This window comes from Lissotriton vulgaris, chromosome 5, assembly GCF_964263255.1.
Source record: "Lissotriton vulgaris chromosome 5, aLisVul1.2, whole genome shotgun sequence".
Taxonomy (NCBI): domain Eukaryota; kingdom Metazoa; phylum Chordata; class Amphibia; order Caudata; family Salamandridae; genus Lissotriton; species Lissotriton vulgaris.
The window spans coordinates 2,016,232,107-2,016,304,195 of record NC_141693.1 but is presented as its reverse complement, the minus strand read 5'-3'; the positions used below and the strand labels follow the sequence as shown (position 1 = coordinate 2,016,304,195).

The following is a 72,089-nucleotide window of genomic DNA, read 5'->3' as shown; positions in this document are numbered from 1 at the left end:
CTCAGACACTGCACCCTCACAGACACTGCATCCTTGCACACACTGTTCCCTCACGCACACACTGCACCCTCACACACACACTGCACCTTCACACACCGCAGCCTCACATACCGCACCCTCACACACCGCACCCTCACACACACTGAACCCTCACACAGTGCGCACTCACACACAACACACCGCACCCACACACACACGCGCACACACACACCGCACACACACACACCGCACACACACACACCGCACACACACACACCGCACCCACACACACACTACCCCCTCACAACCCACACCCTCACACCTCACACCCCGCACCCTCACACACCGCACCCTCACACACCGCACCCGCATACACACACTGCACCCGCACACACCGCACCCGCACACACACACTGCACCCGCACACACACACTGCACCCGCACACACACACTGCACCTGCACACACACTGCACCCGCACATACATTGCACCCGCACACACACTGCACCCTCACAACCCACACCCTCACACCCCACACCCTCACACCCGCACCCTCACACACCGCACCCTCACACACCGCACTCTCACACACCGTAACCTTACACACACTGCACCCTCACTCTACTCCCAAACCCTCTACACTCCATGTTGTTTATTTTTGCGTGTGTACGTGCCGCTCCTCAGATCCGTCCTTTACACAGCGTATCCCATGCGTGTCCAAAAAACACAACCCGAAAAATGGCCCGCTCCCGTGGGACCTCTGGGACAGCAAGACAAAGCAGCAGCTGTTTGGCAACATGTCTCACCCCAAAACAGCAACTGTGATGTGACTGCATTCCACTGAATATGCAGATCTCATTCTGTGGCGGGGAAACAAAAGGTTCGGCTTCCCAGAAGGCTGTGACAGCCACGGCATCGATGTGGACAAGAAATGCCAGGCTTTTGGCATGCCACGTGGGGAACGGAAATATTCTAAAGTGTTGTATTCATCGCTTTATAATATACTGAATCGATAGTATGAGCCGGCACTATATCACTTAAAATCGCATTATATCATAATAGAAATGTGAGTGCAGAGTGACAGTGAGTGCAGAGTGACAGTGAGTGCAGAGTGCGTGCAGAGTGACAGTGAGTGCAGAGTGCGTGCAGAGTGACAGTGCGTGCAGAGTGACAGTGCGTGCAGAGTGACAGTGCGTGCAGAGTGACAGTGAGTGCAGAGTGAGTGCAGAGTGACAGTGAGTGCAGAGTGACAGTGACAGTGAGTGCAGAGTGACAGTGAGTGCAGAGTGACAGTGAGTGCAGAGGGACAGTGAGTGCAGAGTGACAGTGAGTGCAGAGTGACAGTGAGTGCAGAGTGAATGCAGAGTGACAGTGAGTGCAGAGTGACAGTGAGTGCAGAGTGACAGTGAGTGCAGAGTGACAGTGAGTGCAGAAACAGTGAGTGCAGAGTGCGTGCAGAGTGACAGTGAGTGCAGAGTGCGTGCAGAGTGACAGTGAGTGCAGAGTGACAGTGAGTGCAGAGTGACAGTGAGTGCAGAGTGCGTGCAGAGTGACAGTGAGTGCAGAGTGACAGTGAGTGCAGAGTGACAGTGAGTGCAGAGTGAGTGCAGAGTGAGTGCAGAGTGACAGTGAGTGCAGAGTGACAGTGAGTGCAGAGTGACAGTGAGTGCAGAGTGACAGTGAGTGCAGAGTGACAGTGAGTGCAGAGTGACAGTGAGTGCAGAGTGCGTGCAGAGTGACAGTGAGTGCAGAGTCCGTGCAGAGTGACAGTGAGTGCAGAGTGCGTGCAGAGTAACAGTGAGTGCAGAGTGACAGTGAGTGCAGAGTGACAGTGAGTGCAGAGTGACAGTGAGTGCAGAGTGACAGTGAGTACAGTCACTCAGCACCACCACATTATCACTCAGAACCACCACAGCATCACTCAGAACCACCACAGCACCACTCAGCACCACCACAGCATCACTCAGCACCACCACAGCACCACCACAGCACCACCACAGCATCACTCAGCACCACCACAGCATCACTCAGCATCACCACAGCCCCATTCAGCACCACCACATCATCACTCAGCACCACCACAGCACAAATATGTTCTCTCAATGTTTCAAGCTTTATTACAAATGTCACAAAAAGATGTTAATATTTCACTTCTGTTCTTGGATTTCGTTACAATAAAATACACTGAACATAATCTTCACAAAAGTTATTTACAAAAGTTTAAGCTATTGCCATTATAAATTACAATCACTTTTATTAAGTATTAAAAAAAATTAAAAGCCATTGTTATTTGTAATATCAATACATCTAAGTCACGTAAATACAAATGTTGCATTACAAATGCTATAGGTGTCACATTTGCAAAAGTTATAACTATTGGCATTGTAAATGACAAAGCTATTAATTTAGCTATTTTCAAAACCAACACATAAATGAACATTTGGTGAATTTCCATTAAAATATTTGACTTTTTTACTAAGATATTATTATACTCTTTTATGCAAACAAAATTTAGATACTGCATAAATAACTTTAATAAAACATATTTTATATGTAGCTTTTTATGTAAAAAAATAACTATAGCACAAAGCAAAAAACAATTGCCATTTACAATGCTAATAGCTCAAATTTAAATAATGCGAGACCTATTGCATTGCAAATGCTTGTTAACATGTGCGCTTATCTTCTATGATTATAAAGTATAATCAAATAAAGATTAATATCAATCAATCAACTGGTGTCCTAGAGTGAACCAGGGTGAAGGTGAGATACCATCTAAAAGATCTTTAAAGACGGACATAATCACCCTTAACCCCTTCGATGCTGGTGACGGCTGGGAGCCGTCATGGCACACAGTGCTCGTGTGCTGATGACGGCTCCCAGCTGTCATGACCACGCCCGCAATCGGAATGTGCCGCACAGGAGCATAATTCCCGCCGCGGGCAAGGGGTTAAGGTGGCTACATTGAGGATGCAACTTTTCAAAACCATTTCTAATCTTGATTATACCCCAACCAAATTGCATGCGTGAGGAAGGAAGCCAGACTCGGATGTGGCACTGAACAGAGACATATCGTGCAAGTGCTTGCTACATGTAAGGAGCTTTATGACTATTGGAAAAAGACTGCCGGATTCCTTGGTAAGGTATCTCCACTCACAGGTTTCTCTTAGTCCAGAAGTCATTTCGCTTGTCCAGGATAAATTGTCTCTCTCAACCCAGGACACATTCAAATTTTGTAGCAATGGCGAATGCCAGAATCGGCACCACACCTGACTGGATGAGACAGGCGCTGCCGTTTCATTAATGGTTGCATGGATATATATCTATTATCTGGAATTCGCCCTAAATCAATGTAAAGGGAAAAAGCTAAGAGATTGGATATGCACATACGGGGTCCTTTCTATCCAGACTAGATCAATCCCAAGTTCATTAATAGTGACTAAATGATCACTCTTTGTAGATTGTTCTTTTTACGTACACCATTTGTCCATATCTTTTTTTTTTGTTGCAGATTTATATAGCGCAAACTCAACCCGAAGGTATCCGAGGATTTACATGAGCACCAGTTGCGTTACAGATGGACACACTTATCTTTTTGGTTAGGCACGGGGAGATTAAGTGATATGCCCAGAATCACAGGATCTGGAGCGTCCTTGTCTAGACTCAAGCCTGGGTTCCCAGCTTCGAGGTCGACTGCTTTAGCCGTTAGGCTACATCCTCTCCCTACCGTATGTATGAAAAGTATTTAGCAGGCAGAAGTTTCTTTGGAGATTTGCCCAGTTTTTGAGATATATGTATCATTGACATCCTCATATGCATATGTACTACATTTGGCAAAGCCATTATGATCCGGATTCTGTTTTCTGCCCTTCGCATTTGTATTCCCCGAACAAAATAAAAAAAGCCTTGCCCCCTCTTTCCTCCAGCATTGCAGCCACATCTTTAATGCGTAGGCCACAAAGCACATTTAATAAAGATATTCTAGAAAAACAAATGCAACTCTGACCAACAAACCCCCCCCACCCACCCCCCGCTTCATGTGGCCCATTCATCTGCTCACCTGCTACCAAAATCACCTCTCCACCGAACATTTAAGCCCCAGCTCCTTTGAATACCCCTCCTACAGTCAATGTACAACGGTACCAAAAGCATCATCAGGAGTCAAGCATGAAACCCTAAACTTTAAAAAAACTATTTGCAGCATTCCCAACTCAACACTAGTTGGCAGAAGTGAGCAAAGCAAGTGCATTTACGACCATATCAGCTGCAAAGTGAGAGTTACTGGTAAGAAGCATTTTCCTTTTCCTTGTACGGGACGAAGAAGAGCTCGATTGGCATTATCCAATATTACACTCAATAAAGGCACACGTCCCATGTAGTTTAGGATGTGAAAAGGCATTCTGTTGATTCGGGTCAACGAGCAGTCCTCTTAGGACTAATGAGGAAGATCTGACGAACAGCCAACGTGCTGAATGTGTCTCTTGATGCCTTATTGAATCTAGGAGATCCAGTATTAGTTAAAATACTGCTTTAAGGTTGTTCTTTTAGAATACATAGACGCAAGTGAATATGCCCATGTTCCATTGATGGTTTGGAACTGCTATTTTTTGTTTATTTATTTTAAGAGACTGCAACTCTTTTGAACCAACCATTGTAGAATTAAAGCCCTTGACAATTCTGGCTCAGTTCACAGACCTTTCTTTGATAAGTGGGTGCAACTTCACCATGGAAACGCAGTAGTATATAAAGAGAAACATCACACCTACTCTGTAAAGTCTTTGTGACTAGGGCACCCGTGGTGGCACGGTGAGTGTGCAGAAGCAGTTTATTCTACTGCACCCTAGCGGAAAGATCTTGCATAATTTGAAATAATCCCTTTGCTTCAGGGGAGCCAGATCTGTTGCATCCACAGAAAGCGGCCGGTTCGCTCTTCTTCCAGGTCTTTGGTGCTGGAAGAGAGGCGACTACTGCTGTTCCCGAGCAGGCCGAGATCTGGCCTGTGTTTTTCCAATACAGGTATGAACAAGCTGCAAGCCAAGTCTCTAACCCTTGAACCACATCATAGCTTTTCTTTAGCCCAGAGCCAACTGAGTTTCAAGAACTCCACTTCAGTATTCATCATATAGATATATTTCGCTGGAGACATCGAGAAGTCCATAAAAGGATCACTGAAGAGCTTCTGCTGCACTTGAGGAGTCAGACATCATGGGGAATAACAACTGCCTTTGTTGGAGGGACAGCTGTTATTGCCATACTTAGGGTGTGATGTGGAGTGCCCAAACCCTCCTTGATTTTTGATTGCTCTATTAGCTCACTCATGTAAGGAAGATCACCCACTGGAGATTTAAGAAGTCGATATGTTTGTTGTTCCCAAGACCTATCCATCTGATATTGCACTTGGGGGGTGTAGCTGGTGTTGTATGTCCACATACGTGGCTTAAAGCCGCGGGCGTGCACCAGCGCTGTAGATGAGGTTTTAACCTTTACTTCAGCTGACTAATAGCTGATTGCTTTTAAACAATTTACTTTGCTTTTATATTTTGTGTTGTGCTATTCTGCGCCCGCTCCACTCATTGACTTGGCAACTTACCTACCTTATCCTGTTCGCTCTCGACCCCGGTCCGCCCCGGCAGTGTGCCGTTTGCGCGGAGGGTCCCTGCACGAGCGCCACTTCCGGTACTGCACCACTTCCGCCCTGCCTCTCCACCGTGCAGATGAGCGGTCTAGTGGTTCACGTCACTCAGTATAAATGGCGACCTGGAGGAAGCGCAGCGGATGAGCGCAGCGGGAGCGCCGACTTCGCGCCGAAGTCGCACACAAGTCAAGCCCGTCTGCGCCCGTCCGCGGCCCGGGGCCATGCATGCTGCCTATCGTACTACTTACTCCTCTTATGAACTCCGCTCCTTACATTCCTGCGCCCCTCATGCTCCTTACATAGTTGCTATCGCTCAGAAATACGGCATACTGTCCTCCGTCCCTTCTGATATTCCCCAGGCTCCTTTCCCTGTCACCTCCTCCCTTAACTCTGCCGCCCCCACATCTATCAAGCCCTACTCCTCTGTTACTCATCCTATCTCAATAGTTTATCTTAACACCCGCTCCCTCCCGAAACATCAACTTGATGTATTTCAACTCCTGGAGAGTGGCAATATTGACATCTTGCTCCTCGCAGAAACCTGGCTCCATGCGGACTCTTATCCCGACATCTTGGCCGCTATACCCTCGGGTTACTATATCCTTCATTCGAACAGGACTTCTGGTAGACCTGGCGGTGGAGTTGCTGCCATTATCCGCACTAACCTACAATTCACTTCCCTAACAACCACCCCTATACTAAACTCCGACATCCTTACGCTGAAACTTACATCTCCTAAGCACTCTTTCATTTGTGTTTTAGTGTATCGCCCCCCCGTTCATATGCCCTCCTTCCCATCCGTGTTTGGCGATTTCATTTCGCAGATGGCCATTAATTCCGCCAGGGTTTTGATCATTGGCGACTTCAATTATTGGCCACTAGACCCCCATGAATCCTCTTCTTCTTTTGAATTCTCGGGCCTGTTACTTGGCCTTAATTTTTCACAACATATCCCTGTTGCAACCCACAACAAGGGCCATACCTTGGACCAGGTATGGACCACCAACCTGGATATCTCCCCCCCCATTGGTTTATCCCTGCACCTGGTCCGATCATTCTTTTATTTCTTTCTCTCCAAAACTCTCAGTACCCACCCGCCCCCCCTTCAGCTTCCAACTTTTCGGCACGTAATTGGAAGCATGCCGACATCCCCCTCCTTCATTCGACTCTTGCTTCCACACTCCCTCCTGACCACTCTGACTTGAATTCTCAAGCAGCCGCTTTGGACCAATGGCTGTCCCAAGCCAGTGACGTGGTCGCTCCTGTTAAAATCATTAAATCTAAACGCCCACACAACGCTCAGCGTTGGTTTACTGACCAATTGAAGGCTGACAAACTCCTACTTAGACAGGCTGAGCGCCGCTGGAGGCGCAATTATGACCCCTCACTAAAGTCCACTTACATTGATCTATTAAAATCCCTCAAAAAATCTATTATTTTGGCCAAATCCTCCCATTATTCCCAGAAAGTCATCAATTCTGCATCTAAAACAAAAGAAATGTTCTCCATTGTGGCTGAACTCTCCCTACCTGATCGTGTCACACCTCAGCCTCAACCCTCGCAAGCTTTGTGCGATTCTCTTAACTCTTTTTTTTAATCGATAAAATCTCCACGATAAAAAATAACATCCCCCCTACCACCTTGTCTCAGGTCAGTGCCCTCCCCTCTCCGAATCCTCACTCCCTGCATGAATTCCCCCCCAACTCCCTGGATACTTTTCTTTCGTTACTCCAGGCTGTCGGCTCTGGCTCCCCCAATGACTGCTGCCCTCCCCAAATCCTAAGAGATGCCTTTATGGCCTGTCCCGGCCCTCCTCTTGACCTCCTAAACCGCTCACTCTCTACAGGCTCTGTCCCCGATGCTTTCAAAAGCGCTGTGGTAGTACCTATTTTTAAAAAACCCGGTTCTGACCCTGCGGTCCTGGGTAACTACCGACCTATCTCCCTCCTCCCCTATTTGGGGAAGGTATTGGAGACTTACGTCACCCGCTGCCTGAGCATCTTCATCGAGGAAACTCATTTCCTCGATGATCAACAGGCAGGCTTTAGACCGGCCCATTCCACGGAGCAGTGGTGGTGGCGGTTATGGACACGCTGAGACAGGGGGCTGATAAGAACCTGGCCCAGGCCTTAGTGCTACTATATCTCTCGGCGCTTTTGACACGGTCGACCATGACATCCTGGTCGACCGTGTCAGAAATGCGGGCATCTCGGGCCCGGCCCCGTCTTGGATTGTGTCCTTCCTCCATCACCGCTCCCAATCGGTACAACTGTCCACCTTCTCTGCTCCCCAAATTCCACTTTCCTGTGGTGTTCCCCAGGGTTCTGCTTCGTCCCCTCTTTTGTTTAATCTTTATATGCAGCCCCTCCTAGTTTCTCTTCGTCACTCCTCTGTTACCACCTTTAACTATGCAGATGATCTGCAACTTATTTTTCCCATCGACCCCTCCCCTCTCTCTTGCTCTAATTTCCAAACCACAATGCTTACCATCTACGAGTGGATGAACTTCAGCCAGCTGAAGCTCAATCCTAGCAAGACAGAGCTGGTTCTGATCGGCGGGCTTCTGCATCCCTGGACTTCCAATTTCTGGCCCCCTGCCCTTGGTCCCCCTCCCTGTCCAGTCAATTCCGTGAAGAGCCTAGGAGTTACTATCTCTAGTGACCTTTCGATGCGGCCGCACATCAATGCTGTCACCTCGGCCTGCTTTTATCATCTTCGCAGAATCGGGAAGATCCGAAGGTTCCTATCATCAGAGGCTCTTACCCTTGTCATCATGGCCCTGGTTACCTCACGTTTAGACTATGCCAACTGTCTATACGTGGGGGTTCCCGCATACCACCTCCACCGACTCCAACTGGTGCAAAACCAGGCAGCCAGATTAATTTTTCAGCAGCCCAAACACCAACATGTTACGCCGATGCTGAAGACCCTACACTGGCTCCCGGTTGCGCAACGCTGCATCTTTAAAATGGGATGCACCATCTTCAAATCTCTCTCTGCCTCTGCCCCTGCCTTTATTTCTCTCTGTCTGCACCCCCACGTCCCCCCTCGACACCTCAGATCCTCTGCTCACAATCTCTTGACCACTCCTAGGTTCAAACGCAAGAAGCAAGGTGGTGCCTGTTTCTCTTTTCTTGCTCCGTCCACTTGGAACTCCTTTCCTCTCTCAATCCGGCTCACTTCTGACTATCCTACTTTCCGCAAATTCTTGAAAACCTATCTGTTCCGTCTTGCCCATGACTAGCTGCCCCCACTCCCCTGTGTCCTTCGCCCACTGGTCTCCGAGCGCCAAGAAACCAATTGGTGTATGTGCGCGGTACTAAACACCTTTAACATAACATTTAACATAACATGTTATCAGTGTTTGGGCCAGTTATGTTTTGGATTTGGAGGATGGTTACACGACGTGAAAAAGGCTTTCCAAGCCGAAACGTGTCAGACGCTGCATTTTTTGATCTGCCGCTCTGAATAAATATTATTCGCAACATTATAAGGGGTGCCTTTCTGTTTATAACCAACCAAAAGTGTTTTTAGTGTGTGTGTGTATATATATTTATATTCACTGAAAAAAACCATAGGTTTCAGATATGTTATAGTTAGGAATTAGCATTTAAAAAACCTTAGAAATTTACCGAAAAGACCATAGGTTTTAGGGGTGTTATAGTTAGCTGGACATTTCACTTGTAAAAAAACAATGAAATTGCTCCGTTATAGTTAGTTGTACTAACTATAACTTGCGCGAAACTATTTATTTTCAGATATTTTATTTTTTAAATTACATTACATATTTTTAATATAAATTGAATTTTTTTTTAAATGTTGAAATTCGAATATTTTTTTATTTTATATTTTTTTTAATATATTTATATATTTTATATTGCAGGCAATGATATCCTATGAAAGGAAATTCAAGTTACTGGTAAGTACGGTTAGAATTACTTTTCAGGATCAGTACTGGGCTCAAAGATGCAGCGCTGAGGTCTCTCCTGATAACAGGTGAGTATATCGGAATTCGTAGTTCAGCTGATTTTAGAGGAATATTTGTAAGTTTCACAAATCGACACTTTCAGCAAAAAGCAGGCAATGATATCCTATGGAAGGAAATTCAAGTTACTGGCAAGTACAGTTAGAATAATTTTTTAGGATCAGTACTGGGCTCAAAGATGCAGCACTGAGGTCTCTCCTGATAACAGGTGAATAAATCGGAATTCGTAGTTTGGCTGATTTTAGATCAATATTTTAAAGTTCCAAAACTCCACACTTAAATTTTTTTCCAAGTGAAACCAGTCAATGTTAGACTATGGAAGGAATTTCAAGTTACTGGTAAGTACGTTAAGAATTACTTTTCAGGATCAGTACTGGGCTAAAAAAAATGCAGCACTGAGGTCTCTCCTGATAACAGGTGAGTAAATCGGAATTCGTAGTTCGGCTGATTTTACTTCGGTCCAGTATATATAGAGCCTCTTTCCTACAACATCCCCTCCCTTCACCGCTGTGCAAACACGCCCTGTGGTGCGTTTTAAGTTGGGGAAATAATTCCCCTTCAATCCTGAGGGTCCCTAGGGTCCAACTAGCCCACTAGGTACATCCAGTAAGCGCCACAGAGCTGCGTAGCAGAGAGATGTTAAAAGGGGCACGGCCTAGACCACCTCTCTGCGACGCAGCGCAATGGCGCTTACTGGAAGCTAGTTGGCCCCCCGGGTCCCTCTGGATTGAAGGGGAATTATTTCCCTAACTTAAAACGCGCCATAGGCCATGTTTGCACACGTCACCTAAGGCCCCGTCCCCTCCCATCCCCACTGTGTAAACCCGGCCTGTGGCCGTTTTAAGTTGGGAGATTAAGTCCCCTTGAATCCAGAGGATCCTTAGGCGCTAATTAACCCGCTAGGTATCTCCAGTAAGCGCCATTGCAGAGAGAGGAGTAAAAAGGGACACGGCCTGCACCACCTCTCTGCAACGCAGCGCAGTGGCGCTTACTGGAAGCACCTGGTGGGCTAGTTGGCCCCCAGGGTCCCTCAGGATTGAAGGGGAATTTTCCCCCCAATTAAAACGCGCCAGAGGGCGTTTGCACACGTCACCTCAGGCCCCGTACCCTCCCTTCACCACTGTGTAAACGCGCCCTGTGGCCGTTCTAAGTTGGGAAATTAAGTCCCCTTGAATCCCAAGGGTCAAACTAGCCCACTAGGTACCTCCAATATGCGCCACAGAGCTGCGTTGCAGAGGTGTAAAAAGGGGCATGGCCTCTGAACATCTTTCTGCAACGCAGCTCCCTGTCGCCTACTGGCGATACCGGTTGGGCTTTTTGACCCTCAGTATTGAAAGAGAATCAATTCCCCAACTTAAAACGTGCCGTGTTTGCACAGTGGTGAAGGAAGGGGACGTGGCCTGAGGTGACATGTCTGCAAACACGCCCTGTGGCGCTTTTTAAGTTACGGAATTAATTGCTCCTAAATCCTGTGGGTTCCTGGGGGCCAACTAGCCCACCTGGTACCTCCAGTATGCGCCGGGGGCTGCGTTGCAGAGAGGTGTTCAGAGGCCACGCCCCTTTTTACAACACTCTGCAATGCAGCTCCATGGCACTTACTGGAGGTACCTCGTGGTCTAGTTGGCCCCCAGGGACCCTCAGGATTGACAAGGAATGAATTCCCCAACTCAAACCGAGCCACAGGGTGTGTTTGCACATATGTGAACTCAGGCCCGCCCCCTCCCTTCACCACTTTGCAAACGCGCCTGTGGCACAATTTAAGTTGGGGGGGATTAACTCCCCATGAATACTGAGGGTCCCTCGGGTGCAACTAACCCACCAGCTACCTCCAGTAAGCGCCAGCGTTGCAGAGAGGTGTAAAAAGGGGCGTGGCCTCAGAACCTCTGTCTGCAATGCAGCCCCCTGGCGCATACTAGAGGTTCCTGGTGGGCTAGTTGGCCCCCAGGGACCCCCAGTATTCATGGGGAATTTATTCCCCATCTGCAAATGCGCCAGGGGGCGCGTTTGCAGAGTGATGCAAGAAGGGGGCGTGGCCTCCGGCGCGATGCCGGTCTTCTTTTTTTTTTTTTTTAAAGGGGGGCTGTGTACCCCCCCTTCTTTTTCTCATTTTTTGGCCCTGTGGACCACATCCTCCAGGGCCTGCCCCCTAATGAATTTTTTTAAATGTCAAATTCAGGAAGGGGGTAGCATGGCACCCCTCCCGAGGCCATAATCGCCCCGGGGACCCCATCCACCGGGGCATGACCACTTTTCTCTCAAGTTTTGGAGGGGGGCTGCGAGGCCCCCCTCCTCAGGCCTATTATGGCCCCAGGGACCCCATCCCTCTCTTTTTTTATTATAAGGGGAGGGGGGCCGTGTGGCCCCCCTCCCGGGCCGGTCCTTCAGTTACCTGGCGGCAAACCTTTGGAATTCGCTCCCTGCCTTCGTGAGTTATGCTAAACCATCTGGCCTTTCGTAAGGCCTTAAAGACCTGGCTCTTCCCTCGTCAGCTGTTTAATCTCTGCTGCTTCTCCCTGTTGGCCCTGGCTTTTTTGGGTTTCTGGGACGCCTCGTTGCTGAGGCAGCTACGCGCATTATAAATCTGTAATAAATAAATAAAATAAACAAACAAACTTGTAGCCCCGGGGACCACATCCCCCGGGGCTGGCCCTCTTCGCTGGGGACCGTGGGGGGGTCTGCAATCCCCCCACGGTCCCAGCCGGCTACCCGCGTCCTGCGGGAGCAGGCATTGCTTTTCCACATGGGGAGCAGCTAACATGCAGCTCCCCATGTGGAAAAGAAATCTGCTTTGCTTCATTGAAGTGAGAGCAGGTTTCTCTGCTCTCGCTTCAATGAAGTAAAGCAGTTTGCAATGACAGGGTGGGAGTCGCGAGGCTCCCGCCCTGTCATTGCAAACAGCAGTGCCCGGGGGTGGGCACCCCGGGACACTGCAGGATCCGGCCCTGGGGGGTGGCGGTCCCCAGGGCCATGACAAGGCTCCAGGAGGGGGGCCGCACCGCCCCCCTCCCAACATCTTCAAAGCCCCGGTGAGATGGTGGTCCCCGGGGCTTGGGGGGGGTTTCAAGCCCCCCCCCCACACAAGCTTTATTTTTTTATGAAAAAGAAGCCCCGAGGGTGGTGGTCCCCGGGGCTGCGGGAGGGGGGGCACGAGCCCCCGCAAATATTTTATATAAGCCTCAGGGGTGGCAGTCCCCGGGCTTGGGGGGCCTTTGAGCCCCCCCAACCACTTATTTTACAAGCCCAGGGGGGTGGCAGGCCCCGGGGGGCCGTGAGCCCCCGCATATATTAGCATGAAGCCTTGGGGGTGGCGGTCCCCGGGGCTTGGGAGAGGCCTTTGAGCCCCCACCCATGATTTTTAAAGCCTCAGGGGGTGGTGGTCCTATTTCAGCAAAGCCACCAGGGGGAGGGGCAGTCCCCGGGGCTGGGGGGGGGGGGAACTCTGGGCCCCCCATTAAAATATGCATATTGTTCCTGGGACTTGGCCCCCAGGGGCTAATTAAAAACGAAGCACGGGAGCCAGCGCTTTGTTTTTTTCTCCCCGCTGCGGGATGCGCGGTGCCTCTGCGCATCCCGGGATTTAAAAAATAATTTTTGGGGCCTTGGGGGTCCTTGTGGGACCCCCTAAGCAGGCCTAGGGGGTCAGGGTGCTTCTACCCTGCCCCTTTTGCAGTTTTTTTTTTTTTCCACTGCTTTCTTGGCTGCCAACACAAAGCTCGTGCTCGGCAGGGTGCGCAGATCCTCTGCGCCATACATATATATGTAATTTTACTTGGTTTTCTCAGGAACAAGGCATGACCCTGAACCAAGGGCTACCTCTTTGCCAAATTTGAGGTAATTCCGTTCAGCAGTTCGGGCTGTAGCTGCGATTAAAGGTTCCTATGGGAAATTGCATGGGGAAAACACGTTTTGGGAGCACCTTTTTTCTGGCCCCCCCCCCATGACGAATCACCCCGAGGCTTTTAGGATAGGAGCGGACCCAAGCGGGCCATACGTTTTGAAAATTTCGCAAAAATTTGTCAACCGGCGCAAAAGTTATTCCAAATAGAATGTTGCAGATTTCCTATGGAAAATAGGTCCCAACTATAACTATATACTGGCGACCGCCAGTAGGTAATCCTTCTTTTATAGGCGTGTTTTCTTTAACAAATTTTCAATTTTGCAATTCTATTATTTCAAGTTGTGTTCTCTATAGGCGCAGGGATATTCTACTATTTGGGAACAGCAGTAAGAAGGCAATAATGCAAAAAGTGGCTTGCTCGACTTCCCGTCCATTCAAGGCAAAAAAGCCGTAATTTAAAGGGATTATTCTGCTCATTACATTTATCTTTTGGGAATTATTGGTGCTGAAACCATAGCTTAGGAGCTGCTCTTCCTCCCAGCAGGTACTTAATTGAACAGGCTTCTCTGGCGAGCAACTTGTGAGCTGCTGCTAGCTCCCCAGTTACCTGCAAGTAGTTCTCCTGTGTGCGGTCCACCCTACTAAATTGGAAGCGGTTACTTGGCTGAATTAATAGGTGTGTACCAAAATTGAAGAGTGTATTTGAGACGAAAACGTGAGTTATTTTAGAAGTCAGAAGCTGATGTTGGAAGAAAAATGGTTGAAAGGCATTTGAATTTCCACTTCCAGTCAACCAGTCCAACCACTGAGTTGAGGTAACAAGTAACCTGTTATTTGACACCTCGGTGTGAACTTGCACTTTACAAAGACACACTTTTAGTTATACGTAAAGCTGATATTTGAGTGATAAATCATGCAAAGTTGGGGAGACTGATTACCCTGGTGCATAGCAGCTATAGCTGTTCTGTATAACCTATGTAGAGGCATTCCAAAATGAAGTTTTCCATTACTGCTGACAACCCTGGTGATCTCTGCTTATGATCTTGCACGGTGTACCCACTAATGTAATCTCGTCTGAAGTGCTCACTATTGACATTAGTAGCTTGGAGACCCTGGTATAGAGCGTTGTCTCTATCCCATTAGGCGCATCTCTCAGAAGCGATACTGGATTATTGAAAAGAAAACTCATCACTACGTAAAATTCAACATCCCGGAAGAAGCACTCGTCCCAGAGAAATTGGTCAACCCTGAGAACACCGCACAGAAAGAACCTTAGCCGCGTGGGCTGGAGTTAAAGACAGGAGCAGGAGAAGGAGAATGAATTGAAGAGCAGCTTTGGAACTCAAGACTGGGATTGGGCAGCAGTCTGCAGTACGAATGAAGCACAATAACTACACAACTTGTCAGTTCACACTGTTTATTGGAGCCCAGAGTGAGTTCACCAGAGGAAAACATTAGTTTGTCCAATGAGGCCTCAATTTCAAATGCCCAGAAAAACTGGTGCCCTTGTTGGGAAGAGTGGAGATTAGAGAGCAACAGAAAATACCAACTTTGGAAGGACTCCAAACTGACGAAAATAAAACAATAAAAAGGGAAATCTTTTTTGATAGAAGCATCTCCTAATGAGGTGAGAAGGATCTACTCTTACTTGGGCGAGGCCCTGCTGCAAGAATTGCTAAATCGAAGGATATTCCTGATTACACATTAATGTTCATTCCTCCAGCCCAAGACCTCCATCCAGACAGCCAGCTTCCAGTAATGAGCCGGAGCTCATCACTCCCTGTCCCACTCTGTGACACGTATGCAGACAGTACTCTTAGACATGAGTTGTCGAGAGAATGATGTAATTACAGAGGTACAAAGATCAGCGGTAGAGGCAGGTCGGTGGCAGCACAACCGATGTGTGTTTTCAAAAGCCATAGACTGGAGAGCACCACGTGGTCTTACATTCCGGATCATAGCGCGTCTTGATAGGTGCTGTGATCCACTAACAGGTAGAACTTCAGCCTATCAGGAAGAGGCAAGCTCTTCACTTTCACATCCAGGGGCCAAGGCCTCAGTTGCTTCCGAATGTCCACCCTGCACAGGTGCTTCAGAGGTGGAGGTGACTGCGCCAGCTGCTTCAGATAGTGGTACAGGGCTGAGATCTTGTCCGCATACCGGCTGCAGCCTGCCGAACTCATCTGAAAGTTGTCGGGCAGTTGGACTTGCGCTGTATTGGCAGCCATGAGCTCCAGGACAGTCTCAGCCTTCTGAAAGAGTTCTGCCATAGAGGACGGGGTGTGCTCCGAGCAGCCCAGCTGGCCACACAGTTTGTCCAGGACGATGTGGAAACCAGACCAGCAGGCCGGCCCATGGAGGGAGCAGTTCGAGGACGCCCCCGACTCCAGCAGGAAGCGCAGAAGGGGGAAGTGGGCCTTGAAGCCTTTGAGGCAGGCGTGAGTGAGAGACTCATGGGATGGACACTCACTGGGGTCAGCATGATGAGCCATCAGCAGCTGCGTCACTTTGAAACAGAATTGGTTTATCATCTCAGCCTCATCTGGTTCCCCTCCAATAGCCTCCCCAAGGAGAAAGATGATGCAGGTAAACACGGTGTCGCCATCCTTAGTGGTGACTGTCACATCAGCGCCTGAAAGAAGAGAAGGGACACAAACAGAGGTTAAATTCTGCAGCACAAATCAATGTCAGAAATCCACATCAGTGAATTAAATTGGCCTCCCTTCATAAGCTCTTTAAGAGAGCAATCAACAGTCAGTCAGTCAAACTAGACTCACCTCCCTCCAGCAGGTGCCGGATGTTCTCCGTGTTATGGATCTGGACACCGTCACTGCTCGCCAAGGCATGCAGCAAAGCAGTCTTTCCTGCAAACAGAAGATAGAGAAGCTCTTGTGAGGGACAGAAAGAGTCCAAGCCACAAAGTATGTTATTGGCGGCAAGGGTCGGGGGCAGGGGTAACCTAGATTACTTAAAACCTTAACCAGAGATCTTATGAGAACTTTCGTAAAGCGAGAAAGAAGAGGGTTACAGCCTTTTGATATTCTGAAGAGCCATATTAAAAATGACCACTCTCTTTACTAGGTCAGTGTGCTGCAACAGCAGAGTGCAATGCAGATCACTGGACGTTCAAATTAGGAAGTTTTGTACAGGTCCAACTCAATGTACCCTCATAAAGGCTTGTGTCACCACAATTAGCAATGTTCAAGGTATCTTCAACTGACCATTTTTGTCTGCTGCGTTGACATCAGCACCAAGGGCCAAGAGCCGCTGCAGGCAGGGGAGGCGCTCGGTCTCCTCGCTGGCCAGGTCCAGAGGACTGCTCTCATGGATCTGAAAAGGAATCAACAAGTTATTCACATCTCTGTGCAGGGTGCAGAGGATAACTAGCCTCTAGAGCAGGATACTTCATCACTACAAATATCACATTAAATCCAGAGAACTTCATCTGCATTCACTTGCTTCCACCCTGCAGTGTCCACTCTTGGCGCGTCTCCTTCAGACTTGCCTCTACCCTGCAGTGTCCTCTCTAAGCGCGTCATCTGCAGACTTGCTTCTACCCTGCAGTGTCCACTCTTAGCGCGTCACCTGCAGACTTGCTTCGACCCTGCAGTGTGCACTCTTAGCGCGTCACCTGCAGACTTGCTTCGACCCTGCAGTGTGCACTCTTAGCTCGTCACCTGCAGACCTGCTAATACCAGGCAGTGTCCACTCTTAGCGCGTCACTTGCAGACTTGCTTCTACCCTGCAGTGGCCACTCTTAGCGAGTCTCCTGCAGACTTGCCTCTACCCTGCAGTGTCTTCTCTAAGCGCGTCATCTGCAGACTTGATTCTACCCTGAAGTGTCCTCTCTAAGCGCATCACCTGCAGATTTGCCTCTACCCTGCAGTGTCCACTCTTAGTGCGTCACCTACAGACTTGCTTCAACCCTGCAGTGTCCACTCTTAGCGAGTCACCTGCAGACTTACTTCGACCCTGCAGTGTGCACTCTTAGCGTGTCACCTGCAGATTTGCTTCTACCCTGCAGTGTCCACTCTTAGTGCGTCACCTGCAGACTTGTTTCTACCAGGCAGTGTCCACTCTTAGCGCGCCACCTGCAGACTTGCTTCTACCCTGCAGTGTCCACTCTTAGCGAGTCACCTGTAGACTTGCTTCGACCCTGCAGTGTCCTCTCTAAGCATGTCACCTGCATAGACTAGCTGGGAGCAGGCGATGATCATCCCTCTGCTCAAGAAGCCTGTCTTGGATTCGGAGGTTTTGGCCAATTACAGGCCTATTTCTCTCCTGCCTGCTTTTGCCAAGATCTTGGAGAAGCATGCTCATATTGTGCTCTCCAACTACCTGGAATCTTATGATCTGTTGCACTCCACCCAATCCGGCTTCCGTACCAACCTGAGCACCGAAACAGCGCTCTTGGAAGTTTCGGAGGCAATTAAGGAGGTGCTGGATTCAGGAGGCAAAGCGATGCTTGTGATGCTCGATCTGTCGGCGGCCTTTGACACTGACCCCCATGAGGGTCTCCTCGCCAGACTTTATGAGATCGGTCTGAGGGGGACGGTGCTCAGCTGGTTTAGATCTTTTTTGGCTGGCCGTCGACAAACGGTCTGGGCCTCCTCTAGTTCTGCCGAGATGCCGTCATTGGGAGTCGGAGTCCCGCAGGGCTCAGTGTTGAGCCCGACTCTTTTTAACATCTTCATGACCCCTCTGGCGGCATTGGCTGAATCTTTCGGGGCCCAGATCGTCTCCTACGCCGATGATACCCAGCTCCTCTTTACCTGCGGGAAAGGAGCTGATTTCGACAGAGAGAGTATCCGCGGTTGCCTTGGGGCTTTTTTTAACTGGTTTCAGCTGAACAGCCTCAAGTGCAACTCGGATAAATCGGAGGTACTCTTCTTCCGTTGTAAAATCGGACCCAGATTGGCAGGAATGGTGGCCTGCTAATAGGTTTCCTCCAGCAGGCTCTTCCCAGCTAGCTAAGAATCTGGGGATTAAGATCGATAATGGTCTGACATTGAGATCCCAGATCTTAGGCCTCACGGGCACTTGCTTTGGCCTCCTTAGGACGCTTCGTAAGTTTCTTCCGCTACTCCCGGAGGATCACAGGAAGATAACAATTCAGGCTATAATTGGCTCGAGAATGGACTATTCAAATGTCCTCTATCTAGGCTTGCCGGAGTACTTGCTGCAACGACTGCAGGTGGTCCAGAATGCAGCAGCACGAGCCATTTTTAGGTTTCGCCTGGGGCACGGAGCGTTAGCTCCGCCCCCAGGAGAAATCTCTAGTTTTCAGTAAGGGACACTTGAATACGCCCCTCTGTTCCATTGGCTAGCTCCATAAATGGAGGCTAGCCATTGGAACAGAGATCTGTCCGTCAAGGCCGGACCAGATTCGGGGGCGTTCCCACAATTTTTTCCCTCTCCACCCACTTCTGTTCGTCATCACAGCAGTGGGTGTGTGTTATTTTTTTTTTTTCGAGTGGGCCTGTTTTGTTCCTTTTCAAAGTGTCTGTTGTTGGAGTTGGCTGCAAGATTCGAGTTCCCACGAGGCGATCAGGTAAGGAGCATTTTGTTTATAAATGTGCGTGCGCTGTGATCCTCCCCCCCCCCTCCCGCTGTCCGTGAGCATTTTGTTTATAAATGTGTTTTCACTTTGTAAGTTTATGTACACTTCTAGTGCTGGAGCGCTTTATGTGCCTCTATAGCGCTTGGGAGCGCGTTGCTGCTGGAGGCCGGCGGCGGATCGGCGCGGGAGCCCACTCCGCTTATTTTGCCGACTTGGATTTGCCCAGTTATTTATTTAATTAGCGAGTGCCCACCTCGCGATTTCTGCCCGCCTGCCTGCCTAGCGTGGGCCGCCACGCTGCCCGCGGCGACCCGGAAGTACCTGGCCGGCCGGCCGGCCAATCCCTTCGCGGCCGGCCGGAAGTCCCGCCCCCGCAGCCCGGGGGAGGGAAAGGGAAGCCTTGGTGTTTGCCGCTTCCCCCTGCCTGGGGGAAGCCTTTGCCGGTGTTGCCGGTCTCCCATGCCTGGAGGGAGACCGGAGAGGAGCCTGACGATGGAGGAGCGGAGGGGGCGCGGGGCACATTGTCAGTGCCCGCCCCCACCGCAAATCCGTACCGGCAGCAAGGAGAAGCCTGGCGGTGCGAGGAGGAGGGCAGCTTCAGGCGCAGGCGGGGCTCCGGTGTCGTGGAGAGCCCCACGCTGCCTCAAGAAGAGCCTGGGGTGTTGCTGGCCGGGACGGAGATGTCCGCAGGTGACCCCTGCTACTCGTGGCGCTGTGGCCGCGCAGTCAGACTGCACTCTCAGAGCGGTGAGTGGGTCACGCTCCTGGAATATACCACAGGGGCAGACGGGGACACCCCCACCTCACTCCACCTGTCTCTTGATCTTTCCCTCTATAAGCGTCGGGATTATGAGACCAATTTGTGGCTAAAGATAGCCAGGGGTGGCTGTAGTCCGTCCTCTAGGGGCCCATAGAGCGGCTCTGCTGAGGAATGAACACGTAGGCCCCGATGGAGGATGGAATCCTTTGTCTTGCTGAAGGAGCTCAGCGCTGCGAGGCACCGGGACCTCTTCGAGGCCCGTTACTTCACCCCACGGCTCGCCTGACCCACTCCATACTGCCGTTTTCTGAGGGGGTGATATGTGCACATGTGCACAGGCAGGAGTGCGGGATCCGCCACTGTCGTCAGGCTTCCTCACAGCCCTCCCTGCAGGAGCTCAATGCACCTCACCGCCCTCCCTGCAGGAGCTCAATGTACCTCACCACCCTCCCTGCAACTCACAGCCCTCCTTCCACCTCACAGCCCTCCTTCCACCTCACAGCCCACCTTCCACCTCACAGCCCACCTTCCACCTCACAGCCTTCCTTCCACCTCACAGCCCTCCTTCCACCTCACAGCCCTCCTTCCACCTCACAGCCCTCCTTCCACCTCACAGCCCTCCTTCCACCTCACAGCCCTCCTTCCACCTCACAGCCCTCCTTCCACCTCACAGCCTTCCTTCCACCTCACAGCCCTCCTTCCACCTCACAGCCCTCCTTCCACCTCACAGCCCTCCTTCCACCTCACAGCCCTCCTTCCACCTCACAGCCCTCCTTCCACCTCACAGCCCTCCCTGCAGGAGCTCACTGCACCTCACAATCCTTCCTGCAGGAACTCACTGCACCCCACAGCCCTCCCTGCAGGAGTTCACTGCACCTCACAGCCCTCCCTGCAGGAGCTCACTGCACCCCCCAGGTGGTTAAGCTGATCTCGCGAGGATAGCTCTGGTTGGTTCCGGAAGTGGGGGTCTACGACTTTGAGACCGCCTTCTCCGTGTTTATTCCACCTGGCTTTGCTGTGGCAGAGACTTGTTTGATATTGGACAAGGTGAGAGCAACTCGACGTGACCGCTTCTTGCATTTCCACCAGAATTTCCAGCCTGTCCTCTCCCTGCCTGTTGTGTCCCGGCGGCAGCAGGCAGGAGCGTGCACTGCGTCCCCAAAGTAACAGCCCTAAAGCAAGCAAGAAGTACGCCCCCCTCCCAACAATCCCTGTTAGGTAGTGGAAACTGTCCAAACTGGGGTGCAGACAGCTCCTCTCACCTTTCGGCTTGGTACCACTGCACCAGCCGCACTACTTCCCTACTGACCGTTCTCCACTTCAGCCCCGTCTAAATTACAATTCCTGCTTGTGACCCTTTTGCCTGCTTGTGCTGGTTTTCCTGACCCGGTTGCCTGCTTGTGCCTCCGTGTGCCCCTGTTGCCTGCTTGTGCCTCAGTTTTCGTGCCCCTGTTGCCTGCTTGTGCCTCAGTTTTCGTGCCCCTGTTGCCTGCTTGTGCCTCAGTTTTTGTGCCCCTGTTGCCTACTTGTGCCTCCTTGTGCCCCTGTTGCCTGCTTGTGCCTCTGTGTGCCCCTGTTGCCTGCTTGTGCCTCCGTTCCCCTTTTTGCCTGCTTGTGCCCCCTGTTGCCTGCTTGTGCCTCCGTGTGCCCCTGTTGCCTGCTTGTGCCTCCGCATGCCCCTGTTGCCTGCTTGTGCCTCCGTGTGCCCCTGTTGCCTGCTTGTGCCTCCGCGTGCCCCTGTTGCCTGCTTGTGCCTCCGTGTGCCCTGTTGCCTGCTTGTGCCTCCGTGTGCCCCTGTTGCCTGCTTGTGCCATGTGGGTGTGTGTGGAGGGCTCTGTGTGGCTGTGTGTGTGGGGAGCTTTGTGTGGCTGTGTGTGTGGGGAGCTTTGTGTGGCTGTGTGTGTGGGGAGCTTTGTGTGGCTGTGTGTGGGGAGCTTTGTGTGGCTGTGTGTGGGGAGCTTTGTGTGGCTGTGTGTGTGGGGGGCTTTGTGTGGCTGTGTGTGTGGGGGGCTTTGTGTGGCTGTGTGTGGGGAGCTTTGTGTGGCTGTGTGTGTGGGGGGCTCTGTGTGGGTGTGTGTGTGGGGGGCTCTGTGTGGGTGTGTGTGTGGGGGGGGCTCTGTGTGTGTGGGGGGGGCTCTGTGTGGGTGTGTGTGTGTCATTTGCGAGAGATAAAGCTAGTGGCATTGTAAATGACAATGCCATTTATTTATGTTAAAAAAAACATAAATAAAAATAATGTCAAGAGCAATGCCAATAGCTCTAACTTTAACAAAGGCGAAACCATTGCATTGTAAATGCTTGTTGGACTATCCGGCCGAGCCAGAACCTCGGACCTCCTGCAGTCACTCCATTGGCTGCCTATCCGGAAGCGGATAGTTTTTAAGGCTCTGACCTTGGCCCATAAAGCCCTACATGCCTCAGGGGCAAAATATCTCCAAAAGAGGCTAGCTTTCTATCGCCCTGCCCGTTCCCTGAGATCTGAGTCTTTGTTTCTCGCGGTGGTCCCTCGTATAAAAAGGGCACGTTTAGGGGGCTGATCTTTTAGATTGCTGGCACCGCAGCTTTGGAACACTCTACCAGTGACACTGCGCAGCATCTCCAATTTGCTGACTTTTAGGAAGGGCCTGAAAACCTGGCTTTTTACTCTGTAGGAGTCTGGATTTTCTCTCTTGGTCTTTTATTTTCTGCTTCTTTTTTTTTTTCTTTGTTATGTTTTGGCACAGGTCTGCAATAAAGCGCCGGGACACTCTCTGAGTAGCCGTGCGCTATATAAGACAAATATAACATAACATAACATAACATGAAAACAATTACTGATGCCCATTTTATCATCCTTTTCATGACAAATGATTACTTTGAAAACATTTAAATTGGGTCACATGTAAGGCTACAGCTAGCCATCAGAGTGCTGATGTTGGGCAGTGCAACAGGCATTCATGAATCAGTTGCCCTGCCTCAACCTCCACATCGAAGGTGCTATGCTGTACCCTATCACCGTCAAGCCTCATCCTTTATATTGAGCGTGAGAACTAGCATCCTAAGCTTTACCCAAACTGAGAGCTAGTCCTGCTTCTCATGATCAGGGCAGGATGTCATAATGCTCTGCTTCAGACACTCTGGTTATCTTGACTTTCTTACCCGATCTCGCCGGTTAATGTCAGCTCCATGTTTTACAAGCTTCTCCACCATGTCCGGCTGGTTCCGGAGAACAGCGATGTGTAGAGCAGTGTAGTAAGTGACAGGATCTAGAAAAAAGAGACCGTTCAATAAACTATCAAATGCAAACACACAAAGTACAACACTGAAGCATTACACAACCATATTTTCGGGACTGTGTCCCTGGCAGGATAAAAGCATCAATACTGCACATCTGTGAAGGATAGCTTCTGGTCATCAGGACGGAGAGCTAATGACACTGATGCTAGTCGGATAGGGGCCCTGGGTACTGAGGCGAGTTTCAGGTACACCACAAGTCACTGAGGTCCTGGTTTCCTGCGCACAGTTTTGTGCCCACACAGAATCCCCGCAACATCTTGCATGGCGTGGGAGTGTCAGAATGCTTGACTGATCCATGAGAAAGGAGGTCTAGTCAAGGATCTTGACATCCAAGCCTGAGGAGGAGTGGCATCATAATGTGGTTCAAACGCAGAGTGCCAAAAGGTCCTATGATGCTGACTGACTCTTGCACCAGATTACTTTGTCAAGGGAGTTCTGATTCCAAATAAGTTGAATGACAATGTTTGCAAAAGTGTATGAGAAGTGGGTTAGGAACATCAACATCTTTATATAAAGTGAGCCACACAACCGCCCGTCAAAGGAACATCGAATACCAGTGTGCCTGGCGGCAAGATCAAGGCCTTTATAGTAAACAAGCACCAAAGAAAGTTACCTTAACTTATGTCTTAGATGGCTAGACTATCACTTTCTTAGTCTATTAAGTTGAACAACCCTCGATGGAAGAAATATATGTATATATATATTCACTGGAAAAATCAAAGGTTAATGTAACGTTATAGCTGGGTGAATTTGTCAATGACAACCTTAACGTTGTGAAACTAAAAAAAAAGTAAAACACACAGAAATTCACCAGTTATAGTTAGCAGCACTAACTATAACTTGCTCCCCTGCCATGCACTGCTTATGACATCACTCATGACATGTTCTATGACAACACTGATATCATCATCCATTGAGTGTGCTAGTTTGCATTACAGTTTACATAGTGGCGGTTAAGTACTATATTACGTGTGTACATATTTGTGTAGATACTGGGTCCAGCTAATAGGTGTAACCGTTTACAAAACACATGTGCTCCTAATGCACAATTGGTGGGTAGAGGTATTGACCACGTTATACATTTATGTATTCAAGAGGAGGTCTGTGTGCAGGTGACAGCTAACTTGTGTTCATTATATTCCACACAACCTTCTTTGGTTCTGTAGAGAAGGTTTTCAACAGGAGTAAGATTCTACACAGTAGATACTAACTTTTCTAAACAGCCATGTGTCATTAGGCCGACTTGTGGCCGCATGACAATTTCTACTTAACATAGAAGACTGTGCACCAGGTCCTAACCTATGTACATGAGTTTTTTTTATTTGAAAAGATCCGTCAAGTTTTCATCACAGTATGAACGGTAAGGTAGTATGATGTTTAACACATTCAGATCTTGGTTCTTTTTTTTTTTATCAAATAGAGTCTTTTTTTTTTTACAACTGATTGCATAGAGTGTACACTGTTCTTAGCAAATACTTTTTAATACTCTGATGTATTTCTCATGAAAAAGTTTCACTGTTTGCAAACAGTGTGGTATACAGTAAACTCTCCATAGAGTAAGCACTGTTCTCTACTGATATCAACTTCATTTCTAAATGTAGGTTCGGGGAGTTTCAGGTTTCATACAGATAATAGCTGTCCAAAGTAGGTCATTTGTTTTGGAACGGACATTCACTATTTTTCGGAACTTGCCTTTCTGTGAATAGTTGTATGCAGGTTGAACATCGTAGTTAATGAGGGTTTCCTATAGATCTGTGGTCGATTGTTCATGTGAACTATACTAGCTGTAAAATGTGTGGTGCAGGGTCAATGCTGCACATAATGCATGCTTTCTATACCTAAGGGCGTTGTATCTGTGATGGAGGTAATGATGGCTGATATTCTCCAGAGTGCTTGGTCCTTACTGTCAGGCCTCGAATGCCGTAGTCATTTATAGAGTAATATGCAGGAAAACAAAGCTTGAACGAGGCCATCGGTGAAGTCATCAGTGACGGAATTTGAGATGCATCATTGATGTCATAAATTATCTCATAGAACTTGTCATGAGTGATGTCATGAGTGAGTTCATAAGCAGTGCATGGCGGTGGAGAAAGTTATAGTTAGTGCTGCTAACTAGAACTGGTGAATTTCTGTGGTTTTTTTTGTTCTCATTAATAAATTAACTTAACTATAACGTTGCTTTAACCTTTAGTTTTTCCAGTGATTTTCCACTTTTTTTTCTTGTTAATTAAAACAGATCTTTTTATCACACCCAACAATAAAAAAAAAAATTCCAGTGAATTTCTAGTTTTCAAAAGCAATCCGCCTCCCCGTCACGCATGGGGGCCAAGCCCTGCCGCCAACCCCAACATGTAGCCAGCCATGCGCAATGGGTGGTTTGCCACAGCGTCTGGCCCTGGGGACCCTATCCCCCAGGGTCTTTTGTAGGTCGAGTGCTGCTGTATTTGAGTATGGACTCTGCCACACAATGTCCATATTTGTCATTGGCTTGTGTCAGTGTCCTTTGTAAATGCTGGCTTCGGATTCGTTAATAGGCTGGTTAGTAACCCTGGGCGAAGCGCTACTTCGCACTACGCAAATTGCACGTAGCACAGTGCAAACACGTGTAGCGTCGCAGGCATTTTTTGCTTGCACGATGTCCTCAACGTCAGGTTGGCGACCGCGAGCGAGCAAAATGACATCCCGGCGAGGCTTTTTCCTTGTTCGCGATCAGCAACATCAAGTTGCCGATTGAGAGCATGAAAAATAAACCTCCCGGCGAGATTCTCAACGCTGGGAGGTCAGGTTTCTCATTGCGAGTGGTCGCGTATGCTTGCGACCCCTCGCGATGAGAAACTACCAGTCCGCGTTGAGAAAGCTGCCGCTCGAGTAGAAATCTACTCGAGCAGCAGAAAATGACCGCTTGCACTGTGCAAGATGCGGTTTGCACTGATTGCACAGTGTGGACAAGCATCCGGCACTGTGCAATCAGTGTGAACAGCATTTTGCACAGTGCACTACGCAGTTCGCGTAGTTCATAGTGCGCTAGGCGTAGCACTACTACGCGAACTACGCCCAGGGTTACTTGTTAGTCCTTCCTTAGTACTGCCTTGTCTTCATTTGAAACCTCCCATGAGGACTGGCCCTTTTACTTCTGTTGTTACACGGTATATCTTCTTTAGTCTGTAAGCACAATTTTTTTTAATGAGTTTCTCCTACTGCAGGCACAACATGTTTTTCTGCAACATAGCATCTCCCTGATCTGTTATCGGCCCGAGGACCGCATCCCATGGGGCCACTTGAATAAATAAAAGGGGAGCACGTGGCTCCCTCCCCAAACCTGTTTAGACCCTGGGGAATCCATCCCCCAGGGGCACTCTTTTAAATAAAGGGGAGAGGGGGTGCCCACCCAGGACACCCTGTCCTGAGGGTAAAGGGGGAGCCCCTAAGGCCCCCGCAGTCACAGTCAGCTCCCCGCATACAACGGGAGCCAGCATTGCTACCACCTACAGGGAGCAGCTACTAAGGCTGCTTCCCCCTGCAGGCAGGAGCAATCTGTTTCCCTGCCCGCACAACCGCCTGCCACTGTCAGAGGGTCCTCAGATGTTGCCAGCATGCAGTGCTTTACAAAACCACTAAATTAAATAAAAATACACCTTAGGTTATACGTCATTGGCACTGAACCCAAATTCATGCTTAGCAGGTCTGCATGTTGACCGTCTGTGACTTTCTGCCATATTCACCCAGAGTTACCTTCGAAGCCGAGATCAGCTCCATGCTGCAGTAGGACCTCAGCCGCACGCACCAATCCAAGCTCGGCTATCTTCAGCATCGAGTAACTCACTCCTTCCTGATAAAACGGTGATGGGGCCTCCCTCTGCAACACGTTGTGGAGAACTTGGATCTTAGCAGCATCTTCACCAGGGCAGCTGTCAGAATTGGAGAAAATACCAGATCCTCTTTTAAAGTGTTAAATGCAAATCTAAAGTGTCTGCTAGACTATGAAGAAAGATGCTGCCTGATCACCAAGCACTTGGTACTCCGAATGAAGCCCAGATGGGAGAAAATCCATGTGAAGTAAAGAAGACGTGAATGAAATGCAGCTTTCTTATGTAGTACAACGCACGCGCAAGGATTACAATACGCTGCAGCACAAAAATGTGTTGATATATTACATTCCAGAGTGAGCATGCCTACATGTGTCACGTATACAAATCAGTTGTGTAGCTTGGTTTCACATGTCTGATACCTTATCAGTGTGGCCTTCTGCTGGGCATCAGAGCACTTCACAGTGGCCTGGTACAATACAAGGATTGACACACAAACATAAGCCCACTAAGTCATGCATAAAAAGGAGGATGTCGTGTCCACTGGCCAGTGAAATGTTCTTAGTAGTCACTTCACATTTACTACCATGTGATTACAGGACCTCTGTCAAAGAACAAAGCAAGAAATAAAATCTGTTTCCCACGAAAACCAAGGTACAGATTAAAGATGCGAAAACCTGGTCTGTGGGGGTGACCTCTCGTACTCAGAGTATGGGTACTCAAGAATAATAAAGAAAACTGAGCACCCAGAATACTGTGTGTTCAGGTGTTCTTTCCCACCCTCTCTGCACTCCCTCCAACAAAGAGTAAAAAACCCATCACCTCAGGTAGTGTATGCAACTAACAAACAGAAAGGAGACAGTGCCTTGAAGCTGCCACGGTGGGCACTCCAGCTAGAACAGGAGCATGCTGCTCTTATAATATGCTGCTATTTCACATTCTCATCCTGCCTACTTCTCTTCTCTGTAACCTCCTCCTGAGATATGTGGTCACCCTTCGCCATCTGCAGATAGTCACGCCCGTCAGAAGCAGACGATGAATGAACCGTAAGACAGTGCGTGAAGGTCAGTGGACACGGAGTAACAGTAACACGTGTAGCGTAGGAGCACTGGCTATGAGCAGCACATGTGAAGAGTTAAATATGCTGCTTGTGCAGGCATGCAGCGGCAATATGGACAACAACCAACATGTGCAGAGATGGAGCTACGGACTAAGAGCAACACCTGTGTAATGGAGATATGGATCACGTGTAGTAACTAAGATACATACCATAAGTACTTTACATACAGTGACGAGATATGGACCACAAGCAACACGCGTAGTAACCAAGATACATACCATGAGCACTTTACATACAGTGACTGAGATATGGACCACGAGCTACAAGTGCAGCAACTGAGAAACATAGTGGGAGCTGCTTACATACAGTGCGGATATGGACCACAAGCACCATGTGTGCAGTGACTAAGATACATACGCTGAGCAGCTTACATACAGTGCGGATATGGACCACAAGCACGATGTGTGCAGTGACTAAGATACATACGTTGAGCAGCTTACATACAGTGACAGAGATATGGACCACGAGCAACAAGTGTAGCGACTAAGATACATACAGTGAGCAGATTACATACAGCGAGGGAGATATGGACCACAAGCAACACGCGTAGTAACTAAGATACATACCATGAGCACTTTACATACAGTGACTGAGATATGGACCACGAGCAACAAGTGTAGCGACTAAGATACATACAGTGAGCAGATTACATACAGCGAGGGAGATATGGACCACAAGCAACAAGTGAAGCGACTAAGATACATACTGTGAGCAGCTTACATAAAGCAATGGTGAAAGGACATCGAGCAACAAGTGTACTGATGGCGATGAACAGCAGAAGATTAGTGGTAGATACGTGGAGTAACCAGGAACCTCACTGGTGCATTATGAGCAGTTATAGATTCTTGTACCGAGACCACGGCTGCCCTCAGATTACCTTAGCATGTTTTCTGCTCCCTCATGCCTCTCGGGGTCCAGTATTCCGAGCGCCGCCAGAATCTCATCCACCAGGGGCTGATACTCGAAGATGATTCTGCGGAAGCCATGCAGAAACGGCATAACGCAGACTTGTGTAAGAACCATTCAGTCAGTATCTTCCTTTGGCAAGACTCATCCCGATCTAAAAAAAAAAAAAAAAAAAATCAAACACGGTCACTGTGAATCTAAAACTGTGTACCACGTGGGTGATGCATTACAGATAATGGAGGACCTTAGTGTGAACAGCCTGCCTCATGCCTGCATGCTGGAAAGCTACCACTTCATATGAATATCCCTTCCAAGGTCCTTACAATGTTTCAACACTCTTCATTACAAAAACACTGTTTGTTATTGACTGATAATGATTGGACTTCTGACACTGCAATCATACTGTATTGTAAGACTGCTAATGCCTTACAACGGTGTGAAGCGTTCCGATACCCATGTGTCTTGCCAGTGCCATATAAAACTCTTTAAAATAAAATAAATAAAAATGATGGTGTTACGGGTAATGAAAGAATTAAGGAGAAAACGTTTCAGAAGGAGATGCAGAAGCTGGGAGGAGTGTCATCAGGAGCTCCTGCATGTCCAAATACTGCATGGGGGCAGCATGTGGCAGGCAAGTGGCTGCAGCTATCCGCAGATCTTCACCTGGATGTCCAAGTACTTGGACATCAGGTGGAGCTCTGCGGATAGCAGTGCCGGTGGTAAGACAGCCAGCCCCACCTGCCTCATGTAGCATTATTGCAGTACTTGGCCATGCAGGTGGAGCTCAGTGCCTGTGGTAAGACAGCCACCTCCGCCTACCTCATGTAGCATTGCTGCAGTACTTGGCCATGCAGGTGGAGCTCTGCGGAGAGATGTGCCTGTGGTAAGACAGCCGCCTACCTCATGTAGCATTAATGCAGTACTTGGCCATGCAGGTGGAGCTCTGCGGAGAGATGTGCCTGTGGTAAGACAGCCCCAACCCTCCCCGCCTGCCTCATGTAGCATTATTGCAGTACTTGGCCATGCAGGTGGAGCTCTGCGGAGAGATGTGCCTGTGGTAAGACAGCCACCCTCCTGCCTGCCTCATGTAGCATTAATCGCAGTTCTTGGAGATGCAGGTGGAGCTCTGTGCCTGTGGTAAGACAGCCCCCGTCTGCCTGCCTCATGTAGCACAATGGCAGTACCTAGCCATGCAGTTGGAGCTCTTCGGATAACAGTGCCTCATGTAGCCCTACCGCAGTACCTGGCCATGCAGGTGGAGCTCTGTGCCTGTGGTAAGACAGGCCCCCCGCCTACCTCATGTAGCCCTACCGCAGTACCTGGCCATGCAGGTGGAGCTCTGTGCCTGTGGTAAGACAGGCCCCCCGCCTACCTCATGTAGCCCTACCGCAGTACCTGGCCATGCAGGTGGAGCTCTGTGCCTGTGGTAAGACAGGCCCCCCGCCTACCTCATGTAGCCCTATCGCAGTACCTGGCCATGCAGGTGGAGCTCTGTGCCTGTGGTAAGACAGGCCCCCCGCCTACCTCATGTAGCCCTATCGCAGTACCTGGCCATGCAGGTGGAGCTCTGTGCCTGTGGTAAGACAGGCCCCCCGCCTACCTCATGTAGCCCTATGGCAGTACCTGGCCATGCAGGTGGAGCTCTGTGCCTGTGGTAAGACAGGCCCCCCGCCTACCTCATGTAGCCCTATGGCAGTACTTGGCCATGCAGGTGGAGCTCTCTGCCTGTGGTAAGACAGGCCCCCACCTACCTCATGTAGCGCTATCGCAGTACCTGGCCATGTAGGTGGAGCTCTGCGGAGAGCTGTGCCTGTTGTAAGACATGTATTAACATGTGTGTTCTGTACTCCAAAACACATCACCAAGCTCGCACTCAATCATCAATGTTCGAAATCAAATGTGCGTACTCTTCTTATCTTCAAGGTATATTTATTTGTTCATAATTTTTAACTCTTTCAATCATAGTCTTTTCATTTTTCACTTTGTTGATTTATATTTCAAATTTGAGCCCAATGCATTTCGGGCGCACTGCCCTTCATCAGGGGACTTTGTAGCATCTGAAAGTATGTAATACAAATAGTCACTCATACATTTCCACATCAATATGTTGTTGCCACTACACCCGGTGTAAAGTGTATAAACGTAAATTCATGTGCATGGTGGTTTAAACTACTTTCCGTGGTATTTATGATCGGTTGTAATTAGGCTCATTCATTATACTGCATGCGCCCGCTTTGTGATCTAATGTGCTCGTATTCAAACTAAAATAAATCTGTGTGTCCAAGGGGATTTAGCCGAAGCTCATACATATAATAGGCTGACCTGTTTGTTGAATCCTGAACGTGCTCGTTCTACGCAAGAATGAACACAAACATTCAAATTAGTGCACGGAAGTTTATTGGTATGCGCATTACTTTAACAAATTAGATTAGAGATCCGCTCGGTGTCTTACCGGTTGTTTTAGACGTTTCGCGGCTGTGTCTTGTGCTTCGTTCGCGTCTTCCGGTATGTTTGAAATCTCGCGGTACGTTTCTATGTGGTGTTTGGTCCGGTCACATGGGTAGGAACTTGAGAACAGACTTAGGTTGGGTCTGTTTCAAAAGAAAGACTTTCGTGTGAGTAGTGCGCTAATGTAACCGGCGGATAAGTTGAATATATGTCGGCACGTAATGGTGTAAAGGTTGTGATATATATGTGGATAGAACTCCAAAAGTGCATAAATATTAAATTAACATAACAACTAATTCTATGTGGATGGTGAGGGCAACTCACGATGTCACATTGACATCTGTATGTTTGTACATGCAAAAACTCATTGTGAGTCTCATTAATGCTGCTATATGCACAATATTTTAAGAACAGTAATGTATAAACAATAATGTATAAACAATAATATGTAGACAATGTAACTACTCCATGTTCAATTGCTGTCCTGCTTTATAGAAAGCAGCTTAAGTCCATCCGTTCATTGAGACCCATCGGGTGAAGGGTACATAAGTAGTTAATCCAAAATATTTCCCTTCTCAACAGTTGGTTGGTGTTGTCTTTTCCTGGTATTACATTGACGTTCTCAAGGATACAAAATTTCAACTAACTTGGGTTATGTTTTGCTTCATTGAAATGTACCTCTATTGTGGATTTCATATTTTTCAATCGGATGTTGCTTTTGTGTTCGATTATTCTCGTTTTAATCTTTCTTTGGGTTTTACCAACGTATGATAGGCCACAAGGACATCTCAGCATGTAGATTACATTACTACTATCACAAGTCCCAGAGGTCTTTAATTTCACTGGTGTTCCCTTTGTTGGATGGTTGATGATGTTCCCTTTAATTATTGCACTACAGTTTCCACAATTGTGACAGGGTAATGTACCTCTGTGTTTAGTTCCTTCAGTTATCTTTTTTTCTTTGATAAGTTCCTTGAGATTTTTAGTTCTTTCATATGCAAATCTTGGCTGATTGCTGAAAATTCCTTTAAAATCTTCTTACAATGCCAAGAGCGGCCAATGCTTTATAATTGTTTTTTTAATTTGATAGCTTCTGGTAGAGAATTTGGAAATGAATACATAAAGCATTGGCCACTCTTGGCCTTGTGGGAAATTTTTACAGGAATTTTGAATGAAGCAAAACATAACCCAAGTCAGTTGAAATTTTGTATCCTTGAGAACGTCAATGTAATACCAGGAAGAGACAACACCAACCAACTGTTGAGAAGGGAAATATTTTGGATTAACTATATGCACCCTTCACCCGATGGGTCTCAATGAACGGATGGACTTAAGCTGCTTTCTATAAAGCAGGATAGCAATTGAACATGGAGTAGTTACATTGTCTACATATTATTGTTTATACATTATTGTTTATACATTACTGTTCATAAAATATTGTGCATATAGCAGCATTAATGAGATTCACAATGAGTTTTTGCATGTACAAACATACAGATGTCAATGTGACATCGTGAGTTGCCCTCACCATCCACATAGAATTAGTTGTTATGTTAATTTAATATTTATGCACTTTTGGAGTTCTATCCACATATATATCACAACCTTTACACCATTACGTGCTGACCTATATTCAACTCATCCGCGGGTTACATTCGCGCACTACTCACACGAAAGTCTTTCTTTTGAAACAGACCCAACCTAAGTCTGTTCTCTAGTTCCTACCCACGTGACCGGACCAAACACCACATAGAAACGTACCGCGAGATTTCAAACATACCGGAAGACGCGAACGAAGCACAAGACACAGCCGCGAAACGTCTAAAACAACTGGTAAGACACCGAGCGGATCTCTAATCTAATTTGTTAAAGTAATGCGCATACCAATAAACTTCAGTGCACTAATTTGAATGTTTGTGTTCATTCTTGCGTAGAACGAGCACGTTCAGGATTCAACAAACAGGTCAGGCTATTATATGTATGAGCTTCGGCTAAATCACCTTGGACACACAGATTTATTTTAGTTTGAATACGAGCACATTAGATCACAAAGCGGGCGCATGCAGTATAACGAATGAGCCTAATTACAACCGATCATAAATACCACGGAAAGTAGTTTAAACCACCATGCACATGAATTTACGTTTATACACTTTACACCGGGTGTAGTGGCAACAACATATTGATGTAGAAATGTAGGAGTGACTATTTGTATTACATACTTTCAGATGCTACAAAGTCCCCCGATGAAGGGCAGTGCGCCCAAAATGCATTGGGCTCAAATTTAAAATATGTATCAACAAAGTGAATAATGAAAAGACTATGATTGAAATAGTTAAAAATTATGAACAAATAAATATACCTTGAAGATAAGAAGAGTACGCACATTTGATTTCGAACATTGATGATTGAGTGCGAGCTTGGTGATGTGTTTTGGAGTACAGAACACACATGTTAATACATGAATTTACAATCCTTGTGCCCAGAAGGATTTCTAGCCTAGCACCACCCACCTTGATAAACAGGAGACATTAAGACAAGGGAGAGTGTGACCCCACATACCAATTGGCCTAAAAACCTGTGGTAAGACAGCCAGGCGCTACTGCAGGTCTATGTCACCACCCGACACACCGCTATTCCACCACTTGTGAAGGTATTCACCAGGCTCCACAGCAGGTCTATGTCACCACCCCACACACCGCTATTCCACCACTCAGTTAAGCTATTCACAGCGCTCTAACTACAGTTCTATCACACCTATAACATATAGCACTATTTCAGGACTCCACTATCCACACACGTCATACCTACGCTGTGGGTCACTGTTTCCGTACACAGCTATCCGCAGACCTTAAAAAATGCATGCCCCTGTTTACCTAGAACATGCATCATTATTCAGTACTAACCACAAAGCTGAAATAACCCACCTCCATTATCCATACACCATGGACCACCTTTCAACTATGCAGCTGTCCATAGAGCTCTGGCCATGCACAGAGCTCTCACACTGTATGCATTAGTGTTGCTCTATATAACCCTCCCAGCGCTCTTACACTTGCATTACAATACTTTCCTCTCTCCATTTTTATAGCTCTGTATCTTAAGGCGTCTGCTAAAGAGAACCATGTAAAACTCTAGTTCATAGATCTGAATCCAGAAAGGGCCAACCTATATCCATCCAAGTTCAATATGCCGGAGTTGTAAATAATATTTTATGGTAATTCCATTTAAAGGTAGTAAAATCCCTAATAATGTGCCCATTATAATTCAACATCTGCCCTGAGGAACAGAAGCAAGCGTGTGAAGGGCTTTAGTCTTGCTCCCGTCACAACAAAGAAGATAAAAGAAGGCCCATAGACATCGTGCTGCTTGTCCCAAATTGATCGAAAATAACAAAATACTTCAAACCAACAAAGAGGACTAATGATAGTCCATTGAATCCATCCCACACCCTTTCACTTCAAGCACAACAAAGACATGGAAGCACCCTTTTGATATTGAACCTTCCTCTCCCCAAGAAGATACTACCATTCTGTTCTGAGCATAGACAGCAGCATGGCAACATCATAAAGGTTTCCAAGCAGCAGCTGCAGCATCATACTGAGCCACTCATAAGTAGTTAATTCTTCTGAACACCAACTATACGTTTCGCAGTCCCTGGAGACACCCATCATAGGTCTGAAGCAGAACCATACCTCCTCTGAAGGGGCGCTCACTGTCCTGCGTTACCAGCATTTTGTTGTGTGTGAATTAAACAGGCAGTTAACAGGCCTAGGCAAGAGAAGCAGGTTGAAAAGGTAAGAAAGGGGAAATCAGGATTATCCCCTTCTAAAATGGCACCCATGATGGGATATTTAGGGAGATGTAACCTTGGAGGTTTAGAAGCTGGTATTGGATCAAGTGCTTATGAAGAGGGGGCGTCAGCTGATTATCAGGTGTTCAGGTTTCTAAAGCCAGGAGGCTCACAAGGCAGTATGGTGTTATCACCAGAAGCTTAATAGGAATAGCACAGAACAGCACAGTTCGCTGAGAGGGGTGTCAGGATAAACTTTAAAGAAGGGTAGCATCAGACTTAGGAGCCATAAGTGAAAGGGAACCACTTCAAGAGACAAATCATCTGATCAAGGGTTTTAAAGTAGGTGTTATTCCATCAGACAAAAACCTTGATGCCAAGGGGATGGGAGGTGGGGTCATGAAGCCTAAGAAGATGCAGACTTGTGGGGTGAAGTTTGAGACAAACCCAGTGACTTAAGAGAGGGCTAAACAGATCAACTAGCTTTTAACGGGCAGGGCTCAAGTCCAGGGCTTTCACTGCTGTGGGATGCGAGGCGTCAAGTAAAGGTCTCTCAAAGATTGCATAGATCGTTACATACAGGACTGGGGGCGGATGTACCATTGTTTCAATGTGGGAGTGAGGGAGTGAAGCGACCCACTTAAGCTGGCAACCGTCCCAAAAACAGGGAGCACCCAATAAGATGGGGCCAAGGCACAGAATTAGAAGAGACTTGAACGCATCATGGGCGCAGGGTACTGTTAATAACAGGTTGGAGATTGTACTTGGGTGATGACTGTAAACCAACACTCAATTCTCAAATTCTCAATTCTCAAATATGCAGTGGGCTGATGAAGACAGCAGACTAGTTTTCACAACCTCACGCTTTTATTCTTTATCCTCTTTGCCGATCGTAGCTACAAGAAAAGCTGATCCAATAAGCTGCCAAGCACAGTCATGATGTAAGATATTAAAATGTCCAGGTGTCCCCTCGCTTGCTGTTCTGGACCAAAGTGCTCGGGGGAAAACCCTCCCACAAAAATGAGCATCAACTCTGAATACTGCATTACCCTAGGATGGAAGGGTGATACAATTATAGGAGAGTAGTGTCTGCTTCCTATGGTCACCCCCACTTTTTGCTGCGATTCTCTGGTTTTTCGACTTTAGTGTGGCTGGGGGCCTGCTAATCAGACCCCCAGCCACACTCTCTAAATTGATACCATGTACTTTAGGTACATGGTATCACCTTTGTGAACCCCTGTATAGTGTACCATAAGTACCCAGGGCATAGGTGCATCCAAGGCCTACCAGGGGCTGCAGCATGTATTATGCCACCCCTGGCTGGCCAACCAAAGTGACACCACAGGCTGATCATTCAGCTTGGGTAAGGTGGTGTAATCACCCCTTACTTAGGTATAGTATATCTATATCTACCTTATATATAGACACATAGTAACCTATAAGTCACTCCTATGGCAGGCCTTAACAATCCTGGAGGCAGAGGGCTTGGTTTTATGTGAGAGGGTGCCCTAGCATGAGCTGAGCCCCTCTGCAGCTTTCGGAACCATCTCCTTATAGCTGTTCTATGATATAGCCATACCATATACTCTTAAGTGCATTATAATCCTTGCGGTTACATCTAACTTTGGTTTGGCTTTATCAAAACATATTGTATAAGGTGTCAAACACTTTGGAATACTACCCCCCCCCCGCCAATTCTGGCGGCGGGGGTAGCATTCCACCCTTCTAGAGGGAAAAGACATGCATGTTCCTGCTTTACCCGGTTAAAGTTAAACAGAGCCCCAGCATCACAAAATGGATGCTGCTGCCACAGACAAGTCTGACCTCCCGCTGCTGGGGAAAACTCCAGCAGGGGAGGCCTGGACAATAGGTTTCCTGTCGCGGGAGGTGCTAACACCTCCCCAGACTGCCTGTAGTGTATTGGGGCAGGGTGAGTTGAATGGAAAGATGCTTTTCCAGACACTGCCTGGGGCACACTAGGTGCTCCATGCATAGCCCGGTTCAAACCAGTTGCTGGGGCACTCCAGCCCCGCCCTGGCGCGAAACTGGAAAAAGGGAAAGGGTTATACCCACCCCCTTCCCAGGTCCACCCATAGGAGGGACCTAGCAGGTAATCTAGACCATTTTTTTAGTATAAAGAGAGGAGTTGTGTCCACAGGATTTAGATTATGCTGGAACGAAACTGATACGAAACTCTTGGACCTTCGACATTCTATTTTGACTAGAAGACTGAAGACATCTCCCTTGTGGTCAAGGAGTGACCACCCTGTGCAAACAGGCACCACCAGTAACTTGCCAGTCTGCTTTGTCGACGCTCCTGCCGGAACCCGAATACTCCGCGACACAGGAACTGGACTCTCAGACTTCGACCTGCATCCACAGCAAAGCTGAGACCCGTGGCGGACACGAGAGACGTGGGACCGGACACCCTGGACATCCTGCATTTTGCTAACAGTGCAACTACCAAGGCACCCTCGCAGTTGTGCATTGGGGTACGAGAAGCCCCAGAACCAAGCGCCATTTGCACCGAAGCTCAGCCCCCCACACTCCACGAGTGCCGCGTGGGGCCGGCTCTTGCATTTCAGCTCAACGCGTCTTCCCAGTTGCTAACCCGGTTGTATCTTTGAAAAGCGCACTCACCCGGCAAACAGTCAGAGCGGGCTAGAGTCACGCTGAAACAGCGACTCCTTCGCTGCAACGAGCAAACCCTTGAAAAACAATTTCCCGCCGCCATTTACGGCGAGGAAGCAAGGCCACGCCCACCCCCCTCAGCATATATACGCGACCAGCAGCGTGAAATTGGCAGAACCTGAAAAACTCCTGAGGCGGAAGCCGGGAGAACGCTGAAATTCTTCTTTTAAAAACTATCACCATTGTATATTGTGTCACTTACTAAAATTGTATCTTTGAAAAGCGCACTCACCCGGCAAACAGTCAGAGCGGGCTAGAGTCACGCTGAAACAGCGACTCCTTCGCTGCAACGAGCAAACCCTTGAAAAACAATTTCCCGCCGCCATTTACGGCGAGGAAGCAAGGCCACGCCCACCTGAGGCCACGCCCACCCCCCTCAGCATATATACGCGACCAGCAGCGTGAAATTGGCAGAACCTGAAAAACTCCTGAGGCGGAAGCCGGGAGAACGCTGAAATTCTTCTTTTAAAAACTATCACCATTGTATATTGTGTCACTTACTAAAATTGTATCTTTGAAAAGCGCACTCACCCGGCAAACAGTCAGAGCGGGCTAGAGTCACGCTGAAACAGCGACTCCTTCGCTGCAACGAGCAAACCCTTGAAAAACAATTTCCCGCCGCCATTTACGGCGAGGAAGCAAGGCCACGCCCACCTGAGGCCACGCCCACCCCCCTCAGCATATATACGCGACCAGCAGCGTGAAATTGGCAGAACCTGAAAAACTCCTGAGGCGGAAGCCGGGAGAACGCTGAAATTCTTCTTTTAAAAACTATCACCATTGTATATTGTGTCACTTACTAAAATTGTATCTTTGAAAAGCGCACTCACCCGGCAAACAGTCAGAGCGGGCTAGAGTCACGCTGAAACAGCGACTCCTTCGCTGCAACGAGCAAACCCTTGAAAAACAATTTCCCGCCGCCATTTACGGCGAGGAAGCAAGGCCACGCCCACCTGAGGCCACGCCCACCCCCCTCAGCATATATACGCGACCAGCAGCGTGAAATTGGCAGAACCTGAAAAACTCCTGAGGCGGAAGCCGGGAGAACGCTGAAATTCTTCTTTTAAAAACTATCACCATTGTATATTGTGTCACTTACTAAAATTGTATCTTTGAAAAGCGCACTCACCCGGCAAACAGTCAGAGCGGGCTAGAGTCACACTGAAACAGCGACTCCTTCGCTGCAACGAGCAAACCCTTGAAAAACAATTTCCGGCCGCCATTTACGGCGAGGAAGCAAGGCCACGCCCACCTGAGGCCACGCCCACCCCCCTCAGCATATATACGCGACCAGCAGCGTGAAATTGGCAGAACCTGAAAAACTCCTGAGGCGGAAGCCGGGAGAACGCTGAAATTCTTCTTTTAAAAACTATCACCATTGTATATTGTGTCACTTACTAAAATTGTATCTTTGAAAAGCGCACTCACCCGGCAAACAGTCAGAGCGGGCTAGAGTCACGCTGAAACAGCGACTCCTTCGCTGCAACGAGCAAACCCTTGAAAAACAATTTCCCGCCGCCATTTACGGCGAGGAAGCAAGGCCACGCCCACCTGAGGCCACGCCCACCCCCCTCAGCATATATACGCGACCAGCAGCGTGAAATTGGCAGAACCTGAAAAACTCCTGAGGCGGAAGCCGGGAGAACGCTGAAATTCTTCTTTTAAAAACTATCACCATTGTATATTGTGTCACTTACTAAAATTGTATCTTTGAAAAGCGCACTCACCCGGCAAACAGTCAGAGCGGGCTAGAGTCACGCTGAAACAGCGATTCCTTCGCTGCAACGAGCAAACCCTTGAAAAACAATTTCCCGCCGCCATTTACGGCGAGGAAGCAAGGCCACGCCCACCTGAGGCCACGCCCACCCCCCTCAGCATATATACGCGACCAGCAGCGTGAAATTGGCAGAACCTGAAAAACTCCTGAGGCGGAAGCCGGGAGAACGCTGAAATTCTTCTTTTAAAAACTATCACCATTGTATATTGTGTCACTTACTAAAATTGTATCTTTGAAAAGCGCACTCACCCGGCAAACAGTCAGAGCGGGCTAGAGTCACGCTGAAACAGCGACTCCTTCGCTGCAACGAGCAAACCCTTGAAAAACAATTTCCCGCCGCCATTTACGGCGAGGAAGCAAGGCCACGCCCACCTGAGGCCACGCCCACCCCCATCAGCATATATACGCGACCAGCAGCGTGAAATTGGCAGAACCTGAAAAACTCCTGAGGCGGAAGCCGGGAGAACGCTGAAATTCTTCTTTTAAAAACTATCACCATTGTATATTGTGTCACTTACTAAAATTGTATCTTTGAAAAGCGCACTCACCCGGCAAACAGTCAGAGCGGGCTAGAGTCACGCTGAAACAGCGACTCCTTCGCTGCAACGAGCAAACCCTTGAAAAACAATTTCCCGCCGCCATTTACGGCGAGGAAGCAAGGCCACGCCCACCTGAGGCCACGCCCACCCCCCTCAGCATATATACGCGACCAGCAGCGTGAAATTGGCAGAACCTGAAAAACTCCTGAGGCGGAAGCCGGGAGAACGCTGAAATTCTTCTTTTAAAAACTATCACCATTGTATATTGTGTCACTTACTAGAATTGTATCTTTGAAAAGCGCACTCACCCGGCAAACAGTCAGAGCGGGCTAGAGTCACGCTGAAACAGCGACTCCTTCGCTGCAACGAGCAAACCCTTGAAAAACAATTTCCCGCCGCCATTTACGGCGAGGAAGCAAGGCCACGCCCACCTGAGGCCACGCCCACCCCCCTCAGCATATATACGCGACCAGCAGCGTGAAATTGGCAGAACCTGAAAAACTCCTGAGGCGGAAGCCGGGAGAACGCTGAAATTCTTCTTTTAAAAACTATCACCATTGTATATTGTGTCACTTACTAAAATTGTATCTTTGAAAAGCGCACTCACCCGGCAAACAGTCAGAGCGGGCTAGAGTCACGCTGAAACAGCGACTCCTTCGCTGCAACGAGCAAACCCTTGAAAAACAATTTCCCGCCGCCATTTACGGCGAGGAAGCAAGGCCACGCCCACCTGAGGCCACGCCCACCCCCCTCCTTAACCTCATAAAATAATGTGCAATTACCGGACGCGCAGCGGACGGGCGCAGCGGGCGCGCCGTCAACGCGCCGAAGGCGCGCCAAAGGCAAGCCCGTCTGGGCCCGTCCGGACCCGGACGGCCCTTGGCCCCGTTACTCTGCAAGGTGACCCTCAGGAGCGAGTGATGTATACAGCTGACACACTACGAGCCCTACGTCCGAAAACCACCCTGACCTGTTACCACACGGTTACGGAAGGTAAGGTCTTCTCGAGCTGCCCACACTGTAACCCGACTCCCCCCCCTATAATCACCACATCGGCTCTGAAAGCTGGACTCCTCAACTGCCGCTCCCTCCCGAAACACGCCACCGAAGTAAATCTCCTAATCCAAAATCAGGATTACGACCTAATGTTCCTAACAGAGACATGGCTTTCTGACTGCACCGATCCAGATATCGTCACAGCCCTCCCCACAGGCTATCTTTGCCAAACGCTAAATAGACCTAAAGGGAGGGGAGGTGGGGTAGCCATAATCCACAGAGAACGATACGTCTGTAGGATGACCAACGCTGATATCGAGGATTGTGAGTGCGGCCAGTTCTCCATCCAAATCACTCCAGCCCTCACTGTAGCGGGGCTTTTGACCTATCGTCCCCCTGGGGCCCCAGGCAATTTTTCCAACTCCATAGTTGAATCCATTTCCCAACTAGCCTCCTCCACCTCCAACGTCCTGCTATTAGGTGATCTCAATCTCCACTTCCTTGACCCAACGGATCGGGTTGCCGCGGACATCAGACATGACCTCACAGCTCTAGAGGTATGTCTGGTGAACAACGAGCCCACCCACGAGAAGGGCCATTTATTGGATCCCATCTTTACCAATATTCCAACGATGACCACCAACCCCCCGGTGACCCTTCCATGGACTGACCATTTCTTGGTTCCGTTCTTTTGGGAAACTCCCATATCTAATCACTTTACTCCTAAAACCCAGGTTACCGACCGCCAATGGCACAAACTGTCATCTGACATATGGGCCCGTTCTCTTACAGATTCCACTCCCGAGCTTTCCTCGGACCCCAATGCGGCCGATAAACAATTCAGTGACTGGATTACGTCGTCTCTCGACGCTCTGCTTCCAAAAATCACTACTTTTAAACAGCTTAAAAAGATACCCCCTGCTCCATGGTACACTCCAGAGCTCAAAGCCCTACGGCAAGAATGTAAAAAGACTGAACGCTCATGGAGACGTGATAAAACAGGAGTAAATAAAAATATCTACTCCATCTCTCTTCTCAATTATAAAACCGCTATCCGGAAAACCAAAAGCGTGTTTTTTCAGGAGAGAATAGAAAGAGCGGGCGGCTCCGGGAAGGAAGCTTTTGCTATCCTCAAAGAACTCTCAAAACCACCAGAGCAAGAACGGGGACCCCCATCCGACCCTAAAGCTGATCAAGAGAAATGCCAACAATTGGCTAACTTTTTTCAGGACAAAATCCGATTAATCCTGGATTCAATTCCTCCCCAGAGCCCGAGGGAAGAAACCGTTCTCTCATATCCGACTTCTCCCACTGGCCTGTCCACATGGGGCCAGGTCACCTCTGACGAAGTACGGACGACGCTCAATTCCATGAAGAGCGGTTCCCCCAGAGATCCTGCCCCTCTTCGTATCCTTAAAGAGGTAGCCCCTTCTATCATCTCCTCCCTCACTCAGTTGATTAATACGTCACTTCAACAGGGAGTTGTACCCCTGAGCTGGAAGAAGGCGGTGGTAAAGGCCTTATTGAAGAAACCCACTCTGGACCCTGAAAACCTGGCGAATTACCGGCCCATTTCCTTACTCCCAGGAGTAAGTAAAATTGCGGAAAAACTCATCAACAAAAAACTTTCGCAGTACCTAGAGGCTAACAACAAATTGAAAAACTCCCAGACGGGCTTCCGACCAGGGCAGGGCACGGACATCGCCCTCCTGGCGGCGGTAGAGGAAGCCAGAACGCTGCTGGACGGAGGAGGATCAGTGGCAGTGATCCTCCTCGACCTTAGTGCAGCGTTCGACACCGTTGACCATCAACTCCTCATCGAAAGGCTGGCAAGAGTTGGTCTGGAAGGCACAGCCTTATCCTGGCTCACATCCTTCCTGACACAACGATCTTATCAGATCTGGGAGAAGAACGCCCGCTCGTCCGAAATGCCCCTCCAATGTGGTGTGCCTCAGGGCTCCTCCCTGAGCCCTACATTATTTAATATCTACATGTCCACATTGGAGGAGGTTATCACCCCTTTCGGAGTGAGTGTCATCAGCTATGCTGACGACACACAATTAGTGGTGTCTTTGTCCCACCCTAAACAACAGAAAGCTGATCTCCTCAACTGCCTCACTCAAGTCCATCATTGGATGAATAGATCAGCGCTAAAATTAAACGGGACAAAAACCGAGGTCCTTGTACTCGGCTCAAAAGGAACTTCATTTCCTCTGAACATGTGGCCAACATGTCTAGGTCCCCCCCCAGACCCAAAGACAGAGGTGAAAAGTCTGGGTGTTTGGATCGACTCGGAACTCTCATTCGCCCCGCAAGCAAAGAAAGTCGTAGGGACCTGTTTCGGTCTGCTAAAATCATTGAGGAAAGTCCTGCCCCTTCTTCCTCCGAAATCGCAAAAACTATTAGTCCAGGGTCTTATTATTTCAAGACTGGACTATAGTAATGCGATCTATCTGGGTGCACCGGAAGCAACACTGAACAAACTACAAAGGATTCAGAATACTGCTGCCCGGATCATTACCAACACCCCGGCCAGATCATCGGCCAAACCTGCCCTCAAACTCCTGCATTGGCTCCCCATAAGGGAGAGAATTAAATTTAAAGCCTTGTGTTTGGTGCATAAAACTTTGAACAACCTAGGTCCTCCAATTCTCCGCAACCTCATCACCCCTTACATAGCCACGAGATCCCTTCGTTCCAACACAGAAAATCTCATCAATGCCCCAAGGTTTAGGAAAGCACGTTCAGGAGGAAGACGGTTTTCGGTCCATGCGGCCCGTCTTTGGAACTCCCTTCCTCGAGATCTTCGTTTGGAACCCCGATACCTCCGTTTTAGGAAACTGCTAAAGACACATCTTTTCCCCTAGCTCCCATGTCCCCCTCGTGAACTCAGCCTCAGTCCTCAGTTTTTACTGTTTTAGGGTTCCTCAGCGCTGGGATACCTCCGGGCGACTATGCGCTTTATAAAAATAAATAATAATAATAATAATAATAATAATAACCCGCTTGCTAGTGAGCCCCTTGAAGACAAACCTTTGAAACTGCTTTCCTGGTTGCTCCAGGCTTGCTCCAGCTTCCCTGCAAAGGAGAAGCTCCTCAGACCTTGCTGGTCTGACCCGAAGCCAATCTTCACTTCCTGCGTGGATTGCGTTTGCCAAGGTTTGTTGGGTCCAATCCGGATACCGACACCGCAGTCAACTAGATCCTTCGTGGGACAGCTCGAATCCAGCTCCTGGTCGTCGTCGACGCCTCCTGGTCCTCGTGGCTGCAGAGACAAGCTTCACCCGAGATCATCGCGACATCGCCTGGTTCCTTCCTGGTCACTGGCTAGTGACCCAGACTCTGTCCCCTCTGCTTTCAGGTTCTTCACCTCTTCGATACTCCCTTGGATCCACCCGGACACTCTTCCACTGGCCACCTGCAGCACTTCTTTTGCAAATCTCCATTGAAAGCATCGACGAAACCCGACACGAAAAGACACCTATGCACCCGGCTTCCCTGTGTGAGGTAACTCGAGTACTCCAGTGCTCCCGTGGGTATTGACTCTCCAAATGTCCTAGTTTAAAGGGGTTTTGTTGTAGTCCATCCGGAAGTGCCCTTAAACAGTAACTTTGTAACTTCTTCGTTCTCCATTATAAGTCAATGGTAGCTTGCGACTGTGTTTAGACACTGCACGCGTCTCCCGTGGGTCTCCTACTTCCTAACCTTTGGTTGTCTAGTGTAGCCCCAGCGATTCCCTGGGCCCTAGGCAGCTGCAAGAACAAGAAAAGTTTAAGGTGGTACATTGGGCCTGCAAAGATCAAGACAACGACAAAATATAATTACCTGGGGGTCTGGTTTAGCAAGTCCTCTAGACCAGCAGCCCACCTAGCCGCCTTGAAAAAGAGAGCAGGCGCTATAACATACTCCTTGAACCGACTCAATCAGTTCCTGAGTAGTCCTACTGCAGAACCCAATCTGAAGGTGATTAAAGCCACTCCCCGCCTCCCAGCTGTGACGCCCTCGCCCCTCCCCCTCCACTATCCACATATGACAGTAGTTTCCGCGCGCAGCGTACACGCGCAGCGTACGCGCCCAACCCGCGCCGAAGGTGCGTCAAAGGTAAGCCCGTCTACGCCCGTCCGCGCCTGGACCGCGCCCAGCGCCAGACCCCCTGCCCCTCGCGCTACCCAGCCCTCCCGCATTACCTACGATGCCGCCACCCTCCTAGCCCTTAACCCCGGTCGCGCTCCCAACTGCGTCCAAGCCGCCCCTGGTCACACCCATGGACCTTTCTCCTGCTACTCCTGCAAATTCATCGGCACCGACAACATCTCCGCTACAACCTCACCACAGATACCCGACCCCAACCACCTACATTGCATCCTTCTCAACACCCGATCAGTCCACAGGCACGCCATCGACCTATGGAACCTACTAGACACCATCTCTCCGGACATCGCCTTCCTTACGGAAACATGGATGAATGCTTCCTCAGCACCAGACATCACCATTGCCATCCCTGATGAATATAAGATCACACGCAAGGACCGCACCAGCCACACAGGAGGAGGAATCGCTATAGTCCATAAGAAATCTATCCGCATCTCAACCAGCTCTGACACCAACCTCGCCAACTCCGAACACCTTCACTTCCAGATCCACATCGACCCCAAGACCACACTCAGAGGCACCCTCCTCTACAGACCACCAGGACCCCGCGCAAAATTCAGTGAAGACATCACGGACTTCATCACTCCTCACGCGCTCCCCTCCAAAGACTACATCCTTCTGGGAGACCTCAACTTTCACCTCGATAAGATCAACGACCGCAACACCGCCACCCTCGTGGACAACCTCACCAACCTCGGACTTAAACAACTGGTCACTTCCCCCACCCACATCGCAGGCCACACACTCGACCCCATCTTCACCTCCAGCAACCATGTTTCCTTCAGCCACACTACGGACCTCATCTGGACTGACCACAGATGCGTTCACTTCACCTACAACAAACCAAAACCCAGCATCCACCTCCAACCTACCTTGAAAAGGAACTGGAACAAAATCACCACGGACCAAATCTCCGCATCGCTCCTTCAACACACCCCAGCCCCCTCCTCCAACGCTAACGAAGCCGCCGCTAACCTCACCCTATGGTTATCCAACACCGCTGACACCTTAGCACCTCTGAAAAAACGTCAAAACAAACCTGGCAGCAAGAAGGCCTCATGGTTCAACGATGATCTCAAGAAGTCCAAGAAACTCTGCCGCTCCCTTGAAAAGGCCTGGAAAAAAGACCCAACCACCAGCACCAAGGACGCCTTCAAAAACGCCACCCGCACTCACCACCAACTAATCCGAAAAGCCAAGAAAGCAGCATTCAAGGATCGACTCGACAACAACGCTCACAACAGCAAGGAACTTTTCAACATCGTCAAGGAATTTTCCAATCCCTCGGCCAACTCCAACGACATCACCCCCTCTCAAACCCTCTGCAACTCCCTAGCCTCTTTTTTCCACAACAAGATTGCAGACATCCACAACAGCTTTGACAACCAACCCGGAAACCAACCCACCCTGCCGTCTGCTGTCCATCCTCCCCCCGCGAACACCCTTAACGACTGGAAGCCAATCTCCACTGAGGACACCATCCGCCTGATGAACTCCATCCACTCAGGATCCCCCACAGACCCATGTCCTCACCACATCTTCAACAAAGCAGACTCCGTCATAGCACCGCACCTCCGAGACGTCATCAACTGCTCCTTCAACTCTGCTACCTTCCCTGAAGACTGGAAACACGCTGAACTCACCGCCCTTCTGAAAAAACCAACAGCGGACCCCACCGAACTCAAAAATTACCGTCCCATCTCGCTTCTTCCATTCCCGGCCAAAGTCATCGAGAAAGCCGTCAACTACCAGCTCGCCGCCTTCCTCGAAGCTAACAAATCCCTCGACCCCTCACAATCTGGCTTCCGAGCAAAACATAGTACTGAGACAGCCCTCATCGCAGCAACAGATGACATTCGAACTCTACTGGACAATGGAGACACAGTCGCCCTCATCCTCCTCGACCTCTCTGCAGCATTCGATACAGTCTGCCACAGCACCCTTCTACAACGCCTCAATAACATCGGAATCCAAGGAAAAGCACTGGAATGGATCACCTCGTTCCTCACCGGAAGAACCCAGAGAGTCCGCCTTCCTCCATTCAAGTCCGAGGCCTCTGAAGTCATCTGCGGCGTACCTCAAGGATCCTCACTCAGTCCCACCCTCTTCAACGTATACATGAGCCCCCTCGCGGCCATCGCACGCCAACACAACCTCAACATCATCTCTTACGCGGACGACACTCAACTGATCCTTTCTCTCACCAAGGACCCCGACACCGCCAAAACTAACCTGCACGAAGGAATGAAAGAAGTCGCCGAATGGATGAAACAAAGCCGTCTGAAACTGAACTCAGACAAAACAGAAATCCTCATCCTAGGCACATCCCCCTCTGCTTGGGACGACTCCTGGTGGCCGGAAGCCCTTGGAAAAGCACCCATCCCGACAGACCACGCACGGAACCTTGGCGTCATCCTGGATTCTTCACTCTCAATGAACAAACAAGTCAGCGCCGTATCCTCTTCCTGCTTCAACATTCTTCGCATGCTCAGAAAAACATTTCGCTGGATCCCCTCCGAAACAAGGAAAACAGTCACCCACGCTCTGGTCACGAGCCGACTGGACTACGGAAACACCCTCTACGCAGGTACCACCGCTAAACTCCAGAAGAAACTCCAACGAATCCAAAACGCCTCAGCCAGGCTCATATTAGACATCCCACGCAACAAACACATCTCTGGTCACCTTAAAGACCTCCACTGGCTACCCGTCAATAAGAGGATCACTTTCCGACTGCTCACCCACGCACACAAATCACTTTACGACATCGGACCAGACTGCCTCAACTCTCGACTGTCCTTCTACACCCCCTCCCGCCAACTACGTTCTTCCGACCAAGCCCTCGCCACTGTACCTCGCATCAACAAGACCACCATGGGAGGCAGATCCTTTTCATACCTGGCTGCTAAAACATGGAACTCACTCCCCGCTTACCTCCGCCTCACCCAGAACCACCTAGCGTTCAGAAAGCAGCTAAAAACATGGATATTTGACAAATAATCCTCCTCCTCTTCCTAAGCGCCTTGAAACCCTCTGGGTATGTAGTGCGCTATACACATTTTATGACTTGACTTGACTTGACTTCTCCCCGCCTGAAACTATGGGCATCAGACCTTCCCTGGCTCATGCTCCGCTAGTCTTGACCTTGCCCAAGTTTCCATTTACAAAAAAATCTGTCATCTTCCAAACTTTATTATTTATTTATTTATTTATTCAAAGTTTTATATAGCGCGAACAAGATCTTTGCAGATATCAGAGCGCTTTACAGAACACAGGGGTAGGGGCAACCGGAGGGTGATTAAATACAGTATTGGGTAAAATATGATAGCGTAGTAGAATAGGATAACAGTCAAGTAAATATATGAGAACCAGTAAACGATTGTGTAACTAATAAAACCAAAAGCAGTGCAGAGTCTTAGATCCAGCAACAATAGATATCAGGTCGACTTAGGCCCAATGGATGGCTATTACCTCTTTCTTTAAAGCTTGCAGGAACAAGGGGTAGGGGCAACAGGAAGGTAGTTGGAACCAACTATTAGGAATGAAATAGTAGTCGGTAGTAAGTCAAAAAGCATAATAGGATATCAGTCATGTACAAATATAATACAATAGACAAACTGGTAACCAGTACTGCAGCAACGATACAGAAGTCTCTGTTCCAGCAGCAGAAGAGTTCAGGTGAACTTGGCCATAAGGATTGTTTTGACCTCTTTCTTAAAAAGTGCCGTGGAGGAGATACGCCTGGTTTCAGGAGGGAGTGCATTCCAGATCCTGGGCGCCATTCCTTATGTTATGTTATGTTATGTTATTTTTTTTATTTAATATAGCGCAACGGTTACTCAAAAAGAGAATCCCGGCGCTTTAGGTAAGGTGAAACTGGTTACAGAATAACACAACACAGATAAAAACAAATTAAAAGTCCACAAAAGAAACAGGGCAACCGGCAAGGCTATTGAGAGAACAGCCAAGTTTTGAGGCCTTTCCTAAATTCAAGAAGACTGGGCGCCCCTCGCAAAGGGAGCGGTAAGGAATTCCACATCTGTGGGGCCAAAAGACTGAAGGAGCGGCCACCTAGGCGGGCCCTCTTCACACGCGGAACAGCCGCGAGAAGTAAAGATTCCGATCTCAACGCGCGAGTAGGGTGGTAGAAAGTGAGTCTCTTTCGCAGATGTTTGGCTCCCACCGCATGGAGAGCCTTGTAGGCTAGGGTCAACGCCTTAAAGGCAATCCGTTTGCGGATGGGTAGCCAATGTAGCTTCACCAACAACCCAGAGGCGCTGGTGCGTCTACTTAGGCCAAAAATGGCCCTGGCCGCCGCGTTCTGTGCCACTTGAAGCCTCTGCAGCAAATACTCTGGTAGGCCCAGGTACAGACTGTTGGCATAATCCAGCCTGGAGCCTATCAGGGCCTGCACCGTCAGCCTCTTGTGATCCTCAGACAAGAGAGGCAGAAACTTCCGCAACATTTTTAGCAAGCCAAAACAAGTGCCAGTTACCCCCAGAATCTGGGCTTTCATCGTCAGCCCCTTGTCGATCTTAACCCCCAGGTTTTTAGCCATGGGAGAAGAACCGGACGGAGGGAACATGTCGATGGGCCACCAGGCCTGCCAGCTGGGCTCCGAATCGCACCCGAAGAAGAGAACCTCCGATTTATCGGAATTGCACTTGAGGCTGTGCAGTTGAAACCATGCAAACACAGCCCCAAGGCAATTCTGGATCCTCTCCCCGTCAAAGTCAGCCCCCCTCTCGCAAGAGAAGAGGAGCTGAGTGTCGTCGGCATACGACACGATCCGGGCACCAAAAGACTCCGCCACCGCCGCCAAAGGGGTCATATAGATATTAAAAAGGGTCGGGCTCAAAATAGAGCCCTGAGGGACCCCGACTCCCAAAGGCGGCATTACAGCGGTGTCAGATGATGTCCAGATCGTTTGCCGGCGGCCGGCCAGGAAGGAAGAAAACCATTTGAGCACCGTCCCCCGCAGACCGATCTCAAAGAGTCTTGCGAGCAGGCCCTCATGGGGGACGGTGTCGAAGGCCGCCGACAGGTCCAACAACACCAGCATGACTTTGCCCCCGGAATCCAGCACCCCTTTGATGGTTTCCGAAACCTCAAGGAGCGCGGTCTCGGTGCTGCGGTTTGAGCGGAAGCCAGACTGGGAGTCGTGCAAGATCTCATGAGACTCCAGAAAGTTGGTGAGCACCGACTGGACGTGCTTTTCCAAGATTTTTACAAAAGCCGGCAGCAGCGAAATAGGCCTGTAATTAACAGGGGCTTTCGGATCAAGTCCCGGCTTTTTAAGCAACGGGATCACCATTGCCTGCTTCCAAGATGACGGCACCTCTCCCGAGCTCAACGAAAGGTTGAGAAGAGGGTGAGCCAACGGGTTAACCACCTCCGCCAATTTACCCAGAAGCTTAGCTGGGCATGGGTCAAGCGGAGACCCAGATTTTAAATTGCCCATGAGCGCAAGGGAGGCGGAGGCTGGCAAAGAGGGAAACTCAGCCAATATGGCGCCCTGCATGACTGAGGGGGGCATACCCTCCTCTGGCACCGGCCGTGTAACCAATCCACTCGAAGGAAAGGAGGCCTGGATGAGTTTGATCTTGCCTGTAAAAAAGCACGCCAGATCTGCTGCCCAGGATTCTACAGGGCCCACCTCCAACGCGGTGGTCCGGGGTGAGATGAATTCGCGAACGATCGTAAAAATCTCCTTGCTGGAGTTCGAAGCAGCTTCGATTCTCCCCGCGAAATAGGCTTTCTTTTCGAGGCGGATGTCGCGGTGGTAAGCCTTAACCGCAGCCTTGTAGGCAGACCTGTCCCTGCTGTCGTAGTGTGCCCGCCAGGCCCTCTCGGCTACCTTGCACTGCTGCCGCGTAGCCCATAACATAACATAACATAACATTTGAAGGAGCGTTTGCAAGTTTTTTCCTTCCGGAATCTACGAGGTTTCAGGAGTAGACTTTTTGTACTTCTATTGGATCTCGAGCCTCCAGATATAGACAGCTTTTGGGTGAGGTAGCTGGGTGACTTGTGGTGTACGGCCGAGTGTGTCATAACGGCTATTTTCAGCTGTATTCTGGCCTCAAAGGGCAGCCAGTTCAGGGATTTTAGATCAGGGGATATATGCGAGTGTTTCCTAGAACCAGTGATGAGTCTCGCGGCAGCGTTCAAGGAGGCTCTTAGGGGAGCGGTTGTTGAAAGGGGGAGACCGCTAAGGGTCACAATTCCGTAGTCTATGCGAGGGATGACTAGGGCCTGTACAGCAGTTTGGAAGTCCTTAGCTGGGAGGAAAGGTTTAAGTTTCCTCAGTGTGTTGACTTGGAAGTTAGCTCCTTTAGTGGCTATGCTAATGTGCTGCTGCATGTTGAGCTTGGCATCAAGTGTAATGCCTAAGGATTTCGCAGATTCCACAATGGTGGGTTGGACATTGAGTGCAGTTAGCGGATTCAGCCAGGTTTGGGTGATGACAATTTTCGTGGGAGGTGAGATCAGAAGGAACTCAGTTTTCAGCGCATTTAATTTGAGGTGATTATCAGCCAGCCATGATTGGGTGTTTCTGAGTGTGGAGTTCAGAAGCTTGATGTCTTCCGGGGATTGTAGCTGGAGGTAAAGTTGAGTGTCATCGGCGTACATATGGAAGTGTACATTAGATGCTTGAAGCAAGGTGGTGAGTGGTTCCATGACGAGGTTGAACAAAGTGGGGGATAGGGAGGATCCTTGTGGGACGCCTAAAGTTACCGGCACCGGTGAAGACAGCTTGTTGTTGATCTTAAACTTCTGAGACCGGTTATGTAGGAAGGAAGTGAACCATTTGAGAACAGTCCCGGATAGACCCATTCTGGTATTTAGCAGCTCCAGTAGGTTCTCATGTTTGACAGTGTCAAAAGCAGAGGAGAGGTCAAGGAGGATGAGGAGGCAGGAATCGTTGCGATCAAGGATTTGGAGGGCGTCATCAATTATGTGAGTCATAGCCGTTTCCGTGCTGTGTTTCGCTCGGAAGCCTGATTGGTGAGGGTTGAGGAGGTCAAACTGGTCAATGTGCTTTGTCAGTTGGAGTTGTACACATTTTTCCAGAAGCTTGGCCAAGGTTGGGATATTGGCGATAGTTGTTTAGGTCAGCTGGGTCAGCTGTAGGTTTCTTGAGTATAGGTGTGACTTGCCCCACCTTGAGGGAGTCTGGGATGAGGCCTTGTTGCAGGGAGCTGTTAATGATTTTGGTCCAGAGAGGGAGGAGCAGGGGGGTGAAGTCTTTCACAGCATTAGCAGGTAGGGGGTCAATAAAGTGATTAGAGGGCTTCAAGGTGCTGAGCAGTTTGTGAATTGCCTCTTCTATGTAGGTGTCGAATGACGTCCATGATGCGTTGTTTTTAGGGTGAGTGGTAGTCATGCTGATGGGGCTGGAGTATCGGGTTGCATCATTGAGGAGATCACTTCTTATGTTGTCGGTCTTTAGCTTAAAGAATGCAGAAAAGTCATCACAGTGTGGAATATCGCTTGTTGCGCTGTTTGATTGAGAGGGTTGCATTTGGTTTGAGATTTGACTAGATCGAACAGTTTTCTTGGTCGGTTTTTTGGTTGGTCCAGCTGGAGGCTAAAGAAGTCTAATTTCGAGCGCTTGATTTTCCTAAAGTAGGCATTTCTCTTGTTCTTTAGCGTTTTAAGGTGCAGTGCTGAGGGGTCAGATCTCCAAGTGCGCTCTGCCATTCGCAAAGCACGTCTGTCTTCATTGAGTCTGCCATCATACCAAGGGTTCGAATTCTTGGTGGAGACTCTTTTCAGTTGCAGGGGGGCAGCTTCGTTGATGATTGAGTTCATAGAATCGAGATAGAGGTCGGTCAATGATTGAACATCATGGGCGCCCGCAGGGGGAAGGAGGAGACTGCAAGTGTGAGAAGGCAGGGAGTTTGGGTTGAGATTCTTCATATCCCTTTTCCAGGTCTTGGATTTGGTGGGTTGAGCCGTGTTAGGTTTTACTTTTTCGTTGATGAAGAAAGTGATAATGTGGTGGTCTGACCAGTCACAGGGTTGGATCGACCCCAATTGGGTAGCGTCCTCTTTGGCGATGATAAGGTCGAGGATCGATCCTTTGTCGTGTGTCGGGCTGTTACAGATTTTGGTGAGGTCACGCGCATTGAGGAAAGTTTTAAGACTATTCACCACTGCGTCTTTCTGATCGTTCCAGTGGAGATTGAAGTCACCCAGGTAAATTTGAGTGATCTGCCGACCAGCATTGGATGAGATCGTGTCCATGAGTTGTTGGTAAAGGGGAGGTTTTCCCCGGGCGGGTGGTAGATGACATGTAAAGAGCATACAGGTTTGCCCTCGCTGGAGATATCGAGGCAGAAGAGTTCACAGGAAGTGAGGGAGGGGGAGGTGACTTTGGTAACAGAGAGGTTGCTCCTAAAAATGCATGCGATTCCACCGCCCGTCTTGCCGGTCCTGTCGAGCCTAATGATGTGGTAGTTGGGGGGGGGGGGGACTAGTATGTCCATTATAGGCGTAGAAGTTTCAGTTAGCCACGTTTCAGTCACAATGGCTAAGTCGAGGTCCAATGTTATGATGAGATCCGCAATGTCGAAGGAGTGTCTCGGGCCGATCTACAGTTGAGTAGGAGGCATTTGAGTCTGGGGGTGAGAAGGGTGGTCGAGTGTTCTAGAGAGAGGGGGATTTTTCTGAGATTATTGGGGACGGAACTTCTGTTGCTCAGAGTGGGGGGCCTAAGGGGATTTGTGAGGATTGTGGGAATGGGGAGATGTGCAGCGGTTGTGTGTTTTAAGGGACCAGGGCCGAATGAGCGAAGGAGGGTGCATAGGTCGTGGTCCGAAAGGGGGTTGAGGGCGCGACGGGGGCGCGTGTGATTGCGGGCGGGGATAGAGGGCCAACGCGGGGAGTATGATTTGAGAGGGTATGTGGGGTGGGTGGGGGGCTTGTTGCGTGTGGGGGCGGTGGTAGGTAGGGGTTGTCTGGTGAGTGTGGTAAGAAGATCTTTGATGGTGTGTAGCTCTTTGACTTGAAAGAGGGTGGATATAATCATGTCCAGAGGTGGGTTGGGGATGCTGTGGGGGATGGGCGCCGCGGGCGAGTCGTTGATTATGGAGCTGAATAGGGGACTGGCTAGGGGGGGGGAATATGTTAGCGTTGGTGCAAGGCTCTGAGGTAATAGTGAGTGGGGTGTCATTCGATGGGTGTGAGAGAATGTGGGTGAGGGGTGGGGAAGGGGGGATGTTGGAGGCATAGGTGGGGGAGCTGGTGAGGGGCCATTCATAGGGCAAGACTACGACTGGAGCTGGGCCTTCAAAGACAATCTATTTATTGCGAGGCTGACACCCTGAAATACTTTATAAGGACATTAAAAGTCGCAGACAACACTTTAAAAGCCCGGCTAAAAGAAACTTTTGCTAGTCCTGGAAATCCATGGAATCGACAAGTTACAAAGGCTATAAAATCGCTAGAGATCGATAATTCATTACTAACCTCAGATACTATTCCATACACAGTCTGGAAAAAGGTTATCAAAAAGCAGGTCAAACAAATCTCCCATCGGATGGACTCCAAGGCTTTAAAAAAATCAACAGTCTTGCTCTCCCTGAACAACTCATACCTCCCTGGGGCACCTCAATCTTACCTCCTGGAAAATTTAAATGCAATGGCTCGGAAAAACATAATGTTCATGCATCTCCTAGGTCTGCGTTCAATCGCCTTTAACTGATGGGCTCCAATAAGTGAGGAGGGGGCATGCAGACTGTGCAATTATCAGACTGAATCATGGCTACATCTTCTGTGCTGCTGTCCTGTCCTGGACACCCCCAGAAGACTTCTTTTAAAACCTTTATATTTAAAATGGGGCATCAGGTCGTGTTGGGAAGCATCGGCCCTGTGCTTTACTTGCTCAGACACCCAAGTGCTTGCAAGGATTGGAAAATTTGTGAGACTTATGGACAAGCTATTCTTACCCTCCATGGTCCCTGTGCTTCCAGCTCCCCCCCCCCAAAAAAAAACTCATCACAGACTTTTTCTGTCCCCTTATTTAGTACTCCCGCATTAATTTATTTTACTTTAGGTCCTGCACTGTTTTGTGATTATACTGGCACCTACAAGATTGTTTTTAACATGTACAGGATTTTAAATTTCGATTGTTCTTTTCAGCTTTTGCTTTCTAAACATGATAACTGTGCTAATGTTGATATTTTATAGCTATGGTTTTAATTAACTGCGCTAATTCAATAAAACCTTCAACCTAGGCCTATTCACTATTTCTGAAGTGGTTCCTATACCACTTACTTAGTATATGGTTTGAGAGGCCCCTAGGGCAAAACTGTATTTGTGCAACTTATCGTAGGCTAATTGAGTAACTTGTGATGTACTTCGATCTCTGACCTCATAAAGAGTTCAGAGGGGGTGTGTTAGAAATAAATACATATATATTTGATATGTAGCTTGTGTGGTGTTCTTTCATTTGGTTTTCAATGGATTATAATTGGTAAAACAGCTTGCTTTACATGCTCTCTGAAGTCTTAGCCTATGACTGCTGGTCCATGCTACCACTAGGATAGCTTGTCTATAAGGTTGACTTTACAACCACCAAAAATAAGGGTCGTTTAGACTGCTGCAAGGTGCCCACTAGAATAGTGGACATCATATGCAAGGCTAACTTTTCACAACAATGATCGTCCCTCGTTTAGTCGGAGCAAAAGGGCTTCTTCAGCAAAGTTGAGTATACTCAACAGACACTATATCTGAGAGTGGACTCCAGGCGGAACACCATTTAAGGAAAAATTCATAATTCTTGATGCATGGTGCTGAGGACAGCCAGGCAGGTTTCAATCTCTGAATTCTTGCTGCATGATAGGCAGGTTTCAATATTGCTTCTTTATGGGCAGCTTGCGTAGAACATATTGTTAGCGGTTTCACAAACTTTTGACTACTATTACTCCATTCATACGCCTCTATTTATAATATATTTTGGGAGTTTAAGATAGACCGCCATTGACCCAAAGGGCATCAGAGCGCTTTACCAGCAATCTAGAAGTTGCACATATTTTTAGGCATGTTAGGTTAAATGATTTGCCTAGAGGGTAGGTTAAATGATTTGCCTAGAGTCGCAGGATGTTGAGCTAAGGTCGGGACTCCAGCCTGGTCCCCCTGTTCCAAAGGCGGCCGCTCCGACCTTTAGACAACTTCACTTCCCTTTTTAATTTTTCTATATAATGGCATCCCGTTGAACATACAAAGAATGCAACATAAAATGCATGAGACAAAAAGAACAGCCATCCTTTTCCTGGCACTTCATGAACTTCCCTCCGTAACAACGGGCACTTGTATCATCTCTCACTTTATTCACAATCCCATATTGATTGAAGGCTGAAGTAATTACTTAAAGGTTCAAACAGGGAAGCAGCTGGATTTACCGGAGAGTAACCTACATTAATAGCTTGAACAATGTGAAAGAAAACAAATAAAGTATCTCACATGACCATAAAATACACAGCATAAACAAACTGAACAGACTCTCAGTGGTTTGGTAATGGGTGTTCTAGTTAGTAACATCAGAAGAGCGGGGGGCAGATGGCGCAGCAGACATCGGAACCTGTGGGGTTACACAGATCTCTAGCCTACTGAGTTGATTTTGGGTTTTCCACTAAAAGCTTCCATGGGAAATCAATGCAGAGGGGGCAGTTCTCCACTATAGTTGTACATGTGTTGCTTTAAAGGGGCTACCAATTGAATTCTAGTACAGTCCAAGCAGACAGTCAGAAAGTGGGCTAGTACAGCCCTTGACTTGCAGTACATTTGCAAAGAAAGCTTTTTTTGTGTGCCGATCACCTTCTGCACTCTTTTCTGGGAACACGTGTTCTCCATTGAGTGTATCAGTTCAGAAGGGTCAACACTCAGTATGGTTTACGCATCAGTCCTCAAAGCACCCTGTAGCAAAGACGGTGCTGATGCAGCTGGGTGCAGTCAGTGCAGCGAACAGAGTTTTAACCTGGTTGGTCTTAAGGTGATTTTTTTTGCAGTGCAATGGGCACAATTTGAACCTTTAAAACTCCTGAATAAGTTAATAGCGTGTGATTTCACACACAAAAGGCACCTAAGTGGAAACATTAGTTTCTACTGTTGTTCACAATGCAATATGAATGGTGGGTGAGAGTTTTCAATGCATGAAAGACGAAAGAAGTAAAGCTCAGTGAGGTAAAACATTGCTCAAGATCACAATATTTGCCTATGTGAAAACCCGGGACAGAAATCCAGATTAACAGGTAGTAAAACCTACAACTCAGGGATCCAAGTGTGCCCTCTCCTTTGTCGCCATGGCTCCTTTGAGTCCATTTCCAGAATATACCTCGACTCCAAATTTCTGAGCTGTTTCTCTCAATCACCTCCTTTAGTCCGTGGTATACAGGCAATAACACTATATCTCAACTGCTTCTCTCCACAATAGAATTTTTGAAAATGTCAGGCCACCGGATAACTTGTGTACGTGTTTCTTCTTGCTCCGACGAGAGGACTTATGCAACAAGGGATAAAGCAGTCACTCTGGAACCAATTTGAACAGTGTTTACGGACAAATTTGGCAGCTAAGATCTAAGCAGGTGCATTGGAGAAAAAAGGTACCTCCAGATAGATATAAACAAATACTTCACCTACCAACCCACCTAGAATGGTATTCATGAGTAGCAAATAGTTCTATCTTGGACCATTTCATGACTGGTTATTAATGAGTTATTATGGCCCTTACCTCTGCAGAAACTAGTGATGTTAGCAACTGGTTGTACATCATAATGCAGTTTCTTTAAAAAAAAAAAAAGGGACAGCAATACTCTTAAATGTCCCTCCATTTCTAGCCCTCTTGAACCTCCCACTCCACCGGGGCCGGGACCATGGGGAGACGCGCCTCCGCGGACCTGAGCGGGGTCTGGGGTAGCCCCGCCTCCGCGGACCTGAAAGGGGCGTGTCTGGGGTAGCCCCGCCTAGCAGAGCCCAGGGTGGGAGAGGGCCCGCTCTACAGGGCCCCGGTACTGACATGCCGCCGCAGGGCCCCGGAACACTCACCGTCCTACCGCTGGTCCCGTCGGGGCACAAAGAGCTGTCCGGCGGTGACCGGTGTGGCACGGTAACCGGAAGCAGCGCAGGAGGATGACGTCGCCGAAACTGGCAACGCCCGTGTGGCTCCCGGCAGCGGATAGCGTCACGGCGGCTGCTGCGGTGTGGTTAGGTCACCGGCACAGTGCCTCGCGCGCCAGCTCACTGAGAAGGACGAGCACGTACCCAATACGAGCCAGTATCACTGCGGACGTCACTAGAGCCGGTCCACTGAGGGCAGGAGACGTGCAGCATCAGTGCCTACAGCGCACGCCCCTTTGAGACGGCACAGCCAATGAGCAGCCAGCAAATCCCAGTTTTTCGAATAAGCCACGAAACTCTACAGCCAATGAAGAATCGACGTTGACCCGCGAGCAGAGCCGTGACGTCACTTAAACCCTCTTAACCAATGCCTGGCTGGATTTTTAGGTCTCGCCTAACACAGAGCTGCCTAGGTTTCAGATTTATTTATTTTATTTATTTATGCGATTTTATATAGCGCGAGCGTAACCCTAGGGTGTCAGAGCGCTTTACATAAGAAACAGTTGAAAAACATAAGGATTTACGATTACATGCGTTACATAAAGGATACAAACAGAAAAAATTGCAAATGTACAAGATGTAAAATCACACAAGGTGGAGATACAAATGGATATACTCTAAGAGTCACATAGGAATGGTAGAGAGTACAAAGGTCTACCTCATATACTAGTGATTAGAGTTATCTCTATATACATAGGGAAGGGATAAGAATGGATATACTCTAAGAGTCACATCGGAATAGTAGAGAGTACACAGGTTTACTGCATATACTAGTGATTAGAGTTATCTCTATATACATAGGGAAGGTATGCAAATGGATATACTCTAAGAGTCACATAGGAATGGAAGAGAGTACAAAGGTCTACTGCATATACTAGTGATTAGAGTTATCTCTATATACATAGGGAAGGGATAAGAATGGATATACTCTAAGAGTCACATAGGAATGGCAGAGAGTACAGAGGTCTACCTCATATACTAGTGATTAGAGTTATCTCTATATACATAGGGAAGGGATAAGAATGGATATACTCTAAGAGTCACATCGGAATAGTAGAGAGTACACAGGTTTACTGCATATACTAGTGATTAGAGTTATCTCTATATACATAGGGAAGGTATGCGAATGGATATACTCTAAGAGTCACATAGGAATGGAAGAGAGTACAAAGGTCTACTGCATATACTAGTGATTAGAGTTATCTCTATATACATAGGGAAGGGATAAGAATGGATATGCTCTAAGAGTCACATAGGAATGGCAGAGAGTACAGAGGTCTACCTCATATACTAGTGATTAGAGTTATCTCTATATACATAGGGAAGGGATAAGAATGGATATACTCTAAGAGTCACATCGGAATAGTAGAGAGTACACAGGTTTACTGCATATACTAGTGATTAGAGTTATCTCTATATACATAGGGAAGGTATGCGAATGGATATACTCTAAGAGTCACATAGGAATGGAAGAGAGTACAAAGGTCTACTGCATATACTAGTGATTAGAGTTATCTCTATATACATAGGGAAGGGATACGAATGGATATACTCTAAGAGTCACATCGGAATAGTAGAGAGTACACAGGTTTACTGCATATACTAGTGATTAGAGTTATCTCTATATACATAGGGAAGGTATGCGAATGGATATACTCTAAGAGTCACATAGGAATGGAAGAGAGTACAAAGGTCTACTGCATATACTAGTGATTAGAGTTATCTCTATATACATAGGGAAGGATACATAGGGAAGGGATACAAGTGGATATACTCTAAGAGTCACATAGGAATGGTAGAGAGTACAAAGGTCTACTGCATATACTAGTGATTAGAGTTATCTCTATATACATAGGGAGGGATACAAATGGATATACTCCAAGAGTCACATAGGAATGGTAGAGTACAAAGGTCTACTGCACATACTAGTGATTCGAGTTATCTCTATATACATAGAGAAGGGATACGAATGGATATACTCTAAGAGTCACATAGGAATGGTAGAGTACAAAGGTCTACTGCACATACTAGTGATTCGAGTTATCTCTATATACATAGAGAAGGGATACAAATGGATATACTCTAAGAGTCACATAGGAATGGAAGAGAGTACAAAGGTCTACTGCATATACTAGTGATTAGAGTTATCTCTATATACATAGGGAAGGTATGCAAATGGATATACTCTAAGAGTCACATAGGAATGGTAGATAGTACAGAGGTCTACTGCAGATACTAGTGATTAGAGTTATCTCTATATACATAGGGAAGGGATACTAATGGATATACTCTAAGAGTCACATAGGAATGGTAGATATATAAAGGTCTACTGCATATACTAGTGATTAGAGTTATCTCTATATACAGAAAAGCACAGTTCCATGAAGTGGGGTCGGAGGGGGGATGCAGTCACAGCACCGGGGGGGGGGGGGGGGGGGGAGGGGCGAAGCGGACAGAGAAAGGCAGGAAAGGGAGACAAACGAGAGAGGGAAGCAGATAGTCAATCAATCAATCAATCAGTGACACTTATAAAGCGCGCTACATACCCGTGGGGTCTCAAGGCGCTGGGGGGGGGGGAGCCGCTACTGCTCGAACAGCCAGGTCTTCAGCTTCTTCCTGAAGGAGAGGTGGTCTTGGGTCAGGCGCAGGTCGGTCGGGAGGGAGTTCCAGGTCTTGGCGGCCAGGTGGGAGAAGGACCTTCCTCCTGTAGTCGCTCTTCGGATGCGGGGGACGGCGGCGAGGGCGTGGTTGGCTGATCGGAGGTGGCGTTTGGGAGCGTAGAAGTTGACTCGGCTGTTGAGGTAGCTCGGGCCTTGGTCGTGTAGGGCTTTGTGTGCGTGGGTGAGGAGGCGGAAGGTGATTCTTTTGTTGACGGGGAGCCAGTGAAGGTCTCGCAGATGTCCGGAGATGTGGCTGGTTCGTGGGATGTCGAGGATGAGTCTGGCTGAGGCGTTCTGGATCCGCTGGAGTCTCTTCTGGAGCTTGGCGGTGGTCCCGGCGTAGAGGGCGTTGCCGTAGTCCAGTCGGCTGGTGACGAGGGCCTGGGTGACGGTCTTCCTGGTCTCGGTGGGGATCCACCAGAAGATCTTCCGTAGCATGCGTAGGATGTTGAAGCATGCCGAGGAGACGTTGTTGACTTGCCTGGTCATGGAGAGGGAGGAGTCCAGGATGAAGCCCAGGTTGCGTGCATGGTCTGTCGGTTTGGGTGCGGTGCCCAGGGCGGGAGGCCACCAGGAGTCGTCCCAGGCGGAGGGAGAGGGGCCCAGGATGAGGACCTCCGTCTTGTCCGAGTTCAGTTTCAGGCGGCTGGTCGTCATCCACTCGGCTACCTCTTTCATCCCTTCGTGCAGGTTGGCTCTGGCGGCGGCGGGGTCGTTGGTCAGGGAGAGGATCAGCTGGGTGTCGTCGGCGTAGGAGATTATGCTGAGGTTGTGTTTGCGTACGATGGCCGCGAGGGGGCTCATGTAGACGTTGAAGAGGGTGGGGCTCAGAGATGATCCTTGGGGGACGCCGCAGATGACTTCGGTGGCCTCTGACTTGTACGGTGGTAGGCGGACTCTCTGTGTTCTCCCGTCGAGGAAGGAGGTGATCCACTCCAGCGCCTTGTCCTGGATTCCGACGTTGCTGAGGCGCTGCACTAGGGTGCGGTGGCAGACCGTGTCGAATGCCGCGGAGAGGTCTAGGAGGATGAGGGCCGCTGTTTCTCCATTGTCCATCAGGGCTCGGATGTCGTCGGTGGCGGCGATGAGGGCGGTCTCGGTGCTGTGGTTGGCTCGGAAGCCGGACTGTGAGGGGTCGAGGGATCCGTTCGTCTCGAGGAAAGCGGCCATCTGCTTGTTGACGGTCTTCTCGATGACTTTGGCTGGAAACGGGAGGAGCGAGATGGGGCGGTAGTTCTTGAGGTCGGTGGGGTCCGCTGTTGGTTTCTTGAGTAGGGCGCTGAGTTCGGCGTGTTTCCAGCTCTCGGGGAAGATGGTGGTGTCGAGGGATGTGTTGATGATGTCTCGCAGGTGGGGTGCGATGACAGCGTCGGCTTTGTTGAAGACGTGGTGAGGGCAGGGGTCGGTCGGTGATCCGGAGTGGATGGAGTTCATCGTGCGGATGGTGTCTTCGGTGCTGATCGGGGTCCAGGCGTGGAGGGTGGTGGTGGGGGGTGGTTGTTCGGTCATGGTGTGCGTTGGTTGGTTGTTGAAGCTGTTGTGTATGTCCGCGATCTTGTTGTGGAAGTATGAAGCCAGGGAGTTGCAGAGGTCTTGCGATGGGGTGATGTCGTTGTTTCCTGCGCTGGGGTTGGAAAGCTCTTTGACGATGTTGAAGAGTTCCTTGCAGTTGTGTGCGTTGTTGTCCAACCGGTCCTTGAATGCTGTTTTCTTGGCGGCGCGGATCAGCTGGTGGTGTTTCCGGGTGGCAAGTTTGAAGGAGGTCCTGTTGTCCGGTGTCGGTTCCCTTCTCCAGACTTTCTCGAGGGCTCGGCAGTTCTTCTTGGAGCTCTTGAGTTCGTCGGTGAACCATGGGGCTTTCTTGCTGCCGGGTCTGCTGGGCGGGGTCCTCAGTGGGGCGAGTTCGTCCGCGCAGTTGCTGATCCACTTCGTGAGGTTGTCGGCGGCCTGGCTGGGGTTCGCTGAGCTGGCAGGAGGGTGCTGGCTCAGGGAGGTGGCGAGCTGGTCTCCTGTGATCTTGTTCCAGCTTCTGCGGGCGGTCTGTTGCTGGTGGTGGTGGGTCGTTGTTTTCTTGAAGGTGAAGTGGACGCAGCTGTGGTCCGTCCATTGAAGCTCTGTGGTGTGGCTGAAGTTGATGTCCTTGCTGGATGAGAAGACAGCGTCGAGTGTGTGTCCGGCGAGGTGGGTGGGGGTGGACACCAGTTGCTTGAGTCCCAGGTTGGTGAGGTTGTCGAGCAGGGTGCTGGTGTTGCGGTCGTTGTTGTTCTCCAGATGGAAGTTGAGGTCTCCCAGGAGGATGTAGTCAGCGGAGGGGAGGGCATGTGGGCTGACGAAGTCGGCGATGTCCTCGCTGAATTGTGTGCGTGGTCCAGGGGGTCGGTAGATCAGGGTGCCTCTGAGGGTGGTGTTCGGGTTGGTGTGGATCTGGAAATGCAGGTGTTCGGCGGTGGTCAGGGAGTTGTCGGTGCTGGTCGTGAGACGGATGGTGCTCCTGTGGATGATGGCGATGCCTCCTCCCATCTGGTTGGCGTTTCGGTCCCTCCGGACGATCTTGTAGCCCTCTGGGATGGCGATGGCGATGTCGGGAGCTGAAGAGGCGTTCATCCAGGTCTCCGTGAGGAAGGCAACGTCTGGAGCTGTGGTGTCGAGGAGGTTCCAGAGTTCGATGGCATGTCTGTGGATGGAGCGGGTGTTGAGCAGGATGCACTTGAGGTGGGTACTGCTGGTGTTCGGCTTGGTGGGTGCTGGTGCGAGGCAGGTCCGGATGCAGGTGAACTTGCAGGCGTGGCAGCTGAAGGGTCCGTGGGTACGTCGTGGAGAGGCTTGATGGCATTCTGGGAGTCGGCCGGTGTTGAGAGCGGTGAGGGTGGCGGCGGAGTACGTCAGGCGGGTCGGTCGGGGTCTTCGGGGGCCAGGGGTCCTGGCGCTGGTCGCGATCCGGTCGCGGACGGGCGTAGACGGGCTTACCTTTGGCGCGCCTTCGGCGCACAATCGGCGCGCCCGCTGCGCGTGACCGCTGCGCGTCCGCACGGTCGCCATTTAAGGCGAAGTGCGCGGGTGGGCGGAGCAGCTGGGAGGCGGGAGCGGGGAGGGAACAGAAGAGAAAAAGGGGCGGGGCCAATGTCGGTGGCGGGAAGCAAGAGCGGAGGGCGGCGAGGTAGGCGGCCAATCAGGAAGGAAACTGGACACGGCACAGGGGATACAAAGAAATTAACAGGCACAAATTTAGGGCAAAACAAATAAAAACGGCAAAATACGCGAGCAGACGGCAGAAACAGACAAGCACAAATTTAGGGCAAAACGAGGAAAAACAGCAAAATACGCGAGCAGACGGCAGAAACAGACAAGCACAAATTACGGGCAAAACAAGGAAAAACAGCAAAATACGCGAGCAGACGGCAGAAACAGACAAGCACAAATTTAGGGCAAAACAACTGGGAAACCAGAGGGGAGCGACCACGGCGTCAGCGAGGCCGGCGGCGAGGCAGAAGGCAGGCAGAGGGGAACACACGCAGCAGCTGGTGGCCGTGCGGCGCGGGGGTGTCCCACAAGTAATGAGCGAGACAGTGAGGAGTGTGTCAGAGGCAACAGGAGAGACAATAGAAAGGTCGCTAGGACAGGGGGGGAGGTCAGAGATAACTAAAATTGCGGAGGAGAAAGGTAGAAGAAGAAGCGAGTCATAAAAGAAAATGGCGAGGAGCACAAAGGTCCAAGTCCGAAAGTCCAGGAAGAGGGCTGCCATAGCCAGCAAGTCTGGGGTGGGGGAGAAAGGCCGTCTGCAGTAAAGTCACAGCCTCATCATCCATGAGGAGCTGGGGCAGGGGAGATCAATCCGGAGACCAGGGGTCAGGGAAGAAAGACCTGAGCTCCGATGTCTGGGAGAGCTGGGGGGGTCATGCCTCAGGCCTCTGATCCTGAGCTCCGATGTCTGGGAGGGCTGGGGGTCTTGGGCTAGGGCAGGGCACAGGGGAGCATGGTGTGCAAGATGTCTGTCCCCTCCAGGATTAGCCCGCAGCACAAGACCCCCCAGTCGAAGCAACAGTCGTAACAGCACACTTGATGAGCAGGCAGGGACAGCGGTAGCTGTGTATTGTAGTCGCCATCTTAGAATCAGGCATGGGTTCCGTGAGACAGAGCCATATGACGAGCTCACAGCAGCAAGCAGGGGCGCATGGTGGAAGTCGCGCTGCCACCCCCAGGGCTCTCTACACAACACCAGGTCCCAGGAGTCCACACAGTGAGCAGCGAGAATTATCAGCGCTGCTGGGTCACAGGCGCCACCATTGCTGAGTCAGGCAACCACATGGCACCCCCGTCGGACGAACCCCTCGCAGCAAAACAGGTAGCGCCTCTCGATGTCCCTTCTGGAGATCGGCTCACCTCGGGTGCGGGAGTCGATGGTGGGGAACCCAGGGCCTGGAAGCATCGCCCTCCACGGTGCCGATGTTCAAAGGCGATCATCAGCCGCCATTTTCAATCGCGGTCCGGGAGCGTCGGACGAGGAAATTCCCGAAGGTGCCAGGGCAGGTAAGTACTCCCAAGTTACACCCTACATACTGCGCTGTGCCTTGCGACCAATTTCAGCCCCCGGTGCTCCGGGGAACCGACGCTAGATGCTCCAGAAGTGCACGCGGACCGGGAGCCGAGCCGGAGCACAACCGCCCGACTCCTGGCGATGTGGTTTCAATCTCACTAAAACGTCCCCTCCCGCTCCGTTTGTCCCTCACACTCTCCGCGGACTTATGTGTGACATTTTCAGATTGTCAATGTAATTATGAGTAAGGCTCCCTGTTTTCCATTTTTACAGATTTTTACAAATGAATACAGACAGAAAACATTTATTTTCTTGTCTGTATTTATTCTTAAATGTGGATAAAAATGGGTCATTCTTAATACTGTCTGCCATGACTGCCAGGCCGATAGCTGTGTGAATTGACAGGAAATGGGATTAAAAAAAGAAAGGAATTGTAGTAACAAGGCTTTAACACCAGTAGATAAGCACTATGTTGATACTGAAATGTGCATATTTTCATATAAGTGCATTAATTTATCTTCGCCGGTGTTCACAGCATTGAAACCTGGCAGAGATTCAAGCATGAGTGCATATTTATCGGTTAAATAAATGTGGAAATATACTAATTTCAGGTTAAATTTTCTTCCAAACCCAAAATAAATATGGATAAATACAGATAAAATTAATAAAAAATAAATATGGATGAATACAGACGGAAATGTCATAATAAATAAATACCATGAAACCAGGAGCCCTAATTATGAGTGACATTCAACGACTATGAATGACACTTTCTCTCGAGCAAAATCAAGCAATGAAGAGGAGGGAAACATATATACCAGAAATTACACCTATTTGAGCAATGAGGAACTTTAAGATTATCTTAAAACTGCTGCAAAGTACCAGAAAGGAAGGGCAGTTCTCCTCATCAGGGGCCAAAAGCAATAGCACACCCTTCTTCGGCTTTCTCCCATGCACATACTCCTTCAAAACACTTCATCAAGAACGCTCTCATACACTTGTGGAATCTCCTTTCATCCTACACTTTACACCTGCTTGCACCACAGATAATTGGCACCGCTCTCTCCTGTGCAAAATTGCCATTCCATGATACAATACCTTACCAGGGTGATCATTAAATCCAAAATTCTTCATGTAAACTATTGCTTTAACTGAGCAGATGGTGTCTGGTACTGAGTACCTGCACTAATTTAATTTAAAAGTAAGAGCATCTGCACTTCTCAGCAATGCTGTAATGCATTTAATGGGAGAGCAGCAGCACTTCTGAGCAGCACTTTTTCTATGTTTCCATTTAAAGTAATGCCTATAACATTTCATAGGTATACGTCACCCCTCCAACCGCATACATCACTCTATCAACACTGATGGCTTGCCTCTTTTGGACTGGCCACTTACCAACTTTATCGTCTACAGGGTTATGCAAGATTGCCAATGACCTGAACTGGTGCTGGTGTTGCGCTGATAGCAGCTGGTGCTGGGCCCCTCTTGACTTTGGAGGCTCAGGGCTGCATTAAACAGTTGGCGATCTGCAGAATCCTCAGTCGCAGCTGCCACTTCAGGTAATTGACAATTTACAGGCTCTTGTTTGGGCCTTTTGAAAATAGTACATACAGCACAGAGCTCGTATGGACGAACACAAAGACCCCACCAATCCTGCAACACACATGGAGCCGGGGCAGGTGAAGAATGAGTTATTTTATTTACATCAAAGGCCTGCCCAGACGGAATCTCTGCCTAGGGGCTAGGGCTGGTGAGACAGCAGGGGGCACAGCAGGACTTCAAAACACTCCTGCCTGGTGCCAGTGTGAGCGTGAACTCCTGCGAAGCCGTACTGAGAGGTCGCGCATGGACTGGAGGCCCTCAGTCAGAAGAACTCAAAATGGTATTCAAAATCTAGTCAGTGCTTTAAATCAGTAAATAAATCAATCAAGGGACATCTGAATGGAGCCTAACCCACTGTGGCACCACCCACGAGCCTGGAGAGCAGTGAGAAGAGCTACAGGCTCGGTGTTTGTCTGGCTGTTAGTTTTAAAACTATTTATTAATATCTCAGTGAGCCACGCAACCGCCTCTCCTTGACAGTCTTTGACCTCTCCTCTCCGAACAGGTCCGGTCACAGGGCAGCATGATGAGACACTGTGACTAATCCAAGCAAACAACAATGGTCCCAAACACAAGAAAAATAGTAACATGCAATGAATATAGACACAATGGAAACTATATTAAATAATGACTTGTCCAGCCGGACAGAGGTCCAATTTTTACTATAAAGAATGAATATTCTGAAGGGATACCTTCAACATTTCATAGAGAGGGGCACAAGCCTGTACCCAAACATGTACAATTTGACATAAAAAGGAAGATAGTCAGAGAGTAGAACAGAATTCTTAGGCAAGAGCTGTTATTTTCTGTAGGTATCTCAATGACAGAAATTCCATTAAACACCATTACTTGCCAGACATGGCATTTCGTACATTTTACAGTATATGGTGATTTTAAAGTCGACGGCGTTTCGATCCCATTTACTAAATCACAGAGATCATCATCAGGACAAGATATTGCCTAATATATACAAGCCATGATATCCGGTAATGTTTTAACAGCGCGCCAGCTGGATGCTTGGTCGCGTAGGGGGAGGGAGCCTTCTCAATCGATTCGGAGACGGCCAGGGAAGTACTCCGAGTCGATTGAGAAGGCTCCCTCCCCCTACGCGACCAAGCATCCAGCTGGCGCGCTGTTAAAACATTACCGCCCGCTCCGCGGGAGACAGTTCCCCGCTCAATTCAACTATTGGAACTCTACTCCTAGTTAGTTCCAGCCTTGGACCCTTATCGGAGTCCATACGAACCTGGCCCACATCCGTTGTGGCCACCCACCGGCTATCATGGCTTGTATATATTACAAGCTACTTTAACATAATGTACTATAGCCCGGCAATCACGAGGAAGAAGCGGCAGCGCTATAATGCATCACTTTGCATTTTAGTGCGGTGATGCGGATCATTGCACTAAAAGGCGTTAGTCTAATGCCTGATGTGTGACACTTGGCATGGCTACTAACAGCACTGTTGCTGCGATGGATCTTGTATTAATTTATTTATTTTAATTATTTAATGCAGTTTTATAGAGTGCAAAATTTACCCAAAGGTGTCAGAGCACTTACAAAAGGTACACAAGATAGATTAAACATGCTAACAATTACATATATATATATAGTTACAGGTACACAAGATAGGCTGATCACACTAACAAGTTACATATATGTAGTTACAACGGTCGTAGTGGTCAAGAAATAGGTTGAGTTATTCCAGGAAGTGACTTTGGAGGAGGAGAGTTTTAAGATCTGTTTTGAAGGTACGGAAAGAGGTGGTGGTTCGGAAGGATGGTGAAGTGAGTTCCAGATTCTGGTTGTATTACCAGAGAAGGATTGAGCCACAAATCTTTTCCTTTTGAAGGAAGGAGTTTGAGCAGTAAGTTTTCCGTATTGCGTGAAGGTCTAGAGCCTCCTGAGATTTATTTTGTATGGAATTTTATATAGCGCAAACGTGACCTGGTATCAGGTATCAGGGGGCTTTAGATAGCACCAGTTGCGTTACATGAGGACACTTTCATTTTTGATAGGCACGGGGAGATTAAGTGATTTGCCAAGAATCACAGGATTGCCGAGACTCGAACCCGGTTCCCCACATTCGAGGTCGACCGCCCTTGCCGTTAGGCCAACTCCTCTCCCCTAATTTTGAATTTATAAGCAAGATAGCGTGGGGTGGAGGTGTGCAAGGCTTTGTGGGTGATACAGGCAGTCTTGTGAATTGACATTGCTTCAATAGGAAGCCAGCAAAGAGACAACAGTATGGGTGAGATGTGATCATTTCTTTAAGCCCCATATATGAAGCAAACTGATGGAAAGATGGGATTTGGGGAGGCCAGCAAGGATAGAGTTGCAGTAGTCCTATCTGGAAAAAAATAATGATTGGACCAAGGTTTTTAGGTCTTGTTCAGGAAAGAAGCACCGAACCCCGCAGAGAAGGCGCAGTTGGTAACGTGCATTCTTGGCGATTGAATTGATATTGGACTGCAAGTTGAGCCTTTTATCTAGGATGACACATAGTGATTTGGCACTGTCAACAATGATAGGCTTGTTGAGAATGTTCAGATTGTTCATCCAAGATAGGATAGGAGGAGGAGATAGTGAGGTCGCGAGGAGAAGGAATTCTTTTTTGGAAGTATTCAGTATTAGTTGATGAGTGGACAGCCACGGGTGGATGGAGTTGAGTGTGGTGTTGAGGATTGAAATTTCATGAGTGGAAGAAATCTTTAGGTAGATTTAGTTGTCATCTGCATATAGGTGATAATGGATCTCGGATTTTTTTTAGGAGATTACCCAGCGGTTCAATGTAGTGGTTGAACATAGTGGGCGCGAGGATCGAGCCTTGAGGGACACCTTGTCCAACAGCCGTTGAAGTGGAGAGAGAATGTGCTATTTTGATCCTCTGGGGTCTGCCTGAGAGGAATGAATTGAACCATTTAAGCACTGTGCCTTCAAAACTCATTCTTAGCTTTAAGTTGTTCAAAAGAGTGTTGTGACTATCAGTGTCAAAGGCTGCGGGTAGGTCAAGAAGGATCAGGAGACAAGGTTTACCAGAGTCAAGTACTCGCAGGGCATCATCGATCACTTGAAGTAGGGCTGTTTTGGTGCTGCAACCATGAGTAAAACCAAATTGGAATTCGTCAAGGAGGGAGTTGACCTTGATATGTTTGGAAAGTTGCTTCGCCATACAACTTTCTGTGATTTTAGCAAGAAAAGGAAGGTTGCTAATAGGGCGAAAGTTGTTGAGATCTTTTACATCAGCAGAAAGTTTCTTAAGAAGTGGGGTAACCTGTCCTGTTTTAAGGGCAGCAAGAAGAGAGTCTTGGTTGAGGAAGAGGTTTATCAGACTGGTCCAGTAGGGGAGTGTGTAAAGGTTCTGCCACAGGACTCTGGATTTGCAGACCTCAGGGGTGGTAGGATGGGTAACCTGATCCACAAGTAATTTTACTTTTTAATCAAAGAATATTTCAAATTCCGCCGCTATCTTGGGGGGTCGTCAAATATGGTGGGAGAGGGTGATATGTTGGTGCTTTTGATAAGGTCGAATAACTTTTTAGATCTGTTTTTGGCAGAATCTAGAAGGGTTCTGAAGTGCATTGCTTTTTCATGGAAGATGTGTTTGTGGTAACGGGATCTTGCGAGGCTGAGATTGGATACATTGGTGGTGGAAGGAGAATGTCTCCATAATTTCTCAAGTGTTTTCTTTCTTCGTAGAGAGATTTATTGAACCACGGAGCAGAAGGAGTAGGTCTTTTCTTTTTACTTTGTAGTGGGGCAACATTATCCATTACAGCTGATAGACTGGTGAGACATTGGGTGGTCAGGTCGCTGACATCAGAGTAGGGGTCTAAGATTGGAAGAGAGCTCAAAGCTGTGTTGCATAAAATGCGCAGGTCGATGTTTTTGATCTTGCAGAAAAAGATAGTAGTACTTTTAGGTTGGCCAAGAGTAACAGAATGATATAGGTGCAGAGAGAAGGGGGCGAGGAAGTGGTCAGACCAATCTACTGGTTTAGGATCAACAGCAGTTAGCATATCTACTTTGGAGATAAGAAGGTCAAGAATTGAGCCCTTAGAATGCGTTTGATTTGTGTTATGTTGAACAAGATCATTTCCTAAGAGGAAAGTGGCAAGCCTGTTGGCTGCTGAATCTTCCAGAGTATCCCAATGAAGATTAAAGTCTCCAATAAAAACCTGTTTGTTGATTTGCGAGTATCCTACCGGCTAACCTACCATTTGCTGCTTAATTGTCATTGTATGTCTGGACTGTAGGCTCTTTTTATGCTTCTCATTTCTTTACTAGGAAAATTTCAGCAGCCAATCACAACAAACGAAACAAAAAATTACATTACCCATGTTTCGCTGTACCTCCCATATCACATGCTCCAATAGTATACGAGCCACTCATATAAAGTTAGATGTCGCCATTTTGTGTCTTTTTCCTTTATTAGATAAAGCCATCAGTACAGAATATTCCAAAGGTCACCAAAGGTCCATTCAGCCCAAACTTGGGCTTAAAGCTTCCAGGTGATCCAACCGGGATGTACACCAAACAACCATGGCCCACAAACGAACTCTGAAGTGGGCCTCCAAGACTGACGCGAAGAACAAGTCATACACAACTTCTCTTAGGAATATAGTCCACAAAGTCAAGTTGATACTCTCAGCTGTTCTTCTGGTCATTTCCTGAAATAGAAAGATCACCAACGTAAAGTCTGGCATCATGAATATACATTACAGGGTACCTGCCAATAATTAACAGGTGGGAAAAGAAGAAAAAACACAATTTTATATCAACATATTGATATACATTACTTTTAAAATTGTACCAATGTATTAAAGACAATTGTATCTAATGGATGGGATAATCCTCGCCTCCGTGTCTTTAATAGAATTGAAAAGCTAGATTTTTTAAAATTCTTTTTA

The 72,089-nt window shown here is 48.6% G+C and overlaps 1 protein-coding gene across 1 annotated transcript; it reads right to left on the bottom strand.

The window, feature by feature from the left end:
* Positions 1 to 14,837: 14,837 nt before the first annotated feature.
* On the bottom strand, positions 14,838 to 58,557 carry ASB6 (ankyrin repeat and SOCS box containing 6). Its single transcript, XM_086924842.1, has 7 exons — positions 58,312 to 58,557; positions 28,837 to 29,019; positions 26,766 to 26,941; positions 22,896 to 23,002; positions 16,659 to 16,767; positions 16,215 to 16,301; positions 14,838 to 16,069 (listed from the first exon to the last, which is right to left on the bottom strand). The coding sequence occupies exons 2-7, from the start codon at positions 28,980 to 28,982 to the stop codon at positions 15,393 to 15,395; spliced, it is 1,302 nt and encodes a 433-aa protein (XP_086780968.1). The 5' UTR covers positions 28,983 to 29,019; positions 58,312 to 58,557; the 3' UTR covers positions 14,838 to 15,392.
* Between the last annotated feature and the right edge of the window lie 13,532 nt (positions 58,558 to 72,089).

Bases quoted from the DNA above. Each gene is read 5' to 3' on its own strand.
- ASB6 (XM_086924842.1), bottom strand. From the start codon at position 28,982: ATGGTTCTTACACAAGTCTGCGTTATGCCGTTTCTGCATGGCTTCCGC. The intron at 16,768-22,895 runs GTAAGAAAGTCA...ATTCCTTTTCAG, and splicing joins ACATTAACCGGCGAGATCGG to ATCCATGAGAGCAGTCCTCT. The intron at 16,070-16,214 runs GTGAGTCTAGTT...CTCTTCTTTCAG, and splicing joins CCGGCACCTGCTGGAGGGAG to GCGCTGATGTGACAGTCACC.